The sequence below is a fragment of the Perognathus longimembris genome, chromosome 3 (assembly GCF_023159225.1).
Source record: "Perognathus longimembris pacificus isolate PPM17 chromosome 3, ASM2315922v1, whole genome shotgun sequence".
Taxonomy (NCBI): Eukaryota; Metazoa; Chordata; class Mammalia; order Rodentia; family Heteromyidae; genus Perognathus; species Perognathus longimembris.
In genome coordinates this window covers 70,632,802-70,704,631 of record NC_063163.1, presented here as the reverse complement: position 1 = coordinate 70,704,631, position 71,830 = coordinate 70,632,802, and the positions used below count along the sequence as shown (strand labels likewise).

The 71,830-nt window shown below is 42.3% G+C and overlaps 3 protein-coding genes and 3 pseudogenes across 8 annotated transcripts; 2 read left to right on the top strand and 4 right to left on the bottom strand.

Moving 5' to 3' along the window:
- Nucleotides 1–3,518: 3,518 nt before the first annotated feature.
- Nucleotides 3,519–4,476, bottom strand: LOC125347946 (annotated as a pseudogene).
- A 6,420-nt stretch (nucleotides 4,477–10,896) lies between these two features.
- Nucleotides 10,897–11,838, bottom strand: LOC125347945 (olfactory receptor 7G2-like). The gene has a single exon (XM_048340878.1). It carries the CDS (start codon nucleotides 11,833–11,835, stop codon nucleotides 10,897–10,899), a length of 939 nt encoding a protein of 312 aa, XP_048196835.1. The 5' UTR covers nucleotides 11,836–11,838.
- A 10,827-nt stretch (nucleotides 11,839–22,665) lies between these two features.
- LOC125347676 (putative gustatory receptor clone PTE03) lies at nucleotides 22,666–23,584 on the bottom strand. Its single transcript, XM_048340656.1, is given in 3 exon segments — nucleotides 22,666–23,282; nucleotides 23,285–23,428; nucleotides 23,431–23,584. Coding segments are annotated over 3 exon segments (915 nt in total).
- Nucleotides 23,585–41,662: 18,078 nt separating this feature from the next.
- Nucleotides 41,663–53,988, top strand: Znf317 (zinc finger protein 317). Of its 6 annotated transcripts, XM_048342153.1 has the most exons (8): nucleotides 41,663–41,718; nucleotides 45,532–45,612; nucleotides 46,773–46,897; nucleotides 47,577–47,716; nucleotides 48,204–48,330; nucleotides 48,712–48,807; nucleotides 50,302–50,384; nucleotides 51,520–53,988. In XM_048342153.1, exons 3-8 carry the CDS (start codon nucleotides 46,867–46,869, stop codon nucleotides 52,831–52,833), a joined length of 1,791 nt encoding a protein of 596 aa, XP_048198110.1. In that variant the 5' UTR covers nucleotides 41,663–41,718; nucleotides 45,532–45,612; nucleotides 46,773–46,866; the 3' UTR covers nucleotides 52,834–53,988. The 6 variants fall into 6 exon arrangements, with proteins under 6 accessions (XP_048198110.1, XP_048198109.1, XP_048198107.1 ...); XM_048342152.1 differs by lacking the exon at nucleotides 46,773–46,897 and having other exon boundaries at nucleotides 41,685–41,718; nucleotides 45,516–45,612; XM_048342150.1 differs by lacking the exons at nucleotides 41,663–41,718; nucleotides 45,532–45,612 and adding an exon at nucleotides 45,765–45,857.
- Nucleotides 53,989–57,571: 3,583 nt separating this feature from the next.
- Nucleotides 57,572–58,478, bottom strand: LOC125347675 (annotated as a pseudogene).
- Nucleotides 58,479–67,823: 9,345 nt separating this feature from the next.
- Nucleotides 67,824–68,747, top strand: LOC125347674 (annotated as a pseudogene).
- Nucleotides 68,748–71,830: the final 3,083 nt, after the last annotated feature.

Here is a 71,830-nt window from a genome sequence, read left to right as displayed (position 1 = left end):
TCTGTAATCTTATCTGAGTGTATGGGAAACAGTGTGTACTGGTATTAGAATTAGGAAATTCAAAGGGAATACCAAAATTGAGAGACAAAGGGTAAAATAAGAGAAACAACAACAAAAGCAATACTTGCAAAACTGTTTGGTGTAAGTCAACTGAACAACGCAGGGAGGGAAAGGGGGAGGGGGGAGGGGGGTATGAGGGACAAGGTAACAAACAGTACAAGAAAAGTATCCAATGCCTAACGTATGGAACTGTAACCTCTCTGTACATCAGTTTTATAATAAAAACTTTAAAAAATCCCAGTGTAAATAATGGAATTATAAGTATTATAATTATGTAAATAATTATAGATTTATAAATTATAAACTATATACAATTAAATAAATTATTACAACTACATTTATAATTTATAAATTATCATCATAGGTAACATAATTATAAATATTAGGTAATATAAAAGTGAAAACAGAATTTTTTGAAAACCATCATTGTAATGTGTAAATATAGTTCTAAATATATTTTGCACAGAAGATCCCAATCTTGTTCATAGTTGAATGGATAAAGACACACAGACAAAGCCTATATCTTTTCCAATTTCATCATAATTATTTCAATGTTCATTTTATTTTGCCTTAAGATACTATGAGTTAAAAATTACAATTGTTCACTTTAAATTGGTGTGCTAATTAAATTAAAAATGGCTAATACAGTATTTTGGGTAGGTCAAATCTTCTGTCTATTTGCTTCAATATTTGCACATGTTTATTAGCATATATAAGTTGTATGAAGAGGGTTCATTGTGATATTTCTATATGTATACATATAGCATACCCTGATCAAATTCAGCCCTCTCATCTCCCCACTCCCTTCTTTAAATAATTGCAACAGGTTTCACTTCTTCTTCGTCGTCGTCGTCTTCTTCTTCTTCTTCTTCTTCTTCTTCTTCTTCTTCTTCTTCTTCTTCTTCTTCTTCTTCTTCTTCTTCGTGTTTGTAGGTCCTGGGGCTTGAACTCAGGGCTCAAATCTAGTAGTCTATTTGAGCCATAGCTCCACTTCTGGCTTTTTGGAGATAAGAGTCTCATTTATTTTCCTGCCCCAGCTGGCTGCTGACTTCAAACTGTGATTGTTGGGTCTCAACCTCTCAAATAGCTGGGATTATAGATGTGAGCCACTGGGTGCCTGGCTTGAAATTTAAAATTGCACCGTAGCTTAATAAGAGGATTGACACTGCATGTTCATGCTTTTACAAATATTTTGTATTTAAGGAAGTGAAGATTTGCATATTTTTCAATTGATCTAGGATTTATTATTTCATTATATATGAATTTATAATTTGTATGTATAATGCATATATAATTCACATGTTTATGAAAATATAGCATTATAATGGTTTTCATTCACATCTTAATGACAAAAGTTAAAAAAAGAATGGGGGCCATAGAGGAGCTGGCCAGTTAGGCCACTGAAAATGTTGTCCTTTAGGTGAGCATGACATGGCCTTCTAGGAAAAAATGCCCTGCTCTAGACCACCAAGCCATGCAGGATTCTGGGTTCTGTTAGCCTCTGAGTCACAATGGGTCCCAACCTCACCTTACCTGGTCAATGAGAAACAAAGAGTCTTAGGGTCCTCATGGTGGTCCTGGAAGGTGAGCAGAACATGGGTAACAGTTGGGGGCTATGGAACATGGATAATTGGCCTCTGTTCCATCAGTGAGAAACTGTAGAGTGTCAATCACATTTGCCAATGGAAAACCACACAGAGGATTTACATTAGTCCTTTGTTGAAGGCTTCTGACTATAGAGGGAAAAAGCTGCTCTCAACTCCCCTCCAACCTTTTATTTTTTTTTATTTTGTATTTGAGTACCTTTTGTTGTTCAAAGGAGTTGCCATTCAACAAAGCAGTTTCTGAACACAGTGCATCTCTATTGATGTCACCCTTTCCTCTAAAGTTCTAAAACTTTGAATCCATCTGGACATTGGAGTTGTGAAGAGATTGCTGATGAATCATCAAGTAGAAGAAGGAAATCACACTTCTGCTCATGCTTGTAATTGTAGCTACTCAGGAGGCTGAGATCTGAGGATCGCAGTTCAAAGCCAGCATGGGCAGGAAAGTCTATAACTCTTATCTCTAGTTAACCACCCAAATGCCAGAAGTGGAGCTGTGGCTCACATGGTAGAGTGCCAGTCTTAAACAAAATACCTAAAGGACAATGCTGTGGTCAGGAGTTCAAGTCTCCATGCCAGCACAGAGAGAGAGAGAGAGAGAGAGAGAGAGACAGAGACAGAGACAGAGACAGAGACAGAGACAGAGAGCGACAGAGAGAGAACAGTGTAAATTCTTTATGAAGGCAAGTAGAGATTTCAATATCAAGACCTACTGGAAAATATCAAGACCAATACCAATAAGGAAAACACTGACAAATAAAACTGTAGTAAAAGCAAAGCACTTGAAGGCATCTAATAACTACCAAAGGCATGTGCAAAAGGAGACACAACCCTAAGGAACATGTGTGTTTGTGTGTGTGTGTATGTGTGTGTGTCACAAGTCCTCTATTCCAATTATACAAAATTTATTCACAATTCATTTTAAAAAGCAGGTAAGTAGCCCAATGGGAATAACATAAATCCATAGACCACAAGAAGAAAAAAGCAGGCAATTCCCTTATGATGCAAAATGACCCCCACATTACAATAAGACAACTGGAAATGAAATTCTGTTGCATAGATATTAGATTGACAGGGCAATTAAAATATTTGGGGTACCAGGAATATTGAAGGGGAAGTTAAATGGATTCAGCAATTTAGGATTCACCTTTGGAAACACCAAAGCATAATAAAGTTGCACCCAAATTCTCACATTCAGTATAAAACTAACTTTTCTTTCCTGGAAAGGAACAGAGGGAGGGAGGGTGGGAGGGAGAAAGGGAAGAAAGAAGAAAGAAGGAAATAAAGAGAGAGTGAAAGAGAGGAAGGAAGGAAGGAAGGAAGGAAGGAAGGAAGGAAGGAAGGAAGGAAGGAAGGAAGGAAGGAAGGGAGAGAAAGGAAGAAAATACTCAAACAGCTTTATTCATTCTAGCAGGTAAATATCTAACAAAACTTCATTACCACCAGAAATACTCATTTTTAATGTCATCATACACCTCAGTATGAAAATACACTATGTTGGGAATAAATGCATAACCAATGAACCCAACAACATGATGTATCTGAGAATAACAGAAGAATAGAAAGTTCATTAAATTTTACCCAAGTGAAAAACAAGTGCAAGCCAGGCTCTGTGAGCTCACACCTGTAATCCCAGCTACTCAGGAGGCTGAGATCTGAGGATTGAGATACAAAACCAGTCCAGGCAGGAAAGCCCACGAGACTCTTATCTCCAATTTATCAGAAAAAAAAGCCAGAAGTGGAGCATCGCATTGCTCATGTAGAAGAAGATGATGACAAGACAATCTGTAATTCTAGCTCAGCCAGGAACCCTATCACTGACTTGAAAAACCCCGATCTAAAGCAAACGACACATCATAAAGTCAACACCATTCTGCCCAAGAGTTTCTTCAAGGCTCCCTTCATGTCTCTGTTCCTCAGACTGTAGATAAAAGGGTTCAGCATTTGGGGTACCACAGAATACATCACTGATGCCACTGAAATCTTCCTGGATGAATTCGTCATAGTGGAGCTAATGTACACCCCAAAACCTGTTCCATAAAACAAGGAAACAACAGACAGGTGAGACCCACAGGTAGAAAAGGCTTTGTGCTTCCCTTCTGAAGCACAAATGGCATCCTCATGGCATCCTCACGACAGAAGACACGATGTGAATATAAGACATAATAATTCCTGAGAGAGGTACCCCACCAAATACGCAGGAGGACACGTAGATGAGGATGTTGTTGATAAGCGTATCGAAGCAGGCAAGTTTGGTAATCTGGGTAAGTTCACAGAAGAAATGGGGGATCACCAGCTCTGTGCAGAATACCAAATGCAGCACCATCAGGCAGTTCACCAGGGCATTCATTAGGCTGGCTAACAGAGAACACAGGAGCAGCAGGAGACAGAGACAGGTGTTCATAATGACTGTATACCTCAGGGGGTGACAAATGGCCACATAGCAGTGATAGGCCATGCCTGCAAGGAGGCAGTTTTCCATGCCAACAGCCAGCAAGACAAAGCACACCTGGGCCAGTCATCCTGTGTGAGTGATGCTCTGGTCCTCTGTTTGGATGTTTACCAGCATCTTTGGGATTATGCAGGTGACCAAGAAGATGTCATTCAAAGAAAAACTGGAGAGGAAGAAGTACATGGGGGTGTGGATCTGGGAGTCAGATCCGACAGCCAGGATGATGAGCAGATTGCCAAGCACAGTGATGAGATACACAGACAGGAACAGGCTGAAAATGATGTTCTGTATTTCTGGATCATCGGTGAATCCCAAGAGAATGATGAATTCAGAAAGAGTTGACTGGTTCATCACCTTCATGATCTTCTTGAAGTTTGAGAAAGGGCAGATTTCTGCTCAGAAGAAAAGGGACCTGTTGTGGAAATACAAGAGAGACAGGATGAGAGCTGGCTGTGTTGTCAGAGCATAGATATAATCATATGTATATGAATACATAATATATAAATATACTATATAGTTATATACTATATAACAATATGAATATATTATATATAATGTATTGTATATAATATATGCTATACATAATATACAGAATATGTATGTAGATAGATAGATAGATAGATAGATAGATAGATAGATAGATAGATAGATAACTGGATGACAGTGGACAGATGTAGCCTGAGAAATCTTTTGCTCATCATCTTCCCTATGTCCTATCCCATAGTAATTCCAACACCAGCATTCACTTCCAAAGCATTTAGGAAGGGATTGGATCTTACCTGATTTCTGCAGAAGCAACAATGCCTAGCATATCATCTAGTTATTTAAGATGGAATTTCTGTTCTCAGGAAGAGCAGAGTAAAGAGGTCGATAGATTTCCCAGTCCAGGAGAATCAGCTCTGGGGAGAGGCTTGGAATCTCTTTTCTGACAGAGGAAGAGTTGCATAGTGAAGTTACAAGATTAATTATATGGGGGTAAGGGGCTGTGCACAGGCTGGAGATAAGGAACCCACAATACTCAAAGCTCCTCATTAGCACAGCTCTTTCACTATCATTCTAATCCCTGTGACCATATCATTACAAAGCAGCTCCACAGAGCCAAGGAATTGATCGCAGCAGATTCCTTGACCTCTGAGAACCCTGTCTACCACTCAGTTCCACCTTCACTATTTCTGCCCATCACTTTTGTTCAGGTGATTTTTTTTCCCAAATGCAAACCATAAGTTATGTCTGGTGGTGTGTGCCGGGCTAGATTCACCTACCCTGGTGTGGGGATGCTAAGCTTACTCCCTTATCAGTGCTCCCCTTTTCACCCTCTCCCCTGGGCGCCCGACCCACATGCAGCCAAGGTGGAGCAAAGGGACACAGGCAAGCCTAAGGTTCACGCGGCCAAATGAGATCCCCTTTTCCTCCCTCCTTACCCACCAAGGAAGCCAGGCGCACACGGATCTCAGAGATGCTTCGGAGAGCAATCTGGTTTATTCGGGAGTGGCTCACAGTAATATAGTGATGATGACGAAGATTGAGCATGAGCTGGTGATAGGCTAGCGAGCTTGTCAGTCCAAGAGCAGCTCCCAAGGACCTCCCTCATGGGCTAATGTCACTTCCCATAGTACCGCCCTCTGGGCCAAGCCCTCGAAAAGGGAGCACACGTGCTCGCTGGTGCAAGGTGGGGGATGGTCTCAAAGCTATCCCTTCTGGTTCCTGACCCAGAAGGAGATAGGTGTGGCTCACTTCCACACTGCCCCAGGGCTGGGGAAAGGGCGGTGTCTTGGGAGCGCTCTCCTCGCCCTTCCCACCTTAAGGCCAAGTTGAATCCCCAACAGGTGTGCACCTGTAATAGCTTAAGGACTTGCCTCTCCCCTCTTAGTCCAATCCTCTTATGTATCAAAAGATATAATATGAAGGATTGACCCTGCCCCCTCCATTACCCCAGGTGCATACAGATGCCAGGTATGCGCAAATGTTCTTGACATGCAGGCAGAGCAATCTACCTAAGCCTGCCTGTAAACATTCCATTGTGGACCCAATCAAAAAGCCCCACACCTCCCTAGACCTAATGGCTTTTTCACTAATCTCTGCCTCATTGCTCAGACCTGATAAAAATCCAACTCCTGCCCCACCTCTTCGCACAGTCTCCAAGTCGCTGCTATATCTCAATAAACAGTTCTCGCCTGTGGAAGATTAATTCCCGCCTGTTTCCTTCATTTCTCCTCCATTTTCCTAAAAATACCAGCACTTGGGAAGCAAAGAGCAACCTTACATGCCCAGTCAGACCTTGTCTACCTCAAAAAAAAATCCTCAAAACAAAACAAAATACCCTAAACACACTGCTCTAAGAAACCACAATATCCCATTCCTTTTAAGTTACAAGAAAACTTTAGATGAAGAATGATACCAGCAGGAACCATTCCAAATCTGATCATATTACATATCTTGTATTTGTAGGTATAAGTAATGTAAATAAATAATAACTAAAGAAAAATGCCCATGTTTGTGAAAATGGAATAGCATTGTACATATTTGGAGCAGAATAGCACTCTTAATTCTCTCTCTGTCTCTGTCTCTCTCTCTTCCCACCCTCTGCCATTTTTGATTCATTCATCTGCTGATGAGCACCTAAAGCTGACTCATAATTTGGTTATTGTAAATATTGTCTCAGTAAGCACTGGTGTGCAGGTAGCCCTATTGTAGGTGCACACCCAAGGGTGGCCTCGCTAAGATCTCATGGTAGCTCTATTTTCAGTTGTTTGGGAAGTCACCATACTGATTTCCAGCATGGTTGAACTAATTTTCAGGCCCACCAACACTGGATAAGAATTCTTCCTCCACCCTCATCCCAGCATTTATGGTTTTCTACATTCATGAAGAAGGTCACTCCTGTTTTGGAGGAGAGGAATGAAAATGAAATTTTTGATTTGCATTTCATGTGGCCATGGGCCATTTGGATGTCTTTGGAGAATTACATTGGGTTAATTTGGTCATTTACAAATTGAATTAATTGTTCTAATTGGTGTTTAATTTCTGGTAACTTTTTATGTATTCTGTGTCAGTAATTTCCTATTGAATGAATACGCAGAAAAGATCTCTCTCCTCTTCAATTAGAGTGTCTATTCTTTGCTTTCTGAAAACAAGCTGTTAAATTTTAAACAGTCCCATTTGTCAGTCTCTTACATTATTTCCAGAGATATTAAATCTTATTTCGAAAGATAGACCTATGGGTACGTATTGAAGTGTTTCTTCCCATATCTTCCTGTAGTATTTGTAAAGACTAAGATTTTGAAAACTGAAATCTTTATTTCATTTTGAAGTGATTTCTATACAAGGTGACAGATAAGAGTTCCATTTCTTTGTCTTTTACATGTGGATATCCAAGTTTCCTTCATGTTAACAGATGTGTGTAAACTTTTAGATTAATAAAAGAAATAAGGAGTTATTTAAATTTCAGGAAAATGATGAAACTGTAGATTAGTGATGCCAAGTGGAGCATTCCTGGTGCAGAAAGGTAAACACTGCACACTTTCTGCCATATGAGGAATCAGACTGGATCTGAATATAAGGCAGAGATTGTTTGAGGAAATCATTGGAAGGGTGCAAGGAAGAAAGAGAAAATGAGGAGAGGTGAATATGATTTTAAAATTTCTGTTCAACACACTTGTATAAAAATAGTATAACAACCTATGCTTTCTTTCTTCTGAGACTTTTATTAACATACATTAGTTGTACAATGGGTGGTGGGTTCATTGTAATATTTCCATACAGATGTACAATGGGCCTCAAACTCTGTCCCTCTGTCTCTATCCCTCATTACCTCTCTCCCTCCTAAAAGCAATTTTAACAGATTTCATCACTCTATTTCCATACAATTATATAATGTATTTCCATATATGTATATAATGCATCTCCATTCACTTTCCCCATTCCCTTGTGCCCACTTCCCTAACAACACCTGTTTTATTTTTGTAAATTTTAGTATATGTTACTTTTACAGACAGGACTCTTGACATAATTTGCATATGCATATATTATAATTTAGTGAGATTCACCTTTGTATTATGCCCTCTTAATTTTCTTAAGTTTAATATAGCCAGGTGCCAGTGGCTGATGTCTTTAATTCTAGCTACTTAGGAGGCTGAGATCAGAGACTTATGGTTCAAAGCCAGCCCAGGATGGAAAATCTATGAGACTCTTATCTCTAGTGAACCACTAAAAAACCAGAAGTGGCACTATGGCTCAAAGCGGTAGAGTAATAGCCTTGAAAAAAGAGCTCAGGGATAGCACCCAGGCACTGAGTTTATCCCCAGGAATAGAAAAAAAAACATTTAGTGTAAAGAAGAAAATACAAAGAAGAAATATTTATGATAACTATAATCAGAAAATTTCACATCATAATTGTATCAAGATATATCATCTCACATCCAGAATGGTGATCTCTCAAAACCAGGAAAGATCAGTCAAGGAAAGACAGAGGTTTAAGTTACTCCACTAAGTATATTTAAGTTAGAGTTGTTTGGACACTAAAAGCTTGAGACCTTGGAGATAAGATGGATGTCTGTGTTGCAGTTGAAATGTCTATTGCTCCCTTCTTCTGTTCCCTAACAATAAAGGAGTCAGTCATTTCTATGTATACAACCTATACCTCATGTTATTGGTTGTAACCACGAGATAGATTGATGTCCCAATTTGTACACATACTTGTCGCCCCTACCCCCCCATATTAAACTGAATAAAAAGCTTGTTAAGTGGGATCTCAGGCTTGAGAGGCCAGCGATGAGCTTTTGTATCCCCAGACTCCCAACTTTCCCATCCCACTCTTATTTTTCCATTCCTCAGCTCAGTATCCCATCACAATGATGTTCCATGACTGCAGTTAGTGATAGCATTATGGAAAGCAGTATGGGGCATTCTCACAAAGTCAACAATGGAGCTACCATTAATATCAGGGTATAAAACCAGAGAGGATAATGTCAGTATACATAAAATATGTGTGATGTCCTATTGTGTATTCCACTATTACTCATAATAGATAAGATGAGAAATCAACCTGAGAAACTAAAAGAATAGGCAAAGAAAATATGGTGGTGGTGATGGTGGTGGTGGTGGTGGTGATGGTGGTGGTGGTGTGTGAATGTGTGTTTAGCCAGTGTGTGCAGTCAATGGAATACTGCTTCATCATGAAAAGACTGAAATTCTACCACTTGAGAGCAACATGGACTACACTGGGGAGTGTTAGATTCAGCAAAAATAAAAGACAAGCACATGATTGCAAACAACATGCATTGCCATTCTGATATGAGAACAAGCAGTCATCTTACAGATATAGATAGCATGATATCAAATATCAGAGCCTAGTGGCTGGGAATATGGCCTAGTGGCAAGAGTGCCTTCCTCGTACACATGAAGCCCTGGGTTCGATTCCCCAGCACCACATATATATAAAATGGCCAAAAGTGGCACTGTGGCTCAAGTGGCAGAGTGCTAGCCTTGAGCAACAAGAAGCCAGGGACAGTGCTCAGGCCCTGAGACCAAGGCCCAGGACTGGCAAAACAAAAACAAAAAACAAATCAAATATCAGAGCCTGAACAAAATTGTAGGTATTTGATAGGTACAGGGTGGGTGCAGTGGTATAGGATGAGTAGTTCTAACATTCCACAGTATATTGTAAGATAACTACTGTTTACTATTGTGCAGCTTGCAATCTGCCACTTCAGGCATGCTTCCAGCCTGTCATTTTGTTAGGTTACTGGAGATGGAGGCTTGTAGATATTTCTGCCTAAGCTAATTGCAAACCACATTTTCCAGATCTCAACTCTATGTGGAGCTACAATTATACACATGAGCCCCTGGCACCCAGTTAAATGAGAAGATTTTCAAGGTTTTCTGTGAAAATTAATGATAAATCTCTGAGGAGATGGAGTTGCAATTACACTCATCAGATCGCTATGCATACAATACATGTATTGAAATGTCTCATTATACCCCAAGAAAAGTATAACTCAATCATAGCCTATCTTTTTTTTTTGCCAGTCCTGGGTCTTGAACTCAAGGCCTGAGCACTGTCCCTGGCTTCTTTTTACTCAAAGCTAGCACCCTATCACTTCTGGCTTTTTCTGTTTATGGGGTGCTAAGGAATCAAACCCAGGGCTTCATGCATGCAAGGCAAGCACTCTACCGCTAAGCCATATTTCCAGCCCCTCATAGTCTATCTTTAAATTTTTTATTTCAACCCTATGCTGGGTGGATCACACCTGTAATTCTAGCTACTCAGTTGACTGAGATCTGATGATCATGGTTCAAAGCCAGCAGAAGCAGAAAAAAAACCTGAGAGACTCTTATTTCCAATTAACCAGCAAAAAGCTGGTAGAGCGTCAGCCTTGAGTGAAAAAAACTAAGAGGCAGCTCCCAGGCCCTGAGTTTAAGCTCCAGTATTGGTACAAAAAGAATGCATAATTGCTAAAATAATTTATGATGGTTATAATTGTCAACAAAATTATATAGCTATATCTCCAATTGGATATATGTGTGTGTATGCATATACAAGTGCATTACTGAAACTAAGACCTATGGTGTGGGCTGTAATTTTATGACCTGTGCAAAGAAATTGTAGTCAGAATGGTGAAAATATCACTGTTCTAGTCAGAAAAGCAAGAAATATACAATGTTATGTGTTTAACTTTGACATCATCTGCTCTTTGTATATCAACTCTGGAGTTCTGGATCACAAAGGATTATTTTGCTGTGGCTGATTCCAGAAACCCAATGTTCAAAGTCAGCGATGCCTTAGAGGAAGGAAGCCGTCCTTCTGATGAGCTTCCTCAAGGCCTGTTTCATGTCCCTGTTCCTCAGGCTGTAAATGAAGGGATTCAGCATGGGTGTGACCACGGAGTACATCACAGAGGCCATGGCAGTCTTCCTCGGGAAGTCATTCATGACAGAACTGATGTATACTCCCAAACCTGTCCCATAGAACAAGGAGACCACTACCAAGTGAGAGCCACACGTGGAAAATGCTTTGTACCTGCCTTGCACGGATGGCTTGAGCAACACAGAAGAGATAATTTGAGTATAAGAGAATATGATTCCAGAGAAAGGAATGCCACCAAATACAAAAGCTGCCAGATATATCAGTACATTGTGGATAAAGGTGTCTGAACAGGACAGCTTGATGACTTCAGCAAGTTCACAGAAGAAGTGGGGGATCCCCAGGTCTTTGCAAAAGGACAAACGCAATGCCATCAAACTAAGGAGTAAGGCATTTACAATACTACTGAGTAGAGACAGGAGAGTCAGCAGGCCACAGAGACGAGGGTTCATGATGACTGTGTAGCTCAATGGGTGGCAAATAGCCACGTAGCGGTCATAGGCCATAGCCACCAGGAGACAGTTTTCCAGGCCAGCAAAAAGCAAGACGAAGCAGGCCTGCACCAGGCAGCCTGCGTACGTGATGCTCTGGTCCTGTGTGTGGATGTTCGCCAGCATCTTGGGAACAGTACTTGAGCTGATGCTGATGTCAGCCAGGGACAGTTGGGACAGGAAGGAATACATGGGGGTGTGGAGGTGGGGGTCCGCGTTGATGGCCAGGATGATGAGCAGGTTTCCAAGCACAGTGACCAGGTAGACAGACAAAAACACTCCATAGAGAACAGGTTGAAGTTCTCCATCCTCCGTCAGACCCAGGAGGAGGAATTCTGCTATACCTGTTTGGTTTGTTGATTCCATGTTGTTTAGGAGGCTGATAGGGGTGAAAAAGTACAGGTGATAGGATGAAAAACAGGTGTACAACGGTTTCTCATGGTAGAAAAAATATATACACACTGTGTTTTATTTGTATTGTTTTATTGTCTTGTTATATCATTGTACAAAGGGTTCTGATTCAACATGTCTGCTTATGAGGGCAACACATCTTGATTAGTATCTACTCTTTAAGTGAATTTTGCCTAATTTTTTTTCCATCTTTCAAAAAATGTTTTTACAAGTTTATTGTCTTTAATTGTTGTACAAAGGAGTTGCCATTTAACAACACAATTTATAAATATAATATGTCTTGCTCAGTGTCAACCCTTTCAACATTCACTCATCCCTCACCACCTACCCCATTCTCATTCTTCTTAATTTTGTAGGCTATCCATTGAATTCTTATGTTTTCTGCATCTTTATTTTCTCTTTTCTTTTTATATACATATATTTTATTGTTATTGTTTTCCCAGTGTTTTCCAGTGCTTGTCTTTCTCCTCCAAGTTTTTCTGTCTCTCTATTTTTCCTTCTCTCTTCTTTTGAATCTGTCTCTTACTATTTCTCAGTGATCAATGCCACTGTTTTACTTTTCCTTATAATGTAAATAAATACAGTAATATAAATATAACATAATATGATAAATAATATATAAGCAATACAATAGAATAATGTAATAAATATATAGTATAATAAACATAAATAATATAAGCAATAAAATAAATCAGACCTAGATTTAGCAACATAAACTTCAACAAACCTTTGAGTATAAGATAATCTGCTTAGGACGGAACTTCCTGAACAAAGACCCAGAAAGGCTACAAACCAAAGAAAGGTTGGACAAATGGGACTGCATCAAACTGCAGAGCTTCTGCACGGCAAAGGACATAGCTTGCAAGATAAACAGAAAGCCCACAGAGTGGGAGAAGATCTTTACCGGCCATTCAATGGACAAAGGCCTCATATCTAAAATATATGCAGAACTAAAAAAATTACCTTCCTCCAAAACAAAACCGCAAGGAACTAATAGCCCACTCATCAAGTGGGCTAAAGACCTACAAAGAGACTTCTCTGATGAGGAAATGAGAATGGCCAAGAGACATATGAAAAAGTGCTCTACATCACTGGCCATAAAGGAAATGCAAATCAAAACAACACTGAGATTCAATCTCACCCCAGTAAGAATGTCATATAACAAGAAAACTAACAATAACAGTTGTTGGAGGGGATGTGGCCAAAAGGGAACCCTACTTCATTGTTGGTGGGAATGTAAACTGGTTCAGCCACTCTGGCAAGCAGTATGGAGAGTCCTCAGAAGGCTAAATGTAGAACTCCCCTATGACCCAGCAACCCCACTTTTGGGTATTTATCCAAAAAACCACAAACAAAATCACAGTAAAGCCACCAGCACAACAATGTTCATTGCAGCACAATTTGTCATAGCGAGAATCTGGAACCAACCCAGATGCCCCTCCGTAGATGAATGGATCAGGAAAATGTGGTACATATACACAATGGAATTTTATGCCTCTATCAGAAAGAATGACATTGCCCCATTTGTAAGGAAATGGAAGGACTTGGAAAAAATTATACTAAGTGAAGTGAGCCAGACCCAAAGAAACATGGACTCTATGGTCTCCCTTATTGGGAATAATTAGCACAGGTTTAGGCAAGTCACAGCAGAGGATCACAAGAGCCCAATAGCTATACCCTTATGATCACATAAGATGACGCTAAGTGAAATGAACTCCATTTTATGGAAATGATTGTTATATCACAGTTGTAACTACTTTCAACATCCCATGTGTATCTGTAGTTTCTACTATTGATGATGTTCGTGTATCACCTTCTTGTGATTGTATCTACACTATCTCTGTAATCTTATCTGAGTGTATGGGAAACAGTGTGTACTGGTATTAGAATTAGGAAATTCAAAGGGAATACCAAAATTGAGAGACAAAGGGTAAAATAAGAGAAACAACAACAAAAGCAATACTTGCAAAACTGTTTGGTGTAAGTCAACTGAACACCGCAGGGGGGGAAAGGGGAGGGGGGAGGGGGGTATGAGGGACAAGGTAACAAACAGTACAAGAAAAGTATCCAATGCCTAACATATGAAACTGTAACCTCTCTACATCAGTTTTATAATAAAAACTTTTAAAAAAAAGATAATCTGCTTAAAATAAATTTACAGTAGTCTGGAACCAGTGCCTCATGCCTATAATTCTAGCTACTTAGGAGGCTGAGACCTAAAAGATTTTAAAACTATCCTGGACAGAAATGGAAACATGGTAGGCTTTTGTTGTTGTTGTTGTTATTGTTGTGGATGGTGGTATTTGTTTTTTCTTTCGGTATTTTTTTTCCAAGGGGAAGGGTTGGCAAAGAGTAGGTGGAGAAAGGGAGGAGCAAAGGATGAACAAACGTCATCACGCTATTCAGTAGACACTATATAGAAAATTAACTAAGTAACTTGTGGGCAGGGATGGGCGGAGGAAATCAGGGAAAGCAAAGGAAGGGGTGACACTGTCCAAAAAAAGAAAAAAAAAAGTACTCATTACCTGAATTATGAAATGATAACCCACCTATACAATACTTTAATAATAACAAGAAAATTACATTTAAAAATAAAAAGCTAAGTTGGACAGCAAAGTCCAAAAGACTCTATCTTTAATTAGCAAAAAAGCTAGACTACAGTCATGGCTTGCAAGGCAAAGCACCAGCACAAGCAAAACAGCTGAGTGATACCAGCACCAATGAATTAAAATAAAATAAAATAATTAAATAAAATAATAGAATAAATCTACAGTATACAAAAATGTTAGTTTAAAAGTTCCATAAATCATAAAAATATTAATTTATAAAAATAAGCTAGAAAGTACTGTCAGAACAATGAAGATGTAAATATCCACCACTAATCACTTAATGGTGAATGTTTTGATTATTTAAATTAAAGGAAAAGGCACAGGGTAAGGGGAAGGGGGGAGGTGAATCTGATCAAAGTACTTTGGGTGCATATAGAGGCATGTCAAAATGAAGCCCCTTGTACAACTAATCAGTGCTAATAAAAATGTTGGAGATGGTAAAAATTAAGGATAAAAATTTCTGTTCTAGGGCTGGGGATATAGCCTAGTGGCAAGAGTGCCTGCCTCGGATACACGAGGCCCTAGGTTCGATTCCCCAGCACCACATATACAGAAAACGGCCAGAAGCGGCGCTGTGGCTCAAGTGGCAGAGTGCTAGCCTTGAGCGGGAAGAAGCCAGGGACAGTGCTCAGGCCCTGAGTCCAAGGCCCAGGACTGGCCAAAAAAAAAAAAAAAAAAAAATCTGTTCTAGAAAAAAGAACATTGCTCCCTATATGTACAACTCAGCTTAGCCACTGATTGCCTTGTTATTTTCTTACTAGGTTCTTCCTGACATAAGGAATAAAAAAAATCACCAGTTTGGAGTTAGCAATGCCTAGTGAGTGTGTATCCACAGGCTGTACCAGGCAGGGTAAACAAGCAATACCAAGCAACCCAGATGAATAGCAGAGGGGTTATGTTGCTTGGGAGGTGGTATGGTAGCATGTTTACAGATTCTCCTCTGGATTCAACATTTTTCTCATTTGCAGGAGGCAGTTAGAACCAGGCTGTAATGGCAAAGACAGTGGAAAGACTTCGTCAGGGGCTCTCACACTATTTTTCACATAAAAATTAAATTGCAGATTAGTATTTCCCTCCTTCTAAGGCTCTGAATCCAAGCTCAGAGTCACTGTGTCCCTCTGGAATTTGCTGGGCCGAGCTATAAGCATCTGCCTCATTTTGTAGCATCAGCTAGGCCAGTAGGAATAGACTGAGACCATGTCTTACACTGATGATAGATAATACCTCACATGTTGGCTGGCTATGTGAACTGCCTATTTTCCATTGCCAGAGTTTTGATTTTTAACTTAAGTGCAAATCTGTAGATTTTCTCTTCCCTCATACTAGAAGATAAAAATAACGCCTTTTGCCATTCATTCTAGAATTTTAAAGTAAAAAAAAAAATGATGGTACTAACCAAAATTCTTTTATTTTTGAACATGACAGTAGATACTTAATATAGACTGAAGATCAGAACGTCATACTTCTTAAGTGTAGATAAAGGCTGTTGATTCTAAGAGTTTTGATCAATACCATCAAAAAACCTTTTCATTTGATGTGCTCTAAATTTTATCAACTGCCTATATTGGTGTCAGTACCTGACTAAGGAGAATTACATTCCTGGTTCTGTGTGAGAAGGGTGTATAAAGCAACATGAAACATTTGCCCTTATTTTGTTTATAATTGCAAACTGATGTTCTCAGAACTGGATTTTCTTTCTCTCAAAATTAGAACTTTTTGTTGTTTTGGATTTAATGAAGTATTGCTAGCTGAAGCCAGTTTGACATAGAAGCAATGTCAGACTGATGAGAGGTGTGCAGCCTGATTAAAACCAAACCCTGAACCCTTTTAAAGAACAATAAAACATATTTTACACGCTAAAACAATTTTAAATAGGTTGCCCCATTTGGGTTAGATATTGCTAAGAACATAAAACAAAACACACTTCTCCATATCATCAAACACATAAGGATTGTATATTTCCCTTTCTCTAAGGAAGCCATTGGAGGTTTTATTCATTATTTTCATGAGATTTTGCTGCCTCAAGTAAGTTTACTAAATAATTCATTCCCTTGGTTTGTATTTTAAACTATTTACTCTAGATGACATTTTATCTTTTTTTATTTTTTGAATAGAATGTGTTTACCCTAGTCTTGGTTTTTGACTGATCAGTTCATCATGGTTACCTGACTTTAGTCCAAAATCTCCCATACCACCTTTTATTTGACCTTTCTCTCACTGAGAGATATTATATTACAGAGTGAATACATAACCCATTCTCAAATATATCCAAAAACAGACATCCAAAAACATGTGAAGGGTCAACCGATTTTTTAAAAATATATGTAGAGCAATTAAATGATACTGTTTGACTCTACAAAATGAAGAAGAGAATTGCCTGATTATATAAATACAGGTTCCCTCTCTCCCTTTCCCCACCCCCCCCCCCGTGTGTGTGTGTGCTTGCGTGCATGTGTGTGTGCTTGCGTGCATGTGTGTGTGATTGGTACGCATGCGCGCACCAATCACAGAGCCTAAACTCATAGCCTGGGCTCTGTCTTTGAGCTTTTTCATACAAGGCTGGTGGTTTACCACATTTGCCACATCTCCACTTCTGCCTTTTTTAGGCGGTGAGGTAGTTCATTGGAGATCTGAGTCTCACAGACTTTCCTGCCTGGGCTGGATTCTACAATCTCAGCCTCCTGTGTAGCTAGGATTATAGGCATGTTCTACCAGTGGCTGGCTATTTTCCTAGTTTGTAACATACCTTCATTATACTATCCCGGGCATTTATACAAATAATCTATATACCTATATACATTAAAAACTCCACTTTTATCCTGACTCCATTTGTTACTGTAAGGGAAAAATAATCTCCCATGAGAATGCTATGTTAATATTTGCTAATTGGAGGAACATGGATATGTGATTCTGGGATGATGCTATCATTCTTCAGAAATAAATGGAGAGGAAAGCCTGGGAATCTGTGTCATTTTCGTCTGTATTTCTCTCAGAAGTCTAATAACCCAGTTAATAGTTTTAGACAAAAATGTGCTCTGTGAAAGGATATCCTACGGTCTTTAGCCAGAAGTAAAAAGGCAGGCTGGTGCCTTTTCCAGGGACCAATAAATTAAAAGGCATTTTAACATATCCCTCAAAATGCAACACTGAGCAAGAGTAGGTTGCTTAGGAAAACATTCTATCATGGATCATAAGGTTAGAGTCAGATATTAACAGAATAAAAGCTTTATCAGACCCTGGTACACGAGGAGGAAAAGATGTGTAATTGATGGATAATTAAGAAGGCAGGCCAGGAAATGATGGCTCATGCCTGTAATACTAGCTACTCAGGAGGCTGAGATCTAAGGATGGTTGTTCAAAGCCAACCTGAGGAAGAGAGGCTGTGCGACTCTTATCTCCAATAAACTACTCAGAAAATGCCAGAAGTGGTGCTGTGCTAACCTTGAGCACAAAGAGGCTCAGGGACAGGGCCCAAGCCCCAAGATCAAGTCCCATGATTGACCTTCTCTGCTCGCCTCATCTCACAAAACACATGGATGGATGAAGACCTGTCATGGCTTGGCAAAGTATAAATGAGGAGATTTCAGATTACCTGGGTGTCCACATTAAGGGATCATGTCCAATTCTTCCATGAATATGAAAAAGGGAAAGTGGGAGTTCTGTTTCAGGGATCCCCAAAAGACAGCAGAGCCCTCCTGTGCAGAAATCATGGTCTCTGAGACCAGGGCCAGGTATACAACCTCTGGAACACAATATGGCTACTGCATGGTGATCCAGGCAGATTATTATCAGTCTCTTTGGCCCTTTGGGACTCAATATTCCAAACTCCTCATTAATGCAATTCTTTTAAAAAAAATTAAACTCCTTTGCTGTTACAGGGCAGCACAAACCCTAAGGAAGTAAGCCTGAGAGATGAAAAAAAATCGATTTAGTGATCCATTCAGAGACCATGGGGAAGCCTGATTTATCTACTCATTTTGTTTTTTGTCAAACAAATCAATCCAAAATAAACTTAAGATTCTTCATAATGGTTTTGTAATTAAGTGCGAGTATTTCCTAACCTTATCCTAACAAAAATGTGAGGAAGTTTGCACCTTATTTAGGCTCCTAGATGCAGTTTTTATTGTGTATAGATGCTTGGATTGTTTGTATAAATGCCTGGGATACTATAATGAGTTTCTTAAAAATTAGAAAAATAGCTGGGCACCAGTGGTTCATGCCTCTGCATCTATGATCAGAGTTGATCACTAACTACTCAAGAGGCTGACAGCTGAGTATCATGGTTCAAAGCCAGCCCAGGTAGGAAAGTCTGACTGACTCTTGATCTCCAATAAACTACCCCGCAAAAAGCTGGAAGTGGAGCTGTGGCTCAAAGTGGTAGAGCACTAGTTTTGAGCAAAAGAAGATCAGAGACAGAATTCAGGCTTGGAGTTCAAGCTCCAGGGGACACACACACACACACACACACACACACACACACACACACACACACACCACAAAAGAGAGAAAGAGGGGGGGAGGGAAGGGAAGGGAAGGGAAGGAAAGGGAATGGAAAGGAAAGGAAAGGAAAGGAAAGGAAAGGAAAGGAAAGGAAAGGAAAGGAAAGGAAAGGAAAGGAAAGGAAAAAGGAAAGGATCTAATAGATGGTTCATGGAACGCTAATTCTGTTCATGTGTGTTAGATTCTGTCATTTAGAACACACCCTGTATAATCATGTTTAAAAATGTCATTTATTGTTAACAGTGTTGTTGAAGTAAAATTGACATAAAATAAATTCAATATATTTAAACTATTTATTGAATATTCTTTCATGATAAAAAGTCATGACAAATTTGACATACATCAACCTAAAAGGAGGTATATAGGGCTGTGAGGTTTCTCAGATGTTGGGGGTAGAGAGCTTATCTGGGGGCAGCTTATCTGGGGGTGTGGTTTAACTGTGGGGGTATGGTTTAACTGTGAGGGTGTAGCTCAACTGTGAGGGGTGGTGCCCTTGTAAGTGGTATAAATCAAGGGGTAAAATGCTTGCCTAGCAAGTGCAAAGTGGCCCTGAGTGAGAAATACTTCTTGACAGAAAAGACTCTCTCTCTCCTCTCTCTCTCCTCTCTCTATCTGTATACCATATATGTGTGTGCATGTCTTTATTCATGTTTTTGTGTGTTTATATGTTATTCTTATAAGTACATATGTATATGTATGTGTATATATCCAACACCACACTAAAAACCCAAAAGCATTTTCTCTAATACTAAGAATAGGATACGAGCATCCAATGAAAATATTATCTAGAAAATTTTTATTCAATCAAACTGGATGATTTGGAAGAAATGAGTAAGCCTCTACGCATATGACCTACCAAACTCACCTAGGAGAACCCTAAATAAGTCTATAATACACAATTATAAAAAGACTTTCCTGCCAAGACTGGTTTTGAGCTATGATACTGACATCTCAGACTTCTGAGCAGCTAGGATTATAGGTATGAGCCCCCAGCACCTAGCTCCATGGAGTAATTTAATCTAGTATGAATATCCAATTTATCTCCAAGTGGTCATGCAGAGGTTTAGCAAGGACACATCACAAAGGTGGATCTGAAAATAATACATACTTCATGTTTATGATGAAGTTTTCAAGGTACATTTATGTATACATTTGCATGTTAAAATGAAATCTCCTTATATGTCTATTTCATGTTAATAAGATTGCAGAAAAGTGAACATAAGATCTTAAAAATTTTTGGGAGTATCTCTATGAAATATTTTCATGTTGTAGTTGACTGAGTAACTCATGGAAAGAAAAACCACAAATAAGATGTTCTACTGCATTTATTTACACAAGAATGATTTTTAGTACTGTGAAATGGATACAAAAATGTCATAAACTGCAATAACCATTTCATATAGTGTATCATCATACATACTATAAGTAAGCTCAGAGACTACTTCTTCAACAAACCACATGAATTTTTGTATTATTAGTATGGATATTTCAAAATATAAAGCATTGAAATGCACTCTGGATATCATGACATCTGTAAAGTCTCTGATGCATCATCTGAGAAAATTGAGGCACCAAGTTCATGTTATTTCAACTTTTCATGAATTAAAACATGGGTGAATCTGCATATAATGTCATAGGTTTAAAAAAAAATACAATGAAGCCAGACTCTGGTGGCTCACACCTGCAATTCTACCTACTCAGGAGGCTGAGATCTGAGGATCATGGTTCAGAGCCAGATCAAGCAGGAAACACCATGAAACACCATGAGACTCTTATTGCCAATTAACCACCAGAAAACCAGAGGTGATGCTGTGGCTGAATGTGGTAGAGCACTAGCCTTCAGCACAAAAGCTTAGGGATATCACCCAGGTCTGGAGGTCATGACCAACAAGAAAATCCCAATGAAATGCTAACATTTCTAGAGTGTTTGTCCTAGGAGAGAATATAATTACTGTGTTAATTCATGATAGCAGATACTTCTAGAAGATTGGAGGGTAGTTATGGAAATGTCTTGACTTGGGAAATAGCCCAAGTAACAGAAGTTCTGCCTAGCAAATGCAAGGCCATGAGTTCAAAACCAGTAAGGAGGTGGGGAAGGGGAAAAAGATACTGATAGCTATACAAGGCCTTCTAAGTTGATGGTAAGGCTGTACTTTTCAAATACTGGAAAGAATAATTTAGACTCATTAAATGCAAGACTGGTTGGATATTTGTGGTGAGCCAGCATATTCATGTTACCACTTAACCATGCCCTCACTGTCAGGGTGGCTCCCCCAAATTTCTAGCTGTCTATCTATTCTTGATATAATTGCCTCTGTTGAACACAAACCTGAAGTGATATTCCATTTGTTGTGGCTCTGGTGACAAAGTTCAGTGTATCATGGGAATGGAGAGACAAGCATTTGTAGGTTTTGGGAAGCTTCACAAATGCCGTTATCTATCCGCCATGGCTATTCCTTTAGTGGTGGTAAGAGCAGCATTTATCTCTTTCATTTTTCCTGGCCTAATGGCATCACTAAAATCCCCCTAGGGGAGTTTCTGTCACTAATCACTACCCCCCTCCAAAAAATTTGACAGTCATATTCTGCTTCTAAGAAAGCTGACCAACAAAATTCACTCAGAAATCTGGCACCTGTGGTATTCATATCAAAGTAGAGACCTTCAGATTCATTATGATACCTATTCATTGATCATTGAGACTGGAGTGCAACATTGGTAAGAAAATGGGAAGACCTGGAACAAAATTATACTAAGTGAAGTAAACCAGTCCCAAAGACACATAGACTTCAGTTTCTCTAATTTGTAGTAATTAGAATGTGCCTATAAACCTACAAATAAACCCAATATATAGTAAAAGACAAAGAATTACACTTGGTCATGATTAATTAAACAGCAGTCTAAGCATTCACACAGTGAGAACAAAGTAAGATATTCTTAGGAGAGGATTGCAAGGACTCAATAGCTATGTACATATGATCATATAAAATTATTCTTATCAAAATGAACTCCAAGAAATGGAAACAAGTTTTTATATTGTACTACTTACTGTTCTTTTTCTTCCTCTTCCTCCTCTTCCTCCTCTTCCTCCTCCTCCTCCTCCTCCTCCTCCTCCTCCTCCTCCTCCTCCTCCTCCTCCTCCTCCTCCTCCTCCTCTCTTCTTCTTCTTCTTCTTCTTCTTCTTCTTCTTCTTCTTCTTCTTCTTCTTCTTCTCCTTCTTCCTCTTATTTCCTTTTATATTCTGCTTTTCCCTTTGTGTCACTGTTTTTTACTTCTGTACCCTTTGTCTTGTATATAAGTTTCTCTGGTTTGAGGAGAAGGGAAAGCACAGAAAAGGTGGGACAAAGGGTGAACCAATTCAGCAGTGATACTCACTAAACACTTTGTTAAAAATAAACTTTACAACTTGGTGGGGAGTGGAGTGGGGAGGGGAAAAACTGGGAGAAAAGGAGAGAATGAGGGAGTTGGTGGCACTGTTCAAAAGGAAATGTACTCATTACCTGAATTATGAAACTGTATCCCTTCTGTATATCACCTTTACAATCAATTTTTTAATCAGAGACAGACAGACAGACAGACAGACAGACAGACTAGAGTGGAGGGGGAATCCACTAGCTCACCAAGACTTTTCTCATTTGAGGCATTCTAGAAAGCTAAGGCCAAAACCTAACAGGATCATTCATCTAAGAAATGTTCTGATGAGCTTCTTCAAGGCTTGGTTAATATCTCTGTTTCTCAGGCTGTAGATAAATGGGTTCATCATGGGAGGGACCACCGTATACATCAGCAAAGGCACTGCAATCATCCTGGAAGAGTTGGTAACTGCAGAACTAATGTAAACCCCAAAAGCTGTCCCATAGAACAAAGAAACCTCAAACAGGTAAGACCCACAGGTAGAGAATGGTTTGGACTTGCCCCCAGATGAGGTGGGCATTTGCAAAAGACAAGAGACCATTTTAATATAAGAGAAAAGAATTCCAATGAGAGGAACCCCATCCAATAGGGTGGTCACTGTGTATGCCAGGATATTATTAATGAGGGTGTCAGAGCAGGAGAGCTTGAGGACCTGGTTCAGTTCACAGAAGAAGTGGGGGACGGTGAGATCTGTGCAGATGGACAGGCGTAAGATCATCAGGCTATGAAGGAGGGCATCCCCAATATTGATGGGCAAGGAGAACAGGAGCAACACCACACACAAGCAGGGGTTCATGATGACTGTGTAGCTCAGAGGATGGCAGATGGCCACATACTGATCATACGCCATTGCTACCAGCAGGAAGTTTTCCAACCCAAAGTTAACAGGAAGCAGGCCTGAGTGAGGCACCCTGCATAACTGATGGCCTTGTTCTGTCTCTTGAGGTTCACCAGCATCTTGAGGACAGTGCTGGTGCTGAAACAGATGTCAGTGAAGGATAGGTTGGAGATGAAGAAGTACATGGGGGGGGGGGAGGTGGAGCCAGGATGATGAGCAGATTTCCAAGCACAGTGACCAGGTACAGGGATAGGAACAGCCCAAAGAGGATGGGCTGAAGGTCTGGATCATCTGACAGACCCAGAAGGAGAAATTCTGTGACAGCAGTTTGGTTTTGTGAGTCCATGTTCTTTAGGTAACTGAGAAAAAGGGGGGGGGGGGGGAAAGGTGATGAATCACAAAATAAATGAACCAGGATCTATTAACTTTAATATAATTATATTTGCTAATTTGGTTATATTTTCAACTATGTACAAGTCTTTAGATTTGCATTTCTACCCCCAAATAAATTTTGAAAACACTCTCAAGCAATTCTGTGGCATTTAATCCATTTCTAGTGGTAAACAGCCATCACGCCTAAAGAAAAATCTGTATTATGCTATAACATTCTTATTTTATATACCACTAGACTCTGGAAACCAACTGCTGACCAGTAGAAAGTATGTGATTTTCCATTTTTAGTGTTATTGTAGAGTTGCTATACAGAGGGGCTACAGTTACATGAATCAGGTAATGAGTAATGAGTACAGTTCTTTTTGAACCATTTCTCCCGTTACATCGCTCTCTCCCAGTCTTTCACTCCTGCCCCCACCCACAAGATATCCAGCTCATTTTCCACACAGTGCCCAGTGAGTATTACTATTTTATTTTGTTCATCCTTCTTCCACCTTTTATGTGCCCTCTCTTACCCTCCCAAATGCAAACAAACAAGGGAGACAAAAGGAAAAGGCAAAAGAAAAAGCAACAATGACTGAAAAATGTCTCGTTTCCCTTTCTTGGAGTTCATTTCACAGAATATTATTTCATATCACCATCTGCACATAGCTATTGGGCCTTTGTCCACACTCCTATGCATAGCCTCCTTTGGCCTCAGTATGTGAATGTCTAAAGTCCTATACAATTTATCATGTCCCAGTATGTGTACATATATAACTAGTTTATAAAATTCCTCACCCAACAGGCATTCAGCAGTTCCAGTGTGATATGATTTTGCCATGAATAACTCCAGAATTCCTGGCATTGTTTAATATAGAAAAGATAGATGGGACAAAATTTAGAAAAGTTAAAGGCAGATAGAATATCTCTGGTAAGATAACTGTAAATTTGGGGGAAATTTTCATCAGTCAGCTTCTAGGAAGATAGTTCAAGGTATCTGACATCTGCTCCTAATTGTCATGTCTTCAACACACAGCAGCGAAGGGAAAGTGAACTGATAGAAAAATACATGTCACTCTTGTCAAAACAGACTATTAGGAGCCCTCAAATTACCTGGGTGTTCATAGCAATAACTGGCATTCAGTTTCCTGGATGGGAGGGAGAAGATGGACTCAGGGACACAGAAGAATGAAGAGGCACCTGCCCACCCATGCAGAAAGGGTGCTGGCTCTCCAATGCTCAGGCCTGTGGTTCTGAGCAAAGCTCTTGAATAGCAATCATGTTTGGGAAGAACCTTTGTAGGCTCAGAGGTCCTTGGAGCTTTTATATCCACAGTTCCTCATTAAGGGAACCTTCTGTGTCTCCTGTGACTATGGGGCAGCACAGGTTCTGAAGGAGCCAGGCTGGGAGAGGAAGTATTTGGATTTTTTTAATTATTGTTTTTATCAGGCAATTGTACAGAGGGGTGGGCATTTAGCAAAGCTGCTTATGAATACAATTTATCTTGATCAATGGCACCCCCTTCAACTGTCTCGCCCTCAGCAGCATCCCTCTGTGTGTGTGTGCATATGCTTGTATGCACATGACCCGTGCCAGTACTAGGGCTTGAACTCATGACCTTGACACTGTCCCTTAGCAAGACCTGCATTCTACCACTTGAGCCATGCCTTCATTTCCAGCTTTTGGGTTCTTAAGTGGAAATACGAGTCTCACAGACTTTTCTGCCTATGCAGAAGGCCCAATACATTTTTCATGTACTTAGTAGCTATTTGTATTTCTTCTGAGGAACTGCCTGCTTCAACTCATTCACCCATTATTTGTGGGGGGTTTTTTGGGGGGGTTAAACTTTATGGACTTTTTTTTCTTTTTTGAAAAATTTCATTGTTATTATAAACATGATATGCAGAGGGGGGTTATAGTTAAATAAGTCAGGTAATGAATATGTTTCTTTTTGGATGATGCCACCCCTTCCCTCACTCTCTCCTAGTTTTTACCATCCATTCCCACCCATAAGTTGTACAGCTCATTTTCACCCATTTTTAATACACTGTTTTTGTTAATGTTTAATTATGTAAGATCAATGTATATTCTGCATAAGAACAACATATTCAAGTAGATTGCAAAGATTTTTCTCCCATCTGTGAACTGTCTCTATATTCTTACCATTACTTTCTTTGCTGTGTAAGTTTTCTCAAATTTTGATGTCTCATCTGTCAATTCTTGTATTTATTTTTCTATATAATCTTATTTATTATTTTTATTATAATTTTAATAATTTGTTATGTTAATATTTATTATAATTTTATTTATTGTTATTATTAAGGTAATGCGCAGAGGGGTTATCATTTCATATGTCAAGTCATGAGTACATTTCTTTTTGGACAATGTTACCCCTTCCTCACATTCCCATAGTTTCTCCCTCCTGTTTCTGTAAACAGGATGCAGAGTTCATTTTCCACATCATGTCTACTCAGTGCCATGGTTTTGTTGTTGGGGTTTTTTTTGAGCAATTGGAGTCCCATTCTGAAAAATTATTTATGATTATTTTTCTAAGTGGTATTTGAAATCTTCCTTCAGTATCTACAAACTTTCATGTCACTTGTATGAAGATTTTTTTATTATTTTAAGTCATTTTTGTACATGGTTAGATAGGTGAAGAGACCTATTTTCAGTCATCTACATGTAGATACCCAGAACTCCCAACACTGTTTATTAAAGAGGCTTTCTTTCCTCTGTTTTGGTTGCTCTGTTAAAACTCAGATGGCTGTCCTGGCTATTCTGGATCTTTCTTTCTTGGTTTTCCATTCTATTTCATTGATCTACTTCTCTGTTTTTGTGCAGGTACCATGGTTTTGTGACGATGGCTCTTTTGTACAATGCACACTGATGTCAGCTGCAAGATTTATGCAAGTGCACTGTGGCCCCATATCCAGAGTGTCCAGGTTAGGAATTTGGATATTGGTTGATATTTGCTCTATGGAAACACTTCAAATTGCTACTGCAATGGTATGAGAATTGCTACTCGAGCACCACTCTTCCTGAAACCTGACTCTGTTTTGGCACAGATACGCACATAAGTATGCATGCACAAACACACACATAAGTACGCATGCACACATGACAGTTCCTAGATGAAAATTAAGGATCCAGGTTAGCCATATGTCAGAAAGTTGCAAATCTACAGAAAAGTCATGCATCTGTGGTACAAGGTTGCATTGTGATTGGAATTTAAAGGGTTAAGAAGTGCTTCTGGGATTGTCTTTCACCAGGACAAACTTTGTTCTAGCCCATGAACATGCACTGCCAACATGGAGACGTAGAAAATTTATTCATAGAAGGATTCAACAACTTTATTATTTAAAAGACAATACATAAATAAGTCATAAATGAACACAACCTTTATTTCTGGGGATATATGTGTTGTTATTTTTCTGCCAGTCCTGGGGCTTGAACACAGAGCCTGGGAATTCTCCCTGAGTTGTTTGGGCTCAAGGATAGTGCTCTACCACTGAGAGCCATAGTTCCACTTCCAGCTTTTTGACAGTCATTGGAGGTAAGAATTTCATGGACTTTCCTGCCCAGCCTGACTTCAAAGCATAAGCCTCAGAGCTCAGCCTCCAGAGTAGGTAGGTTTGGGGCATGCCCAGCTAGGGATCAACCATCTAATGAAATTTGTAGCTTGAACTTAGGGCCTCACACTTTGAGGTGGCTTTTTTGCTCAAGGCTAGAGCTCTACCACTTGAGCCACACCTCCACTCCTGCTTTGTTTGTGTGGTTAACTGGAGATAAGAGTCCTTCAGATTTATCTCTTTGGACTGGCTTTAAACCTCAATTGTCAGATCTCAGCCTCCTGAGAAGTAGGCTTCCAGGCATGAACCCGTTAGTGCCTGACCATTTAGTCAAATTCTTGAATTTGAATTTGGATTTCTATCTCCCATCAAAGATTAAAAAATTCAGGTGCTTTCAGTCTCCATTGCAAAAGGAAGAGTATAAATCTTTTACTGGGGCATAGAAAGGTCAATATTAAGATCAAGTTAAAACATGACTAGATGCCCAAACTGAACCAAGAAGAAATAAATCAACTAAATAAACCAATAACTTATGGTGAGATACAGGAGGTAATCAAGAACCTCCCTACTAAGAAAAGCCCAGGCCCAGATGGATTCACCAACGAATTCTACAAAACCTTTAGTGAGGAGCGAATACCAATACTCCTCAAACTCTTCCGCGAAATAGAAACAGAGGGAGAAATCCCAAACTCATTCTACGAAGCTAATATCATACTCATTCCCAAACCAGGCAAAGACCCAACAAAAAAAGAGAACTACAGACCAATATCACTAATGAACACAGACGCAAAGCTCCTCAATAAAATATTAGCTAACAGGATCCAGAAACTGATCAAGAAAATCATACATCATGACCAAGTAGGCTTCATCCCTCAGTCACAAGGATGGTTCAACATCCATAAATCAATCAACGTAATTCACCACATAAACAGATCTAAAATTAAGAATTACATTGTTATCTCAGTCGATGCCCAAAAAGCCTTTGACAAAATACAACATCCATACCTATTAAAAGCTTTGGAGAGAACAGGAATAGATGGAACATTCCTCAAAACAATAAAAGCCATATACAACAGACCAACTGCTAATATCATATTAAATGGAGAGAAACTTAAATCATTCCCCCTAAACTCAGGAACAAGACAAGGATGCCCACTCTCCCCACTTCTGTTCAACATAGTGCTGGAATCCCTAGCCATAGCAATAAGGCAAGAGGAGGACATCAAAGGGATCCACATCGGCAAGGAAGAAATCAAGTTATCCCTATTCGCAGATGACATGATCTTATATCTGAAGGACCCAAAAAACTCAGTACCCAAACTCCTACACCTAATAAACCAATTTGGCAAAGTAGCAGGATACAAAATCAATCCACAAAAGTCAGCAGCTTTTCTGTACACCAGCAATAGACAAACAGAAAAGGAAATTATGGAAACAATTCCATTTACAGTAGCCAAAAAAAGAATAAAGTACCTAGGGATCAACTTAACCAAGGACGTGACGGACCTATTCAATGAAAACTACAAAAATCTAATAAGGGAAATCAAAGAAGACACAAGGAGATGGAAAGACCTCCCATGCTCATGGGTAGGCAGAATCAATATAGTGAAAATGGCCATATTGCCCAAATTGTTATACAAATTCAATGCAATACCTATCAAAATCCCAGCCACATTCTTCACTGAAATAGAGAAACCAATCCATAAATTCATATGGAACAGCAAAAAACCTAGAATAGCCAAAGCAATTCTAGGCAAAAAAAATAGTGCAGGAGGTATCACCATACCAGACTTCAAGCTCTACTACAAGGCCATCATAACAAAAACAGCATGGTATTGGTATAAAAACAGATCGGAAGACCAATGGATTAGAACTGAAGACCCAGAAATAAAACCACACTCTTACAGCCAACTGATATTCGACAAAGGAGCTAAAGACATACAATGGAATAAACATAGCCTCTTCAACTACTGGTGCTGGGAGAACTGGGCAGCCATAGGCAGAAAACTCAAAGTAGACCCAAGCCTATCACCATGCACCAAGATAAACTTAAAATGGATCAAGGACCTCAGTATCAGACCTGAATCTTTGAAACTACTGAAGGACAGAGTAGGAAAGACGCTAGAACTTATAGGCACAGGAAGGAACTTCCTGAACAGAGTCCCAGGGGCACAACAAATAGGGGAACGACTCGACAAATGGGACTACTACAAAGTAAAAAGTTTCTGCACAGCTAAGGTCATAGCCACCAAAATAGAAAGACAGCCAACCTTATGGGAAAGGATATTTACCAGCACAGCAACAGACAAAGGCCTGATATCTGTCATCTACAGAGAACTCAAAAAACTAAGCCCCTCCAAGCCCAATAAACCTATTAGGAAATGGGCAAAAGAGCTAAAGAGAGACTTCACAAGAGAAGATATAAAAATGGCAAAGAAACACATGAGGAAATGCTCAACATCCCTGCTAGTAAAGGAAATGCAAATAAAAACAACCCTGAGATACCACCTCACCCCAGTTAGAATGGCCTATACTCTGAACTCAGGAAACAACAAATGCTGGAGGGGCTGTGGGGAAAGAGGAACCTTTCTCCATTGTTGGTGGGAGTGCAAATTAGTACAACCACTTTGGAGAACAGTATGGAGGTTTCTCAAAAAGCTCAATATAGACCTACCCTATGACCCAGCCATACCACTCCTAGGCATCTATCCTAAACAGCAAAACCCAAGATATCAAAAAGACATTTGTACTTGCATGTTTATCGTGGCACAATTCACAATAGCCAAAATATGGAAACAACCCAGATGCCCCTCCACAGACGAATGGATCCAAAAAATATGGTACTTATACACAATGGAATACTACATAGCAATTAGGAATGGTGAAATATTGTTATTCGCAGGGAAATGGTCAGAACTTGAACAAATAATGTTGAGTGAGACAAGCCTAGAACACAAAAAACAAAGGGGCATGATCTCCCTGATATATGACTGTTAACAAAGGGAGACGGAGAGACAGTAGAGACCAAGTCTGTGAACACTGTATATGTGCTTGATACATTGTATATTGCATATGGGTCTACCTGACCTAGACAACGGATGGAAAAACAGGTTGTAAGATATCACAAGAAATGTACAAACTGCCCTACTATGTAACTGCACCCTCTTTGCACAACACCTTGTAAAAAAATTTATGTTCAATTAATAATAAAAAAAATATTAAAAAAAACATGACTAGAAATACGAACAAATTAAAGCATATTGTATCTATCCACTTGTAGGCATCTGGTAAAGACTATAAGGTATCTTTTTTAAAGATAAGACTCTTCTAAAGACTTAAACCAGCAATATATGTACAAGGAGGCATGCATGCCTGCTTTTCCTAGGATTGCACTGAGGGCCTGAGCACTGTCCCTTTTTTGCTCAAGGCTGCTGCTCTATCACTTGAACCACAGCCCCACGTCCAGCTTTTTCCTGTTAACTGGAGATAAGAGTCTCATGGAATTTCCTACCTTGTATGGCTTCAAACTATAATCCTCAGATCTCAGCTTCCTGAGTAGCTAGGATTACAGGTATGAGCCACCACTACCTGGCGAAAATTAAAATTTAAAAGGAAAATTGATCAAATAAAATACTGGTTAAATTGATCCAAAGTTTGTATCTACTGTGAACAGTCCTGTTATAATCTCAGTGTCTTCTATTCTTTTGTGCATGGTAACAAGGAATCAGTGATAACATTTAAAGCCCATGAAGATAATACAGGAAACAGTCCTATTCTCCAGGTGCCATTTCCTTAAATAAGTAACTTTTCCCATTCACCACAGAAGACAGTCACTGGGCTGTGGGAATGCTGGCTGTATGCTTAGAGGGGCGGTCCCTGACTGACCCTCCCCTCCTCCATCCCTGGGACTGCATGGCCGGAAGCCACTCCTACGCCTTCCGGGTCCGGAACTGGAAGGAGTAGTTCTGGCTCGGCCCGCCTCCCGTCTCCATCTCAGGTCCACGTGGATGCCTCCAAGATGGTGCCACCAGAGCCCAGGGGCAGTTCAATTGGGGCATGACATCAGCCTGTGGGGAAAGTCCCAGGGTGCCACCCTTGCCGAACAGCCTGGCTCAGCCAATCGCTAATCTTCAACTAGTCACCCCAAGTCCTTCTCCTTCCCTCCTTCGCCACTGTAATAAATTCCTCTGCTCTCCCTTTGGGAGAGGAGACCAGTTCAACCCTCAGATTGTCTCCCCGGAGCTTTCTTTCCTGCGCCGACCTCTGACACGTGGGGGTGGGGGGGGGGTAAGGAGAGGGGGAAGGTTCCGGCAACTCTCTCCTCGGCTTAGCGTAATCCACAAGAACACGCTTTGCCTTCTGCGGGCGGGAGGTTAAAGCCGAGTATTCTTTCATAGTTTGGAATTTGGACATTTCCTCTGGAGAAGTGGGAAGAGGGGTCGCAAACCCCAACATCTGGCGCCCACGCGGGGCGGGAACGCACGGCCGGAATTTTGGGGTTCAGCAACCCCACAGATTACTCTTAGTAATTGGGTTTAGAGGAGAGGGTCCCCACCAAGATGAGCCAAATGCATAGCCAATGGAGTGAACCAACTGTCAAGATATTACAGTTCATGCTCAAAAATACCAGACAGACTATCTCAGATTCTGACACCAAGAGGATTTGGGATAAGTTGACCCAGGCTGTCCCATGGTTGGTTAAAGCTAACTCACTTTCATGGGAAACCTGGGACCAGCTGGGGAGGGAGCTGGACAGCAAGGAAGAGGAGTTAGGAGATGATCTCCCTCTTGTGATCTTCCCAATCATCACCTCTCTCAAAGCTTGCTTTTCCACAGGAGAGAATCCACTGGGTTGGGCGGGGACTGTAAAGGAGAGCCCTGAGGGAGAAGGAGGCGACCCTCCCGCTGACCAGCAGGAGGAGGGCTCCATGCCCCGTCCTGATGGGCCTGCGGATGGGCATTGGGCCAATCTCAATCAGGGGCCTGGCTTCCAGGATCCCGGACTGATGCCGCGTTCCCGGGACACGCGGTCAGGGAGTGGGGTAGCCAGCAGTCCCTGCTATCACTCCCCCCTCCCCCAACAGATACCCCACCCTGGACCCGAGAAAGCCCACCGCGCTTTCGCCGCAACCACTGCCATCGTCGCCACTTCCACCGCAGCCCATGCAGCTCGAGCAGCCACTGCCGGACTTTCTACCAGGCATGGATGAGATGGTAGACTTTGACGTGGGAAGCATCACAGCTGGGTGGGAACCTGGGAAAGTCAGGGAATTTTGAGATCTTAAAAAAGCAGTCACTCCTACTCTGTGGCCTGAACAACCGGTTTTCCACCGCACAGACGTGGAGACACGTAGGTCAGACCCTGCTTATTAGGAAAGAATACCTGAAATGGTGTGCCTCCTTTAGGGATGCATGCTATGCCCAGGCTGAGAAATTTTGAGCAGCCAATCCCCCAATCCCCATAACCTTCGAAATGATGTTTGGGCCCACCAATCCATATGTTACTAACTTTCAACAGGTCCCTCTTCCTGCATCCTGTCGGGGGCGGGTGTGGGCCTTGGGGAATGTGGGCATGGAGATCCTTAGGGAAAGAGCCCCCAAAGACCCTGACACTAGTAGTTACTCAAGGGGCGACAGAGGACCTTGCCTCCTTTGTCAAGAGGGTGGAGGAAAGTATTCAGGAAAAGGCTCCTTGGTCTCAGATGGACGAACTTGTCAGGTCCCTGGTGTGGGACAGAATGACCCCAGACCACAAACTAGCTTGTGCAGGAATAAAAGATAAGCCTCTAGAAAGCTTGATATTTGCTTGTCGGTATCTCAGTACTCAGACCCGCCCGGACACAGGCGCTGACTGCCTCGCTTGATGAGGAGCCTGCTCCTGCCACAGCCAATGAGGTAAGCACAGGGCAATGTTGTGGGTGTGGCGGCTGTGGCCATTTCAAGAGAGAATGTCCTTCAGGCTCTGTAAGACCTAGTGCTTCATCAGGACAACACTCAGGCCAAACTAAGGTGCTGCCTAAGACACCTTGCCCCCAGTGCAAGAAGGGATATCATTGGGAAAGCGAGTACAAGTCCAAGTTTGCAGCTGGGGGGAAGTCTTTAAACTAGCAGTGAGGCGCCCTACAGCCCCGTCACCCAAAGGAGGCAACCAGTCTAGTGACCAACCGGGCGATCAGCCTAGTGACCAACCTGAGGCCCGCTGGATGGTCACGTTAGTCTCAAAAACCAGGCCAAATATGGAGGTTACTATAGCCGGGAAAAGGTTCCGATGTTTAATCGATACTGGAGCTGACCGGACTATATTAAGGAAGGAGGAAATTCCTTCTTGGTGGGATTTGATCTCCGGGCCCCAGATGACAGGAGTAGGGGGCAAAGTTGAGAGTGAAGTAACTAGGAACTGGCTTGCCTGGAATGATACGAATGGTAATAAGGGAGAAGTGCGTCCCCTGATAATGACAGGCTTACCAGACAATCTGCTAGGACAGGACATCTTAGAGAAGGCTGAGACCGCGATCTCATCAGGCCATGGCCCATCAGGTGGTCCTAATGGCCATCAGGGAGTGCCTTCTCCTGAGACCTCAAGTCAGGAGGCTCCTGTTTCTTCTACAGAGCTTCACCCCCAATTCTAAAGGCCACTGTTACTACCATCCCTGCCATTCGATGGCTCCTGGGTCCCCCGGTGTGGGTGGAACAGTGGCCACTCCCCTCAAGCAAGTTAGAGAGATTAAAGGAAATAGTATCAGAACAACTGTCCCTAGGGCACATTAGACCTTCGCTGAGCCCTTGGAACAGCCCTGCATTTGTTATACAAAAGGCCTCAGGTAAATGGAGGATGGTACAGGACCTAAGGAAAATTAATGAGTGGATAATCCCCATAGGCAGCCCCTTAAGGGGGCTGCCATGGATTCCCTCCATTCCTCAGGATCGAAATTTGATTGTAATTGACATCAAAGACTGTTTCTTTTCCATTCCCCTTGACCCCCAAGACTGTGAAAAGTTTGCCTTTTCCATGCCCTCAGTTACCTACCAGGGGACAAACCAAAGGTATGAGTGGGTGGTTCTGCCGCAGGGCATGGCTAATAGTCCAGCCTTTTGTCAGCATTATGTGTCACAAGTCCTTCAACCTCTTCTGAGCCAGCCAGATATTACTCTATATGTTTATATGGATGACATCATTATTGGGGCAGCCGATGTCCGAGTGTTAGACTCGGCCTATAGGAAATTACAAACACTCCTACAAGGAGGAGGACTGCATATAGCCAGTGACAAGATTCAGAAAGTATACCCCTTTAAGATCTTGGGGGCAGAACTTAAACTAGACTCTGTGTGCCCCCTTAAACCCCAGTTATCCTTCAAGTCATCTTATACTCCAGTGGAAATGCAAGGATTGTTAGGTGAAATTAATTAGCTAAGACCCTGGCTCCACCTGCCTACAGAGGAGCTGCTTTCACTCCATGACTCCTTAAAGGGCAAAGCGCCCACTGATGTTATTACAGTAACTCCATCACTCCAAGAAATATTCCAGAAAATCCAAACGGCCCTAAATATGGCACAGTTAGCCCACTATAAGCCTGAGTGTCCACTTTGCCTTTGGGTCCTCCCTGGACTTGAACTTTCCTCAGCCACTATTACCCAGTCCAGTGAGCCTCTTCAATGGGTGCATGCATCGGTTGGAGGAGCTCCCTGAGTTTATTCCCAGCTGGACCAGCTAGCTGACTTAATAATTAAGGGCAGGGATACTTCCCTGAGACATTATGGGTGAGATCCTGATGTGCTAACCATCCCTTACAGGCTGGAAGATTGTAAATGGGTCAGAAGAAACCATAAATGGGTGTCAAGTGCCTTAGAGGGTTTTATGGGGAAGTTAGATTGCCATTATGGAACTTCGAGGTGGGTGACCTCATTCTCCAGGCTGCAATGTACCTCTCCTGTACTTTTCTCTACCAGGCCTCTTGTCAAGGCTGCAAATGTTTTTACAGATGGCGGAAGGGCGGGGTCTGCCATGGTGGTATGCCCCACCTCCTCCCCTGCCGGTGGGAAAGGAAACACCCATTATTTTGAAGCAGTTACCAAGTCTGCGCAGTTTAAGGAGCTATATGCAGTCACCCTGGCACTGACCCATGTCAAACAGTCGGTGAATTTGTTTTCTGACAGTTTCTATGTGGTTAATTTGTTACCAAACCTAGTGTCCTCATATATTAAGTTAGATGAGAACCCAATCACCCCTCTAATGATCCAAGTCAGGTCTCTGTTAAAAGAGAGGGCTGAGCCTATATTCTTACAGCACCTTCGCGGACACCAAGGGCTACCTGGGAACCTGGCGCAAGGTAATCAAGCAGCCGATCATCTGGCCACTAATGGGATTATTACAGCTATGACTGTCTTACAGCCTCGAAACCTTCAAATGGCCCAAGGACTCCATGAGTGTACGCATTTAAACTAGAGAGGGTTACATCAGAGATTTCCTTCAGTTCCTATAAAGGATTTAAAAAAGATTATTAGGACTTGCAAGTCATGTATGCCCCTTCTGCAAGTCCCTCCTCTGCAATCTCCTGGAGTAAACCCCAGAGGCTTAAAGCCTAATGTTATCTGGCAGACTGATGTAACCCACTACGCTCCTTTTGGAAGGTTAAAATATATATTTATGTCCATAGACACCCAATCTCATGCCTGTTGGGCCACTGCCCATACGGGTGAAAGGAGCCGGCATGCTGAGAGCCACTTCTTACAATGTTTTGCTATCTTGGGGCTCCCCCTACAAGTAAAGACAGATAATGGACCTTGTTTCACCAGCAAGCCTTTACAGGCCTTTTTCCAAACGTGGAATATTAAACATACCACTGGAATACCATACAACCCAAAGGGTCAGGCCATAATTGAGAGGCATAACAAGACCCTGAAAGATCAATTATTAAAACAAAAAGGAGGGGGAAGCCCCCATGACCAGCTGAGGACAGCGATGTTTACATTAAATATTTTAAATTTTTCCAAGGACCAACCTCTGTCGGCTTTCCAGAGACATTGGTCAAGCCAAACACCTTACTTAAAGGTGGAAGTCCGTTGGAAAGACACCCTTACAGGAGCATGGCAAAGCCCGGACCCACTTATCAGTGCTGGAAGGGGCTTCGCATGCATTTTCCCAATTGGGGAACCAAATCCAATCTGGATACCAGCTAGAGACTTAAAATATTGTTCATCTGAATGATCACCCAAGGGCACCTGCCCTTGAGGGATGTCTCCCCTTACTCTCTCTAGGAAAAACAGAGACCATGGTGGATTCTCCATGGGGAGACGGAAAGCCTGCCTGTGTACATTGGCAGTGGACCAGTGCCAGCTCTGCTTGCTTCCTGGACATCACCTGGCATTCCGTGGCACAATGTTTTGCTGTGGCACCGTCTGCAGCATTGCGCAAGAACTAAAGGAAAATTTTGCACACTGTTGTTCCTTCCTTTGCTCCTCCCCTTGCTGCTTATCTTAGGAGCCCCACTGGAGGGAAATAGGAGCTAAAGGGTTTTGGCACCTTAATGTTTTATGATACATGTTTACAATAAGCAAGGAAATTGGCACCTTGCTCCAAATGTTTACGTTAAAATGTTTACTAACCAATGCTTTAAGCTACCAGGGCCTTGGCTGCTATGGACCAACGAAAGTCACCAGAGCCAAAGTTTGGACCTGTTTCTACCTCACTACCAGAGAGAGGGAATGTTGTCTGCGTCATCTCAGGTGGCACCAGATCGGATCAGGACTTCTCTACCTCTTATGGACTGAGCCAGATAAGAGACCCTCCATTGCATTGTGCCTGTGTTATAATTGCTCATGTGCTACAACTGTTCATATTTGCATCCGCCCTGTGTTACAATTGTTTACGTTATAACTGCCTTATGTTCACATTTGCACCCTACCTTCTGTTAGTCAAAACAGGTCACTGTTTGTGGCAATGGCTAGGGCTGTTCGGGTCAACAGTGGCTTTTGTTTTTGACCAATTGGGAACCCCACAAGGTTAGTCATAATGCCCATTAGAAACCGCTACAGGCCCGGGCCCACAGGCATAAAGCAGAAACATCAGGGCTTTCTCTTGAATGCCAATCCCGCTCTCCCCGAATTCTCTCATTGGGCTAGCCGCCCGGCAGGTAGGTCAGCCTGAAGTGCCAGTGCATTCTTTTTGCTGATGACGCTTTGCCTTATGCAGGCAGGAGGTTAAAGCCAAGTGTTCTTTCATAGTTTGGAATTTGGGCATCTCCTCTGGAGAAGTGGGGAGAGGGGTCACAAACCCCAACACTGGGCCATCTGCAAGTCTAGAACAGAAATGTAGTTTGAAGGGCTGGGGATATGGCCTAGTGGCAAGAGAGCTTGCCTCCCATACATGAAACCCTAGGTTCGATTCCCCAGTACCACGTATACGGAAAACGGCCAGAAGGGGCCTGTGGCTCAGGTGGCAGAGTGCTAGCCTTGAGCAGAAAGAAGCCAGGGACAGTGCTCAGGCCCTGAGTCCAAGGCCCAGGACTGGCCAAAAAAAAAAGAAATGTAGTTTGAAGCTGGGCACTTGGTGGCTTACCCCTGTAATCATAGCTTTTCAGGAAGCTGAGGTCTGAGGGTCGCAGTTTAAAGCCAGATAGGGCAGGGAAGTCCATGAGACTTGAGCAAAAAAGCTCAGGGACAGTACCCGGGCCCTGAGTTCAAGCCTCATGACTGACAAAACAATGTGATCTGAAACTTGGTAGTACTTGTAATCTCAAGCATTGGGGAAGCTGAGGCAGGAGGCTAACAAGTTTAAGGCCAGTCAGGGCTACATAGTAAGATCCAACTCAACTTCAGTACAAAAGGCAAGACCCTTTCTCACAAAACCAAAAGAGAAATATGTATATATTTATATACATGATTTAGTTGACTAAAGCATAGTCTCTATGAAGTAAACCTTTCAGAAGCTGAAATAAAATTGTAAGAGCAAAGAGTAGTGGAAGAGGGTGGATGAATGAAAAGGGAAACAGAAGAAAATATAGCAAGAAAATTCAGGTGACAAAGTACATGGGAAAGGGGAGAGGGAGGGGGAAATGAGGGAGGAGGTAACAAATTGTACAATAAATGTACCCACTGCCTTACATATGAAACTGTAACCCCTCTGTACATCACTTTGACAACAAATAAGTAATTATTCAGGAAAAAAAAAAGTACATGGGAAATGGGTTCGGCAGGGAGGGAACAGTCACAATGGAGGAGAACGATGGATGGGGTGACTCTGATCAACTCTGATCATAGATGCACATGTTAAATTGTAAACTCTTGTCAGAAAGCCCTGCAGCCCTATGAATACACTTAACACTGTTAGAAAACTGAGCCATGAAAGCAGGAGACGAAAGAAAGAGCAGAAAACTGATGCCAACAACCCAGATCAACCCCAATGGAAAGATGAGGTGGGACACCATGATGACCACAGCATAGCCAGGAGACAGGACACAGTACACAAGGCCTGGTGAAATGGCATCTCTGCTGGGCTGATCCTAAAACATGGTCAGCTCTGGAGGCTAGGGCACAGGAAATTCAAGAGTTTTTCAAGTTCCAAGCACAGGACTGACAGGTCCAGTAACCTATCATCCAAGTCCCCGCCCCTGCCTCTCAGAATTCAGGCATGCCCATCACTTGAGGGGTGGGACTTCCCTGAATACATTTACTTATCCTGTCTGGGTCAAAACAACAGGGTAGATCTGAAATTTGAAGGATATCTTGTTTCACTTCTAGGCCTTGGAAGCTGGGTAGACAGTCCTCATCACCTGGTTAGGTGCCAGAATGGCTGTGAAAAGAAGGTGACTTGCTTAGATTTAATGTTTCCCTTCATATCCATTTATTTCATATCCATTTCCCTGGAGATTACATACATAATTTAATTCCCAATGGCTGCAGAAAATGTCATTATCTATGTCTATATCTCCCCCTATATGTATCTTTACATCACATTTTTTTAATCTAGTCATTTGTTATGAGGCCTCTGGTCTGTTTCTATCACATGGCTAGGGTGAATAGTGGAGCCATAAACATGGCTGTGTTAGGGCTGGGAATATGGCCTAGCAGTAGAGTGCTCGCATCATATGCATGAAGCTCTGGGCTCAATGCTTCAGCACCACATATATAGAAAAAGCCAGAAGTGGTGCTATGGCTCAAGTGGTAGCGTGCTAACCTTGAGCAAAAAGAAGCCAGGGACAGTGCTCAGGCCCTGAGTTCAAGGCCCAGGACTGGCAAAAAAAAAAAATGTGCTAGTGTCTTTACTGAATCCTGACTGACAATCATTTGGATTGGCAGAAATCAGTGCAGTGGATTTGCAGTTTTAACAAGGCCCCAGATGCCTAAAGTGACCCTCAGAAATGATTAAAAGAAGCACTTTTTTATTCCCAGGGCAATATATTTTTGAATTTTTTAAATAAAGCAAACTCCTTATGAAAGGATCATCAAATGTTCCACTACTTATATGTCCTTGAATAAGACAAAGCTTCCAGACAAATAGTATTCAAAGAAGCCTTTTGCAATTTCTTACCTCTGACCTGATGTAGCTAATAGAGTATTTCTAGGGGCATTTTTAAATTGGTTTTAAATTTACTTTATTATTATTATAAAGGTGATATACAGAGGCATTTCAATTACTGTTTTAACTGGGCCATTCATTGATTGCTAACCTGTTGCAAATTCTTGGGAGTTGTCCCAACAGTGTGGTGCTGGAAACAATGGCACCTCAAGACTGGGAGTCTCTGAGCATTAACACCACATGCTATTACTTAGAAGAAAATAGAACAGTAAGGGACATAGAGTTACTGCTAGAGAGTTTTTAGGAAGGAGGGGAGATAGCCAGAGAGACATGGCAAGCAGAGAAGGTTGGGGCAAGGATGGAAATGAGCAAAGCCAGCTTCCCTGCCTGCACCTGTAATTCAGTAGTTAGGATATCTGTGTTATTGTTTGTTTGTTTGTTTAGTGCTTGCCTTTGGGGCTTAAATTTGGTGGATGGAACTTTTGCTAGGCTTTCTTGCTCACATTGCACACGCTACCAACTTGAGTTAAGTCTCTAGTCCACAATTTTGCTGGTTAACTGGAGATGGAGTCACATGAACTCTTCTACGCAGGCTGGCTTCGAACCTGGATCCTCCCTGAATGCCCAGGATTACAGGCATGAGTCGTGGGCACCCTGCTCTTTTGTGTTTTTTGACTGTACAAATAATGCACAAAACAGAGAGGGGGGCCCCGCTAAAAAGAGAATGGGCTGAGAACCAGAAGAAAATCTGAAATGGGAAAGTTTCCCCAATTAGAAAAACTTCCTAACTAGTAAAGCAAAACTGTCTTATGATCATTTATGTTTCTGTATATAAGTCCCTAGCAGCTGGGAAAGCTGGAACTTAGATAATGTTAGTCTAAAAAAAGAACAAAGCAGAGAGTGTGAGACCAAAGTGACTCCATTTTGGAAAAGAAGCAGCCATGTTAGAGTTAGAGCTGACTGAGAAGTTAAAAATACAGCTAGTGGAAAAAACCACAACTATGTGCCCACCCAGTAACTGACCAAACAACAGATGGGGGGAAGCTGCAAGCAACAGATAAGAGGCAAGCTGCAAACAACTGATAGACAAGCTGACCTAGCCAGGAATAAATCATTGCTGTTTTGAATTTTGTAGATGGCCCTTAACCAACCAGGTTTGAAAATATCAGGCATTACTCAAGGTCGTCCAATACCATGGCTGTCAACATGGAAAGTTCCCAAAATTGTTTGTTCACCTGTATAAAAAGTGTGCAATCCCCTTTCTCAGGGCCCTTGTCTCTCAGCTGCATCTGGTGAGCACTGTTGGCCCAAATGCACATTCTCTAATAAACGGCACCTTTGCTTTTGCATCCATCTTGGTCTTGGTGGTCTTTGGGGTATCTGGATTCTGGCACTACAAGAGCTGGCAGGAAACCTCTATACAAAAGACTTTATCTATGTGACCCCTAACCTTAGCTGGTCTGAAAGTCTACAATGATCAATAGTTTGCAGCTGCACAAGCTGCTCAAATGCAGGGTATGAACATACCTCTTCTTAGCTAAAATAAGGCTAATCGCGAATTTGAGCTTCTGTAACCTTGCTTGGTTGCAAATTCCCATGCGAACAACTTGTGGTATTTTCCTTTATAAACATCCTGTAACTTGGAATGGGGGCTGCTCACTCCAGAGTTGAGCTAGTCCCGGCAGGTCAGTTCGAATAAACTCCAGCTCTTTGTAACATCCTTGTTTTCGGTGGTCTTTTTTTTTTTGGGGGGGGGGGGAAGGGAGGGTCAGTCCATAATAAATCAAGGACGGATCTGTAAGACAAAAGAAAAGTTGGAGAATATGCTAGACCTTCAGATTACACCTGAATTCTACCGCCAAACCGCCCATAACTGAAGAACTACATGTCCCAGAAGCCACCCGCACCCGCTTCCGTCTTGGCGTCCCCAATGCGATCCCGCGAGATTTGGAAGGCGGAAGTGGAGCGGAAGCCATTACTCTCCGGAGGCGGTCGCAGTAAAAACACATGGGTGAAGACCAGGTAAACGAGGGCTCCATTTTATTTGTTGGGGACCCCGCCCCCGAACCCAGCAGACCTCCCCCGTGAACTTCTCATCCTCGGGTGGCAGTTTCTGAGACACGTTACCTCAGTTCTGTCAGGCCTGTCGAGTCCCGAGTTGAGCTCTTTCTCCCTGGCGACCCCGAGGGACCCCGAAACTAGGGCGCGGCGGGGGCAGAGATGGAGGGAAGTGGGGACCCCGAAGCCAGACAGCCAGGCCGAGGGGTTGTTTTAGACGCGGTGGCCGGCGACACGAAACCCTAGTAATATTAGAACTGGAATTGGACGTTTAGAAAACTCTGATAACCTGTTTTAAAATAAAAATAAAAATAAGTCCGGGCGCGGGTGCTGACGCCTGTAATCCCGGGTCTTCTGGCGATGAGATCTGAGGATCACAGTTACAAGCCAACGGGGACAGGAAAATCCCGGTGAGACTCATCTCCAGTTAGCCACCAAAAAGCCAGAAGTGGAGCTGTGGCTCAAGTGATAGGGTGCCAGCCTTGTGTGAAAAAAAAAATAATAATAGCTCAAGGACAGTAACCACACCCTGAGTGAGTTCAAGTCCTAAGACTTGAGATGTTTCAAACTCTAGTGGGAGAGTCAGGATGAACAGCCTGGTTCAGTTTAAGAGATAATTCTGGCATCATAGTTTGGGAGCTGTTTGTGCTGTTTCTTGACATCGTTTTAAATGTATGCCCCCCCAAAAAGGGTGCTAATTGTTCACATATGCAAATTAAACAGTTAGCAGGACCAGAATAATTACACACAAATTCAACTGAAAAGGAGATTAGTAAATCTCAGTACTGGGGGCTTGAACTCATAGTGTAGGCACTGTCCTTAGCTTGCTTTTTTGTTTGTTTGTTTGTGTCTTCGTTTTCCCAACACTGGCACTCTACCACTGGAGCCACAGCCCACTTCTGACTTTTTTGGTAGTTAATTGGAAATAGGAGTGCCATGGACTTTCCTGCCTATGCTGGCTTTGGACCGCCATCCTCCGATTTCAGCCTCCTGAATAGCCAGGAATACAGGCCTTTGTAGCTTAGCTTGTTGGGTTGTTGGTTTGGGGCATGGGGCTTGAACTCAGAGCCTGGGCACTGGCTAGCGCTCTACACTTAGAGCCACAGCTCCACTACCAGTTTTGAGTGGTAAGTAAGGAGATAAGAGTCTAAAGACTCTTATGCTCCCTCTAGCTTTGAATTGTAAACCTCAGATCTCAGCTTCTGGAGTAGCTAGGATCACTGGCATGACCCACCACACCTGACCTAGTGAGCCACCATACCTGACCTAGCTTATTGTTTTTGTACTGGTACCTGGGCCTGGAATCAGGGCCTGGTACTCTTGCTCGTGGCTAGTGAGCCACACCTCCACTTGAGGCTTTTTACTTCTTAAATGGAGATTAGAGTTAAGATTTCTAAACCTGGATCCTCTGTTCTCAGCTTCCCTAGTAGCTAAATTTACAGCTGGCTAGATCCACTTATGGTGGGCTTTGGTAAAGTTTTACAAATATTTGCAAAATAAAGAATTTAAGGTTTAGTTGAATTTTCCTAGGAACTTTGAACTTTAGTGCTCATTCACTAAATTTTCTTCTACTTCATTAGTTGCATTTAGGTTCAGCATTAAACTTTCCTAATTTTTGTGTAACTTTTGGGTTGTCTTCATAGATAGATGTTAATCATCTTTGTCAGAGAGGTAATTGTATTTTCCTTTGAATTGTACACACTTTGTTTTCTTTATTGGACTGACTGGAAATGATTGGACTTTGGTTTGCAAATCTTTGGCAGTCTTGTTTGCTTTCCAGTTTTAAAGAGAATCAACTTTACTGTCTGCTGGAAGTTTTTCTAAGATAGTTTCTCCTTTAAAAAGTACCCTTTAGGGCTGGGAAGGTGCCTCAGGGGTAGAGTGTTTGCCTAACATGCACAGAGCCCTGAGTTCGATTCCTCAGCACCACATATATAGAAAAAGCCAGAAGTGGTGCTGTGGCTCAAGAGGTAGAGTGCTAGCCTTGAGCAGAAGGACTCCAAGGACAGTGCTCAGTCCTAGCCCCGAGACTGGCAAAAAATATAAAAATAAAAAGTATCCTTTAGTAAAAGAGCTATTCTAGTAAATTGCACTAGGCCTTTGTCAACTGATGTTTAATTATCTACATACTATCATACTATCTACTGCTTATTCCTGGCTGCCTAGGCCTCTATTTTGGGAATTTTCTAAGACTCTTCCGTTCCTGTTAGGGCCAGAGGGCTACTGGGTATTTTGTTATGGTAAAATTTCTTTTGGAAATTATCCATTCACCTTCCAATTAAACTGTACAATCCAAGATGTTCATAATTTACTCATATATCTGTAATATCTTAGAAGTTAGGAATGTTTTCATTTCTCTTTTTTTTTTTGGCCAGTCTTGGGGCTTGGACTCAGGGCCTGAGCACTGTCCCTGGCTTCTTTTTGCTCAAGGCTAGCACTCTGCCACTTGAGCCACAGCGCCACTTCTGGCCATTTTCTGTATATGTGGTGCTGGGGAATCGAACCCAGGGCCTCATGTATATGAGGCAGGCACTCTTGCCACTAGGCCATATCCCCAGCCCTCATTTCTAATGGTTATTTTATTTTGTTTTTGTTTTCTCCAGATAGGTTCTTAATGGTGCCCTAGAACCCATGATCCCACTTGAATGCTAGGATTACAGATGTGAGTCAGTCACTATGCCTGGTTTAGGCAGTGATTTTTTTTTTTTTCACTTTTTCGTCTAGCTGGGTTCTGGTGGTTCACACCTGTAATCCTAGCTACTCAGGAGGCAGAGATCTAAGGATAATGGTTCAAAGCCAGCCTGGGTAGTATAAGGTTCACCAGAAAGGAAACCTGCCACATGGTTCAAGCAGAGAAGAGTATATTGGGGAGGAGAGCAAACTGTTGGCTGGGAAACAGAGGGGATGGAAGAAGAGAAGAGAGAGGGGGACTCATGTTGAGCTAGATTATTTAGGGAAAGGCAGGAGGCAGGACCACAGCAAATGCGGAAGTGATCTCAGAGCCTGGGGAACCTCTCACTGTCTGAGGGATTCATGAGCAGGGTGATCCAGGATATAATCTCAGGGTGAAGAAGTGACTGCAGAGTCTGGGGTCTTTTGCTGACTCAGGTGATTGATTACTGGTTTCGGGCAGATAAAGAAGGGGAGATGGCCGTTCTCCTGGGCAAACCTAACAGGAAAGTCTGAGAAACTCTTTATCTCTAACCACCAAAAGAAGCTGAAAGTGGAGCTGTGGCTCAAAATGGTAGAGAACACTAGACTTGAGCAAAAAAGCTTGGGGACAGCGCATGGGCCCTGACTTCAAGCTCTAGCACCCCCACACACAAAAATTTCTAGTTAGGGTTTTGCTTATTGTTTTATGACGTGTGTTTTCCATTTCATAGCTTTGTCATTTCTATGTCTATTTAACTTTGGTGGTGTATTTCTTCTTGCTAGGAGGTGATGGGTCTGGCATCATGGCTGGGACTAAGGTACTGTGTGGGAGGCCCGCAGATACAGATTCAAGGCTACTCAGCATCATCCTTCATTGGCTGAATGAGTCCCATTGAATCTCACACCCTAGCCCCTCACTTGTCTCGCCCTGCCCAAAATCCAAATATAGACTCTGATTAGAGCAGGGTTTTTTGAAAACAGGACAGGTAACAGTTCTACTCTGGTATAAAGAGAATTGGAGGAAGTCTGACAGGTTAGTCTCCCCATCCCAAAGGCTGTCCAGGGTGTTTAGTGTTCTGATTTATCAGTCTGTTTTGTGTGTTTTGCAGAAAATGGGTTTTGCAACTGTTCCTATCACTGGTGGTCGCCATCCTGGCAGTTCTTGGTGACACCCTCCAGTCCTGACAAGCACTGGTGGCAGTGGAGGTGAGGCTCTGATCTGATTTGCACCTCTGCAGAATGGGAGGGAGGGGGGAGTTCCACAGGCCTGAGCGCCATGTGTGCCCTCTCAGACTTGAGCCACCTGGCCCAGGGGGTTGTGTCTTAGTCTCTGTATCCCTGTTAATTTCATGGGATCTTTTGAGAAGATTCTAGACCCTCCAGATTCTTTAGACCCTTCGTTGGTGGTCCCACCAAGGCACTAGCCCCATAGAAGCCTTCTCACCATGAAAGCAAGTGTTAATCCATTTCATTCATTCATCCTTTTGATTCATTTCCTTTTTTTTTTTTTTTGGTAGTTGGTTATAGGGCTTGAACTCAAGGTGTGGGCACTGACCCTTTTTTGCTCAAAGCTAGATCTGTACCACTTTGAGGCACATCTGGTTTTCTGGTGGTTAATTGGAGATAAGAGCTCAAGGACTTTCTAGCCCAGACTAGCTTCAACCACCATCCTCAGATCTCAGCCTCCAGCGTAACTAGGATTATATGCTGAGCCACTGCCACCCAGCCCCATTTTTTTTTTCTTTTTTCTTTTTTTTCTGCTAGAGTGAGACAGTATTACAGCTCTGGAGGCACAGGGATCAAAGCATCAGACAAATCAAAATGTTGTGTCTTGGAGCTTATTGTCAGGTTGGGTACACGATAAATGGAGAAAACAAAAAAAGTAAGCCTTTGGCGGGGGTGGGGGGGGTAGGGGAAGACTTTAGAAGCAAAAAGCCAGAGGTAGACTTTTCCAGGAAAAAAAAACCAAAAAACAGAAATAGAGGTATGGCTCAAGTGGTAGAATGCCATCCGTGAGCCTAGAATTCAGTTCACTGGCATTCTAGTACATTCACACTGTGCACAGTTTTTATTTTTTGGTGGTGATATTGGGGTGTGAACTTAGAACCTCATACTTGCTAAGGCTGGTATTCTGCCACTTGAGCCATTCTTCAGCCTTGCTTTTTTTCTTGTTATTTTGGACATAGAGTCTTTTTCATTCAGGCTGGCCTAAACTATGATCCTCCATATCTCAGCCTCCTAAGTAGCTGGGCTTGCAGGCATGAGCCACTGCTGCTGGCCTTTACCAGTACCTTGACTATGTATCTCCAGAACTCCTTGGTCATTCCTAAGTGCAACTCAGACCTGCATGGTGTCCTTTACCACAGATGCCCCTCACAGAGAGGCCCATCAGCAGGGGAATCGCTTCCTCATTCTCTCCCTGCCCTGCCTGTGAGGAGAATTGACTGCCATCCCCACGGCATGGCCGCCCTGGGTCTGTCTCCCATATTGGTTTGTCACCTTCAGCAATTGGAGGTCAAGGGGATGTGTAAACAGAGTGAGGCTTCCAGGAGCGGGTGGGTAGAACGAATGTGGTAGGGGCTGCTCAGCAGCCAACAGCCCCCAGTCTTTGGAGGTCTGGGGCAGCTGGAGTTGAAGGGCTGCAGTGACTTGTGTTCCCCCCGACTGATTGCTTGGCAAAAGTGGAGCCCAGAAATTCCTTCACCCACCAGAGCTGCCATTTCTTCTCTCCTAAATTCACTCAGAATCCAAAATCCTTTTGATTGATGTGGCCATGACCTCATGGGATGGCATGTAGGCCAAATGCAGGTGACCTAAAAATATTGTATGTGATTTCCTTCAGCTTATATGCCTGAGATACCTGTGCAGCACCACTAAGATCCGCATGTGCATACCAATATTAGAAAACCCTCCCCACCTACTGAAACATGAAACATTTGTCCTGAGTGTTTCCAGCACAGGATATTTAACCTGTATATTGCTTCTCATGGACGCAACACCCTTTGTTATTTGTCTTTCAGAGGAGCACAGCTGCTCCAGTTTGTCGACAAGTTGTGTGTGTGTGTGTGTGTGTGTGTGCGCGCATGCATGTGGTGCATGTGGGTGGGGGATGTGGGCATTTGTAATTGTTGTAGACCACTGATTGTCATACATCTTATTTCCTCCTGTAGTCATGTCTATCCAGGACCCTGCCTGTCTCCAGGAGGCAGAGTTTCCTTTTTCATCAAAACACCATCCCTGTCCCCAGAATTTGGACCTGTTTGCTTGGCGTGGTCTGGAGCCTTGCACACCAACCAGTGTTGCTTCTCAGGTACACAAAGGTCTTGGGGGCCCTAGGATAGGACAAGGATTTATTTCTTGGACTGCTCCAACCACCTTACTGGGAAGTTCTTTAGATGCTCATCCAGGCCAGTGGATGCCTGCTCAGAGCCCAGGAAAGAGCCAGGGATGGTGGCTGGCTTGGCTTCATATCAGGGATTTATGTAGCAAGTGTTGCCTAGTGCTCAGGATCACTCACCTAAAGGCAGAGTGGAAAGCAGGTGAGAAATGTCTCAGGCGAGGGTCGGGAAGTGATTGGGGCCCCTTCCAATATTGCATTTAGAACTGAAACAGGATAAGATTTCCTCACAGCAAGAAGCTGTGAGGGAACTTGCTGCCTGGAAGAGGTACCAAGTCCCAGGACACATCCCCTGGAAATCCAGTGTTGAGTCTTGTGCCCAGTGTTTCAGCGTCTGTCATCTTCCTGTGAACACCCATAGTAGGTTGCTCACTGTCCCCAACTGTGTGTGCTGTGGCAGGAGTATGTGACTTTCCAGGATGTAGCTGTGGACTTCACTGAGAAGGAGTGGCCCCTGTTGGATTCCTCTCAGAGAAAGCTGTACAAAGATGTGATGCTGGAGAACTACAGCAACCTGACTTCCCTAGGTAAGGCTGGCCCCATCTCACCACGCAGGACCTAGGCAGAGAGTCACGCAGAGCTGAGGTTCATCCTCCACAGAGTCTCAGGGGTATTGAGGCCTGACCATCCCATTCACCTTGACCTTGGGGCATTCTCATGTGTATCTGATGGCCCACATAGGTTTCTGAGATTGTTTTGCAGGGTGAACTGTGTAGGTATTTGTGGTTTTATTATTGTGTTTTTTAAAAAGCTGTATTCCCAGAAAGGTGACACCACCATTTTGTTCTTCCTAAGTCAGACTTGTCCACCTGCAGACCCAACAGAACAAAAATGCTGACCCGGACCAAACAGAAAGGGGTTGTCCTCTACACAGTCCTCCCTCAACATGTGTCTCTCCTCCTGAGCAGGGTACCAGGTTGGCAAGCCCAGGCTCATCTCACACTTGGAGCAAGAGGAGGAGCTGAGGACAGAGGAGAGGAGGATGGAGCAGAGCCCCCTTTCAAGTGAGTGAGCACCAGCAGACACAAATGTTTTTGACTTGGTTCTTATCAGTGATGGCAGTGGAGAGTGTTTAGCTATCCATTTACTGTTTCTGTAATGAAACACCTGAGGCTTAGTAGCAATAAGAAAAGGAAGGTTTATTTGTTTCATTTCCAGCTCTAAAGACTCAGAAAAATATGAGGCTACCCTCCTGGTAAGGGCTTCCCTCTGGCTGCATCACAATATAGCAGTGCATCTTAGTGTGTGACCCAGTTTCAAAGGGAACTTAGAAGCCAAGCTTCAAGACAAATGCAAGAGACCTAGGTAGGGCCAGTGTTGGGGTATTTTGATCCTAGCCTCACTCTTATAAGAAATAACTCACTCTGAGACAAACACATTTCATGTGATATTGGTGCCTTAAGAGACCTAATTACCTCTCATCTCTCCCACCACCAAGGCCCAAGCCTACATGCCACCCCATGAGGTCATGGCCATATCAATCAAAGGTCCAGGCCTCCACTACATGACCTCCCAACTCTAGGGTAGTGCTGGCCACACAGGAAGTCTTTTCCCTTTGAATTCCATCTCATCTCTCACTGCTTCTTTGGTCTCTGTGTTCCTAACTTTGAATCTGGTATTTCTATATGGGCCCGTCTTAGTCTCTGTTTATACTGACCATCCTGATGTTCCCTCACCTCCTAGATTCCACGTACTACAAAAGAAAATATGACAGGTCTAGGGGACTGGTTGATTCCTCAACCAGTCTCAAGTTGCTCATGTCTGTTTTCTTGAAAACCGTATAATTTCTTTATGGAGGAGTAACTTCACTGTCTATATTCAGAAACTTTTTTTTTTCATTCACTAATGAGCTCCTTAGTCATTTAACTTATTTGGCTATTGTGCAAAGCACTTTGGTAAATGTGGGCCTCCAGGTATCTCAGTAGTAGTAAGCTGACTGATTAGTTTGATGTATTCTGAAGTGGTATGTATGGTTGGACCTTAGGGAAGTTCTATTCTTAATTTCACCTTTATCTATTAATTCATGATGGTGATGATGATAATGATTATTTAGTGCTAGTTCAGGGGCTTGAAATCAGGGCCTAGGCACTGTACTTGGGTTTTTTTTTTTCACTCAGGGCTAACATTCTACCACTTGAGCCACAGTTCCATTCTGGTTTCTTTGGTAGTTACTTGGAAATAAGAGTCTCACAGACCTTCCTGCCTGGGCTACCTTTAAACCATGATCCTCATATCTCAGCCTCCTGAGTAGCTAGGGTTACAAACATGAACCACTGGTACCTGACTGTTTTTAATTTTTTGAAGGACTTGTACACTGGTTTCCATGGTGACATGGCCAGTGTTTATTTTGTTCATTTTGTCCATGCTTGGGTTCTTCCCTTTTACAGTGGATTTCACAGTGAACAGTTAGTGTTTGCAAAGAAATTCAGCTGGTTCTATTCCTGTTGTCTCACCATTTACTTCTTATAACAAGCTAATGTTTCTCCAATTTCTTTTAGATTGGGAGACTCCATCTAAAGCGAAGTGGTCGATTCTCATGGAAGACATTTTTGGGAAGGAAGTATCCAGTGGTGTGACAATGGTAAGATTTCGTTTACATCATTGCGGATCTTCCCCCTTGGAAGTAACTGGGGTGGCTGTAGTTGGCAAGTAGTCAGGAACCAGGCAAGAAGAATAGAGGAATCCAGAGTTCCAGAAATGGTGAATATAGTTGGGTCTGGGTACCTGCTCCTGGGCCTGTCAGTACCTGAGGATGATCAAGTTCCTTATATTAGTGTATAAATTATCTACATGAAACCCAGCCATGACCTGTCTGCTTTAAATTTTCTCCAAATGTACAGTAATACCTAGTGCAAATATAAGTGCTATCCCAGTACTTGTTCTTAGTGTATTTTCTAGGAAATAATGAACAGGAAAAGAAAAATGTTTGTAGATGTTCATTGCAAATGAAGTTATTTTTTCTCCCTGTGAACCCACAGATATGGAAGCCTAAGTATTATCGTTTTGGGAAAATACCCCACCCTTAACCCAAACTTGTTGGGTTAGACTTTGAATGAGTAAACATTTACATAACTTGGCCCAGATTTGACTATTGAGGCCCAGACTGGTTTTAAACAGTGAACAGCATTTCTGTGTGAAACTTAGCACACACAAAACCTTATGGCATGCCATTTGCCTTTTTTGTTTTTTGTTTGCTTTTGTCACCTGTGGCCCTTGAACTCTGGGTCTGAGCACTGATCCTGAGCTTTTAATAGAGCTCAAATGAGATTGGAATGTTACAAATTAGAATATCTTCAGTCATAGTGTGATGTGAGATGCTTCTACTCTGCTATGTGATGCTCACATGTAAGGATGGAGCTGGAGTTCCACAGCAGAGAATACATGCAGCCTTTGGTTCCATTCTTAAAAGAAGTCAGATAATTTAAACAAAAAAGAAAATGTGGGCTGGAAATGTGGCCTACTGGTAGAGTGCTTGCCTCACATATATGAAGCCCTGGGTTCATTTCCTCAGCACCACATATATAGAAAAGCCAGAAGTGGTGCTATGGCTCAAGTGGTAGAGTGCTAGCCTTGAGCAAAAAGAAGCCAGGGATAGTGTTCTAGTCCTGAGTTTAAGCCCCAAGACTAGTTAAAGAGAGAGAGAGAGAGAGAAGAAAATAAAATGTAATAAATGTTGGAAATGCCCAGATCAGCTCTCAACCCTGTTTAACTGACAGGAAAGGAGCCTCTCCGAGAAGTCCTCCAACTACACAGACTTCTTCCAAGTCTTAAGCCTGGGCCCTCATCTTCCCCAGCCGATTGGAAGCCCCAGTGTCAAGAGACCCTATCGCCATCGTGCTTGTGGGATCTCCTTCAAGAACAGGACCCACCCAGCCCAGCACTTGAGCATGTACGATGGGAGGAAAATGCATGAGTGCCACCAGTGCCAGAAATCCTTCACCACGAGCGCCTCCCTGACCCGGCACCGGAGGATCCACACGGGGGAAAAGCCCTACGAGTGCCAGGACTGCGGGAAAGCCTTCAATGACCCATCAGCCCTCCGGAGCCACGCGAGAACGCACCTCCAGGAGAAGCCTTTTGACTGCGCTCAGTGCGGAAACGCCTTCCGGACCCTGTCGGCCCTGAAGATCCACATGCGTGTCCACACCGGTGAGAAACCCTACAAGTGTGAGCAGTGTGGCAAGGCCTACGGCAGGAGCTGCCACCTCATTGCACACAAGCGGACACACACCGGAGAGAGGCCCTACCAGTGCCGAGACTGCAGCAAAGCCTTTCAGCACCCGTCGCACCTGAAGGAGCACGTCCGGAACCACACAGGGGAGAAGCCCTATGCATGTACACAGTGCGGCAAAGCCTTCCGCTGGAAGTCTAACTTCAATCTGCACAAGAAGAACCATCTGGTGCAGAAAACTTACCAGTGCAAAGAGTGCGGGAAATCCTTTGGGGATCTCCTGTCAAGGAGGAAACACATGAGGCTCCACATTGTGAAGAAGCCTGTGGAGTGTCGCCATTGTGGGAAAACCTTCCGGAACCAGTCCATCCTGAAGACTCACATGAATTCCCACACTGGAGAGAAACCATATGGCTGCGACCTCTGTGGCAAAGCCTTCGGTGCCAGCTCCAACCTCACTGCGCACCGGAAGATCCATACCCAGGAGAGGCGCTATGAGTGTGCTGCGTGTGGCAAAATCTTCAGTGATTACCTGTCCCGCAGGAGACACATGAGCATCCATCTAGTGAAGAAACGCGTGGAGTGTCGGCAGTGTGGGAAGGCCTTCCGGAACCAGTCCACGCTGAGGACACATACGCGGAGTCACACGGGAGAGAAGCCCTATGAGTGTGACCACTGTGGGAAAGCCTTCAGCATAGGCTCGAACCTGAACGTGCACCGGAGGATCCACACAGGGGAGAAGCCCTACGAGTGCAGCTCCTGCGGGAAAGCCTTCAGTGATCACTCCTCCCTCAGGAGCCACCTGAAGACTCACCGCGGAGAGAAATTCTTTGCACCATCCGTATGGAGAAGGCTCTAGTGAATACTTCAGGGGTGAGCTAGACCACTGTGAGGGCAGGATGGTCTCTCCTGATCTCCCTAGCTAGTCCTCAGGAGGAAAAGCACCAAAGCACAAAGTCCATCATGCAAGGAATGGGGCAGAGGGGCCAGCTGTCTGAAGGCATTTTTGGTTTCTAGGATGGGGGAGGTGCTATGGGCACAATAGCAGCCATGCAGTTAGCCTGTTAGTGCCCAGAAGCCCCCATGTGAAATAATTATGTTCCCCACATCAAAGAATTATGTTTGCTGCCATGTCAGTGTTGCTGAGGCTGGGCAGTCTCCATGATTCCACAGTTGTCTGTAGTAGCCCCTCAGGTCTTGTGGTTCTCATGAGCACTTTTGCTAGGAAATAACATATTTTCCTTTGAAAACTTGAAGATGTTATGCAGTTCTTAAAGCTTTTTATGCTGCTGATAATCTAGTGTGGAAATGATTTGTGCCCAGCCACCTCGCTGGTACCTATGGCAGTGTGCATTGGAGAGAGGCCTCAGCAAGCCGTTTCTCTCATAAGTGTAGGACTGCACTTAGTTTTCTCTCGTGCAAAAATGCCTAAGCTCATTCATCCTTAGTCTTTACATTCAGTTATGTTCTTCATCATGAAAGGTTTGTATGTATTTTTGCTACAGCTTCTATCTTGATATCCTGTCAGTTTCCTTTTGGGTATCTTCCCTGACCAATGGCATATTTAGCATTGTTCTCTACTGGGTAAGATGGGGGTTTTTTGGCACCTGTCTTTTCCTGGCATTGGATCCAAGTGTGTGGTGATCCAAACATGAAGTCTCTCATCTTTTCACATCAAAAGACTTCAGGTTCTGTCCAGGTTGAACTATTTTAAACAGTTTCTATTGCAACTGGTACCATTTACTCCCTCTGACTGACAAATGAGTAGTGGGTTCTGTCTATACATTCTATTTTTCTGGTCTTCCCCTGCTTCCCACCTTGCGAGGAGATCCAGGACCTAGTACTGAAAGGTCCATCTGTTACCCATGAGGGTGAAAGCTGCAATCTAAGAAGACACTGCAGACGCTAACGCACAGTGATCCTGGGCTTCCTGTGGCTCTGAGTGTCAGTGCCAGCCTCAGATTTATTACTTCACTTCCTATTATATGAAGAAAAATAAAACTGATTAATGATTTAAACTGCTGTGGATATTCCATTGCTTTTGTTGCTTCACTGACGAGTAAGAAAAGCATTCCCTACCTGGCTGGATGCTTGCTGGAGCCCCTACCCCTGTTCATTGCTGAATTTGTGACTGCTATCTCTATGTGAGCCATAATGTAGACATAAATGAGTACAGTTTTATGGTCGTGTGTGTTTATGCACATGTGTGCACATACGCCATTACAGTCAGGGCACTTTTCTTGGCCTTTTTGCTCACAGCCAGCCCAGCACTCTACCAGTAGAGGCATGCCTCTGTACAAAACACACACAAATAGCTATTTGTTTTTTGTTCCTCCTGAAGCAATGCAATGGGCCCAGTATAGAGGGAGCATTTATACTACATTATGTTTATACTTTTTGACTTAAAACATATTAGAAGATACTTCCGGTCCTAATGCAAATACTATGCCATTTTGTGGGAAAAGGACTTGATTCTGACCTAGAACCTGTCTCTGACAGGCACAGTGCCTCTGTGTCAGTACTCAGGACAAGTCACGTTCACAGGGCTACATTGAGCTTTTGGAGTGAGTGCACACGGATGTCTGGCAAGGAGGTGGCATAGAGAACTCTTGTTGGTAAGGGTGTAGGCAGACAACACGTTGGTCCATTAAGCCTATGCTGTGGATGGTACAGACCACTTGACCTTTTCAGGAAAGACTGCACAGAAATAATTCCTCAAGAGACAACTACTGATTTCAGGTTCCCAGCCTGCTGAGGAGAGGAGGTAAGAGAAGCAGAATTGGAAAGTGTCTGGCGGAATCAGAAGTGTGTTTTCTGTTTTGATAGAACAATTCCAGGTTTGTTTTTTTCTGTGAGACTTTGTGTTTATGTGGTTCTCATTGTAAGAAGTGAGAAGTACTTTAACATTGTCAGGTTAAAATTTTTATTGCTATCAAGAAGAGTTGGATTTGTATTTCTTTTTTTTTCCGGTTTTGGTTTTTTGGACCTGGGACTGGAATCCAGTCTGGAGCATGCTAAGTAAGCACTCTGCCGCTAAGCTATACCACAGCCCAGCTCTTCATTTTTTTGGGTGTATTTAATCTATTCTCTTGTTCAAGAAAAAAAAATCTTTCATTTTAAGAATTTGGGGGCACTGCTTGGCTTCAGCCATCCGCTAATTTTGTTGGTTTCAAATTTGATTTTCTTTTCTTTTTTTCCTTTTGTTCCTATACTGGGGCTGGAACTCAGGGCCTTGTGCTCTTGCTTAGCATTTTTACTCAAGACGGGTTCTTCCGCATAAGCCGCACCTCCACTTCTGACATTTTTGCTGGTTAGTTGGAAATAAGAATCTCATTGTTGTCTGGCTGGGCCCACTTCCAACCTTTCAGATCTCAGGCCTTCTGAATAGCTAAGCATCTTAGGCATGAACCACTAGCACCTGATGCGAAATTTGATTCTTAAGCCAATTGAGACTAATTAAGGAAACCTGTTTCCTAGAAACTACAAATGTTTGTGATCATTTAAAAAAACAAAAGTTTCTCTGCTTCATCCAAGAAGATAGAAGACCTAGAGTCTTCCACAAATTAACTACTCTTTCTAGTACCCTTGTTAGGGATCCACCTTCTGCCCTGGAGGAGATGGGTGGGAACATCCTGATTCCTTTCATACCATTGTCAACTGATGCATCCAAGGGGTCAGAGGCCACAGTGGCTAGGTGTATGGTTAGTGGGCTTCTAATGCTTCCATCTGCTTCCTTCCTCTCCACATAGTTCTTAATTATACAGTTACTTGCACCTCCCAAGGGAGAAGTGCTCAATGATCACTGGGCCTTGCTGGAAAGTTTTGCCTGGCTCAGTGAAAACAATAACAATCACTAACTAGTTCTTGCCTAGAGTTAGAATAAAAGTATATATTCTCTAGAGACTGGGCCTCAGGAGAACAGAAAGAATGCTTCCCCCAGTTGAGTCATTTCTTTGATTACGAACCTTGGGAATCCAGTGCGACTGCTCCCTCTGAGCCCAGTTCCTCCATCACACCAGCTGTGGGCTGCAGAAAGTAATGAGTTCCCATTGGCCCTATTGTGGTCCAGGGACCTTGTACCTCATTGCATTTCCCTGCCAGTCCTCACAACACAAAATGCCTTCGGCAGTCTCTAGAGGAGACTCCTGATTAATCTTAACTCATTCTGTGTTTTTAATTCCTGAAGTTTCTATCAAGGCCCATTTGCACCTTGTGTAACATTTAAGTGGCCTGGATCATACAGTAATGGTTTTCCTCTCTAGGGGATCTTCTATACATGTGCAATGTCAGTTAAGTTCTGTGCACTTAGGTTTGGGCAAGAAAGATCCATAAGCCAAGTAAAGGTTTTGGAAGTGAATTATAAATAAGACAATTATTAGGGATAGTCCAGAAGACTCCAAAGGGTGGGTAATAACCAGACAGCAAAGTGTGGAAGACTTATGGAGACCAAAAGCAGCAATAGACCAGTCCTGATTCAGGGATACAGAAAAAAGGGATGATACAAAACATTCCTGACACAGTCATTGAAGCACACAATTATGGAAGGGTAGGATTGGAGAGATTGTACAGCATATATTAGTAAGTTAATACAGCAAGGCATGGACCCTGAGTTTCAGCACAAGAACCATCAAAATATATTTAGGTGCCAGGTAAGCTGGAATGGGAGCATGAGTGGTGGTCAGGCATCTGAAGAGGGAGCCAGACTTAGGGAAGTGTGACCAGGAAAGGATAATGGCAAACAGGTAGCTCCGTGGCTTTACTTTTATTTCAGATATGTGGGTTTATACAGCTAGACAGGATGAGTTTTCCTTTCAGGGCCACATGCAGCCTGGCAGATGTTCTACCACTGAACTGCATCCACAGAGTTTGCTCCTTCCTAAAGTGCACATTAAAAGAAGTTCCCTGAGGAAGCCCTCAGCATAGACTGGTAGCAACCACCATGGGTAGATAGGTAGACAGACAGATAGGTAAGGGAGAGGGAAAGATGATGGGTGGATGATGAATGGATAGATGATATAGGTAGGTCAGACAGAAAGAGTCAGGATGGATGATGAATGGATAGATGATATAGGTAGGTCAGACAGAGACAGGTTGAGGAAAGAAGGAACAGAGGAATGAAAGGAAGGAGAGATGATGGATGGATGGATAATAGATGAATGGCTAGATGAGATATGTAGATCAGACAGAAATGGTGTTCTGGAGATGGAGCTCAGGGCCTCTTACATACTAGGCAAGCACTCTACCTTGAGGTATACCCCTTTTTCCCAGATAGCAAGCACCAAAGTAAGACTCAATAAGATATAAAGTGAAAGGTCAACAATATACAGTGACAGTCCAGGTGTCACCATTTCAAGATCAAGATGGAAAAGAGTGGACCTGCAGGCATGGGGCTGGAACCTTGAACAACTGAGAGAGGTTAGATGGGCCAGTATTATGTAGGTATGTGTTATTTTGCTTGTCTTCTCTTCCCTGCCTGTATACTTGAACTTGGGTGCCTGTACAAGTTTATATTCTTGAGGAATGTCATTACTTGGCCATCCTTCATTTTTCCTCAGACAGGAGGAGAGTCTTTTGTTTGATGAACTAATTGAAGCTCACTAATTCCAATGAAAAAGTCTCTTTAGAGCCCCTTTCAAGTCCTTGTTCCTCAAACTATAGATGAAGGGGTTCAGCATGAGGGCGACCGCAGTATATATCACCGAAGCAATTTACCCGTCTGGAGGGGTAGACTGTTTCAGATGTGAGGTACACCCAAGGCCTGCACTATAGAACAAAGAAACAATGGAGAGGGGAGACTCACAGGTGAAAAAGGCCTTGTACCTCCCTCTGGAGGAGGAAATGCCTGGTATAGAGGTGACAATTCAATAGTATGAAAGTAGAATCCCAGACAGGAGGATAACCCCCAGCAGGCCAGTGACACAGTACAATAGAATGTCATTGGCAAATGTGTCTGAGCAGGCGACCTTGAGAATCAGAATGAGCTCAGAAAAAGTGAGTGATTTCCTGTTCTTCACGGAAGGAGACCCTCAGAACCATCAAACTTTGAAGCAAGGAATAAATTAGACAGATCAGCCAAGACAGTAGAAGCAGGAGACCACAGAGGCAAGGGTTCATGATGACTGGGTAGTGCAGAGGATAACAGCCACATACGGTCATAGGCCATTACCGTCAGTAACAAACTATCCAGTCCAGAGAAAACCGTGAAAAAGTACATCTGGGTAAGGTATCCTTTGTAGGTAATGGTTTTATCCTGGGCCTTTGTGTTTATCAACATTGTGGGCACCGTAGTGGAGGTGAAGCAGATATCATTGAAGAAGAGGTTGGAAAGGACATGGGGATGTGGAGGTGGGGCTCGGAGCTGATGGTCAGAATGATGAGCAGATTTCCAAGCACACAGACCAGGTACATGGACAGGAACAGCCCAGAAAGGAAAGGCTGCAGGTCCTCTTTGGAAAATCCCAGAAGGACAAATTTTGAAATAGCTGTTTGATTCTTTGCTTCCATGTAACCAAGGAAGAAGAACTGGGAAAGAAGTCAAAAGAGGAATAAGCTATGCATTGCGATCGCCAAGTGTGGCCACTCATGAATCCTTATATTTTATCCTGGAGATCTCTAGTACTCTAATGCTCTGGGTTTGAACCCCAGTATGGGGGGTGACATGGTGGTACATGCCTATAACCCCACCCAGCTGAGACAGAATGATTCAGAGGTCAAGGCCAGTGTGACCTACATCCTAATGGTGACTGTGTTCGGTGTGTATAGATATTCTTTCTTGCTTCTACTTGCTTAAAAATACAGCATAACTGCTGCACTTACATTGCACAAGAAACAAAGTCATCATCTAGTGATGATTTCTGGCACATGGATGCATGTTGTGCATGTAGGTTCCACGCAAGTACTATGACATTCTATTCAAGGGACTTGAGGCACCACAGGTTTTGAGAGGTCCTAAAGCCAATCTACTACTCCTGAGGCACAGAGAGAACTGTGCATGATGGGATCTCTGCAAGTATTTATTGTATGAATGACAGGATAAAAAAATTTTTTGAGGGTGACATAGGGGCAAAGATTTTCAGTTGAACATGGAGAATGGCAGCTCTCTATCCTTACTTTTCTCTATTAAAAAAAAGTCTTAGACCTGGGGGCATAGCACAAGTAGTTAAGAACAACACAAATAATTTGAAAAATATAACATCACCAGGCACCAATGGTTTATGCCTGTACTCCTAGCTACTCAAGAGGCTGAGATCTGAGGATCATGGTTCAAAGCCAGTCTAAGTAGGAAAGTCCTTGAGATTTTTATCTCCCTCCAATTAACAGCAAGAAGCCGTAAGTATGGCTTAAAGGATGGAGGATTAGCCTTGTGTAAAAAAAAGCTCAGAGATAAAGCCAGGCCCTGAGTTCAAGCACCAGGACTAGCACTCACATGCATGCATGCGCACGCACACACCCACACACCCACACCCACAAACACACACCATTGATATCCCCAGATAGAGAGGACTGACACACTCTGTCTGTCCCTTTGTTGTTGCTCTCTCTCTCACCTCTGCCCCCTCCACTGAACCCTACAGAGAACTGGATACCACACATGAAGCGTGCTCTCAAAGGCAGCTGTTTTTTTTATTATTCCTGGATCTTTTCCATCCTCACAGGAAAGCAAGACATCCGTGCTCCCTCTTTAAGCAAATACCTACCTCAGTGTTAGGCTCAAGGAGAGGCTCTGTAGATAGGGAAATGTCTGTCTCTTCAGATCTGAAGGATTTGTTCAGATCAGTGCAGAGATGGATATGAGAGGCAGAATAAAAGGAGGAGAGATTAGGAATAGTAGGTAGGGCTTGAAAAACCCTGTCCAGAATCCGAAGGTATTGTTTGATTCCAATATACATTTCTTTCCTCTAGATCCCAGCCTACTTGCCATGAAAGTGTAAAAGTAAAAGCCTTTAATATTATTTATTTTAAAACACTTTTTTTTGGCCATTCCCAGGGTTTCAACTCAGGGCCCAGGTGCTTTCTGTGCTCAAGACTGCCATGCTACCACTTGATCCATAGCTCCATTTCTGGGGTTTTGGTCCTTAATTAGAGGTCAGAGTCTCACAGACTTTACTGCCCAGCTTTACTGGCTTCAAACTGCCATCCTCAGATCTCACTTCCTAAATAGCTAGGATTATAGGCATGAGCCTCCTGTACCTGGCCAAAATAATTTGTTTATTTTATCTTTTATTTAAGTAGCTGTACAGAGGGGTTTCAATTTAACATACCAGTTTATGTGTACAAGGCATCTTGATCAATGTCACCCCTTCTCTCATCCTTCCCCATCTCTCCTGACCCTACCCTTTCTTTCTTTCCCCTTACCTCTTTGCTACAGCACTTTGTAAACAAAGCTAGAGCATTGTCCTGGAAGTTCTGAAGAGAGCTAGCTCTCTTTTGCCGAGAGAAAGAGGCAAGCACAAGGCCCTGAGACAGACTGACACCTTACATAGTCCGTGAGCTATGAAGGAAAACACAGAGGACTTCTCTTGGGGCTCAATCCTCTTGCTTCTCATTAAATAAATCACTGTTTTGATTGTTTCTGGAGTTTTCCTCCTAGGAGTCAGGATAGTGATCTGTTGTGCAGTGAACCCCCACTGGGGCTTTCCCCACAGCTCCTTGTTCCAGTTCCAACTGGACTTTTTCTTCCCCAAGAAATTCTCCTCTTGGCTATTGCCTCCTTCAGAAACATCTTACCCCATCTCCAGTTTTCATGACAAGTCTAAGGATGAAGACTTTAGTCAAATCTTGCTTAGCCTAAAGAGATCTTTGAAGAAATACAGAGAAGAAAAATACACGTTGTTGTTTTTTTTAATGTTATCATGATATGAGTAGGTTGTATTTTTTCCAAGAGAATCGTGAACATTAACTTAAAGAATAAAAGGTAGAACTTCAATGTTCTTTCATAATAAAGGTATCTGTTATTTTTCATTATGTCTGAAGGTTCCTGTGAGAAGCAACTTACAGGAGGAAATATTTATTATAGTTCATGGTTTTAAGAGGTTGCAGTCCACAGTTGGCTGGATTGATGTCTTTTGCCTGTGGGAGATAGATAGAACATGATGGCTTGGATCATGTTTTGGAGCAAAGCTCTTCCCCTTAGGACCAGGAAGTAGAGAGGAAAAGCTGGGGACAAAATATGTCTTTCAAAGGAATGTCCCTTACCAACTGGCTTTCTCCAATGAGATAGAACATGATGTGTTAGAGCAAAGTTGCTCCCTTTATGACCAGGAAGCAGAGAGAAAGAGGCATATTCCCTACCAATTCACTTCCTCCAATCTGGTCTCACCATTTGTAGTTTCTACCACCTCCAATAGTAATCCAGTTAGGAATCCATCAGTGGGTCAATCCACTGAGGACATCAGACCCTTCATCATCCAATCATTTCTTTCCTCAAAGCTCCACCTCTGAGCATTGCATTTGGGACCCAACCTTTCAGCACAGAGGCTTTGAGGGGACATTTCAGATCCAGACTACCACAGGATAATGGGGAAAAACAGAAAATGTGAAAAGTTGGACATTCCTCCTGTTTCTTCCAAGTGCACTTTTACATGAGCAAAAATCAGCAAAAGCTCACAAGGACTCATTTTATACTAATGTATAAAGATGCATTTTGTGTATGTTTAATTTGTTTCTTAAATATGTATTGTTAGTAGAAGCATACAAATATATTTTTTTCATATACACTCATCTTGGGCAATGTCCACTGTCTCTTGAGCCTCTTTATGCCCAAGGGTAGTGCTCTATCACTTGAGCCACAGTACCACTTCCAGCTTTTTCTGAGTAGCATTTTGGAGATAGGAGTCTCACAGACTTTCCCGCCCAGACTGGCTTTGAGCCACAATCCACAGTTCTTGATTCAAAGTAAGACCAGGCAGATAAATCCAAGGGACTCTTATTTCCCAATTAACAGGCAAAAAGCCAGAAGTAGAGTTATGGCTCAAGAGATAGAGCACCAGCTTTGACTGTGAAAACCAGATGAGGGCACGAGATCCCAAGTTAAAGCCCCAGTATTAGCACCAAAATAAAATAAATAAATAGGAAAAGATTTTTTGCTCTGTTTTCTTCTAAAACTTTTAGTTTTGCAGGCCTTAAATTTAATCCATTTTGAGTCACTCTTTGCTTATTGCCAGTTCTGGGGCCTGAACTCAGTGCCTGAGCACTGTCCCTGGCTTCCTTTTGCTCAAGGCTAGTACTCTACCACTTGAGCCACAGCACCACTTCCAGCTATTTTTTATGTGGTGCTGTGGAATGGAACCCAGAGCTTCATGTATACGAGGTGAGCACTTTACCACGAGGCCATATTCCTAGCCCCTTGAATTACTATTTGTATAAGGGTCCAATTTCATTCTTCATGTGGATATTCGAGTTTTCCAATACCATTATTTTTCTTGTTGAGACAGGGTCTTAAATATGTCACTCCAGATGGCCTTAAATGTGTGATTGTTTTATCTTAAACTCTTGTTGGAATTACAGATATACACAACCATTTCTATTGCTGAAGATCCTCTCATTTTCCTGTGCATGTCCTTGTCAAACATTATTTGGTTTTATAATCATGCATCTATTTCTGAGCCCCATAATCTGTTCTTTTATTACATGTCCTTTTAGCCATACAAAGGAAGAGGGGGTAGTCTCTATATACAAAGCATGTATGCAGTATATTCCCATCAATCCTTCCATTATTATTTTTTCTGACTCCTCATCCCATTCCTAAATACAATTTTGACAAATTTCTGTATCTTAATTTTTACGTAAGTAGTTATACAAAGGGTTTCTGTCCAACAGATAAGTTTGAGTAAATGCCTCTTCATCCATGTCATCCCTTTCATCAGTCTCTCCATCTCTCCCAATCCTGATTTCATGGTTCCATTTTCATTCAGGCTGACAATCAATTTTTACCATATCCATCATCTTCTTTTACCCTTGATATCCCAACCCCTACCCAACACAGCCTCTTTCTCTTCCCATCCCTGCTCCTATTGATCAACAGCTTTCAGTAATATGTGGTTGAAGTTTATCTCAAAATTATGTGTCTTTCTTTTATTCCAGTACCATGCTCTTGGTTCTTCTAACTTTGTAACATAGTTTGACATCAGGAGACGTGATCTTTCCGGCTTTGTTCATATTTCTCATTGGCTATTCAGGCTCTCTTATGGTTTCATATGAACTTTTATAGAGATGACATTAAATGTCTTGTAGGTATCTTAACACTATTTCACAATTAGGAAGTATCCATTTAGGCATTTAATTTGTTATTAAGAGTAGTTTTCTTGTATACCCACATATACCAAATTATAAAGCAAAAATCGGATTTGGTCTTCAAATTTCAATAAGCAAAACAAAACAACATAAATCTCCAAGAAAACTCTCAAGAAAGGAATATATAAACATCCTTTTAGAGCCCTAAATCTTCATCGAGAAAATGAGAGAATAGAATTCGTTTTAGATGAAGTTGAGACACATGTTACATGAGTGCTTGGAGCTACAACTTCCCTCAGCTTCCAGCCTTGCATCAGATTCTTGTATTAGAAAAATCTAGTTTCCCCTCAAGTATAAGATGGAAAACACAATAGACTTACAGATATCAAAGCCATAAAGTAGAATTGCAAACAATCCATAATGTTTTCTGTATCTTTCCTGGGGTTTGAACCCTGGGCCTATGTGCTGTCCCTGAGGTTTTTTTTTGCTCAAGGCTGGCACTCTAGCACGTAAGCCATAGATTCACTTCCAGCTCTTTGATGGTTAGTTGTAGAAAAGAGTCTTACAGACTCTTTGTTGACTCTTTTGTTGCCTAGGCTGTCTTTGAACCATGATCCTCCAATCTCAACCTTCTGAGTAGCTAGGATTATAAGTGTGTGAGCCTTTGTCAATTACCCTCACAATTTTTTGAAAATAATTAAAATTGGAAGTCAGATGCAAAAGCTTACAATCCAGCCTTATCAGATCAGAAGGAGCCTGGACCCTACCTTTTACTTTTTTCCTCTTCCATAACTATTGGCAAGCCCTAAAAGATTGGGAAAGAATGGACCAATTAGGCTAATTGTGAGTTCTGTGTGTCGGTCTCTCAAGGCTATGCCAAGTACAAATAATTGATTCATACCCTTGAGCTTTGCAGGTTGCTGGGTCTAGAACATTGAGCTCTATATGTGTTGTCTTTTCTTTCCAAAATTTCATTTCAGTAAGACATGCACCTCTGACTCTGCTTTCTAGCAAATCCTGAGAACAAAATTTCAACCCCTCATCATCTACCAGATGGGAGAGAATAGTGGACCTGAACTTCTGAATTGCCCCAGCAGAGAGCCCATCTCAGCCCTGTCAGTGCCAGGGGCCATGGTGATGGAGGGACTGCTAGGAACCCAGTTCCTCCTCACTCAGAGAAGCAGGACTATTGGGATTGACAGCTAGATGAGAGAGCCACAATATGCAAAATGTCATCTCAGAATCTCACAATGCTTATAATCTCTCTGCGGAGGACTTCAGGACTCTTCATTCATAGCTCTGTTCTCGACCACCATGTCTGTCTTCCACAGGCATCACTCAACCACATTTTTCCCTTGTGCCATTTTATATATATTCTCTTCCCATCTTACCAGTCATTAATTTGCCTTCATTTTTTACAGCAGATTAATTGATATGTTTTAGGACTTTATATGATCGAGATCTTAAAAACATAATTGTTTTTCTTCTCTAGTTTTCTTTATGCTTTAATATTATTACTTTTTTGTCAGTTGGGGGGCTTGAACACAGGGCCTGGGCACTGCCCCTGAGCTCTGTTTTGATCAAGGCTAGTGCACTACTATTTTGAACCACAAGGCTACCTCCAATTTTCTGGTGGTTAATTGGAGATAAGAATTTCAAAGACTTTCCTGCTCAGGCTAGCTTTGAACCATGATTCTCAGATCTCAGGCTTCTGAGTAGCTAGCATTATAGGCATAAGCCACCTCTGGATTCTATAATTACTTTGAGCTTAAGCGATTAAGTTTATATAGGTAGTTCATTCTGTTTACTGCTAAATATATTAAGTTCTATGGACATACCACTTTTAGCTTATCCTCCAAACTATTCCACTCATTCATGATGATCATCAACAGGTGCCAGTGGCTCATAAATATAATCCTAGTTACTCAGGAGGCTGAGATCTGAGGATCACAGTTCAAAGCCAGCCCTGGAAGGAAAGTCTGTGAGACTCAAGCTCCCCTAAACTACCAAAAAGAAAGCCAGAAGTGGAGCTGTGGCTCAAGTGGTAGAGCACTATCCTTGAGTGAAAAAGCACAGGGACAGCACCCAGGACCTCAGTTAAAGCCCCAGGACCAGCACACACACCCCCAAAAATATATTGAGACAAGTTCTTTTATTACTATTTATGATATGGAGATTTGAACTCAGGGAAAACTGAGTTTGAACCTAGCACCTTCTAGGCAGAAGTCCCATGACACAGTCTTTTAAAGGTGTTTTTAGCCAGGCATCAGTATCTTACACCTATAATCCTAGCTACTCAGGAGGCTGAGACCTGAGGATCATGGTTAGAAGCCAGCCCAGGCAGAAAAAGTCCCTGTGAGATTCTTATCTCCAATTAGCCACTCAAAAACCAAAAGTGGAGCTGTGGCTCAAAGTGGTAGAGCACTAACCCTGAGCAAAAAAACTCAGGGACAGCACCAATGCCCTGAGTTCAAGCCCCACGACTGACAGAAAGAGGGAAAAAAAAGGGAGAAAAAAGGTGTTCATAAATGGTCCACAAGATAATTTATGGAACTGCAGTTTGAGTAAAAATAAAATAAAATGGAGTGTTTCGTAGCATTTGTTAATTGGAATATTTTTAGAAAGGAAGATGGATATTTCTTCTCTTTCCTTCAAGGGAGAGAGAGAAGACTCCTGTGTTTATGGGTTCAGAGAATCGTGTTTTGAAGAGCTATAACCCCCACTCACCTACTACCCAGGCTTTGTTGATACATATTTCTTTAAATATTTTATTATCTTGAAGTAGTTGTATAAAGGAGTTGCCATTCACCAAAGCAGTTTATGAAAATAGTGCAAGTTGATCCATTTCATCCTTTTCCACATTCTCACCTACTCATCCCAAACCACTCCTTCCCTCAGTTTTCTTAATTTTTAGGTAATGTATTCAGTTTTTGCCATTTATAAAACAGTTTACATATACAAGGATCTGTGTGATCACTTCAACATCTCCACCCCACTTTGACCCACCCCTTCCCTTATATTTATCAATTCTGTGGTATGGACAATGAATTCTTGCCTGCATTTTCCCTCTTCCCCTCTTTCATTTGTGTGCCCCTCTCCCCTTGGCTCTGCTCTCCTCTCTTGCAAGTTCCTATTTTCTGATACTTATTTTGTTAGGTTTTTCCTTAGTTTTTTAAAAGAATTATACTATTTGCACCCTCTATAGAGTCTATTACACATCAGTTGATTGTAACCCCTTGCTTAGCACCCAGTGTGTTTACCTGTAGACTTAAACACACATTCTAGCTACCACAAAGGAGAGACACCATGCAACCTATGTTCCCCTGGGTCTGACTTACTTTACTTTATATAATTTCCTTATGAATTGTACAATATGATTCTTTCTGATGGATGAGCAAAATTCCATTGTATACATATACCACATTTTGTGATCTATTTATCCACTGAGGGGCATCTGGGCTGATTATGTATCTTGGCTATGGTAAATAATGTTATAGTGAATATGCTTGTGCTGGTAGCTTTAGTGTGGCCCTGCTTGTGCTCTATTAGATAAATGCCCAGGAGTGGAATTTCTGGTCAAATCTTTCTAAGTAAAAATCTGGAGTCACATCAAATCAAAGAAAGACTAGATAAATGGGATTGCACCAAACTTAAAAGTCTCTGCATGGTAAAGGGCATAGCTAACAGGCTAAGTAGAAAGATCACAGAACAGGAAAAGATATACATCAGACAAGGTCCTAATAGCTAAACTATAGTTAGAGCTTAAAAAAAAGAACTCCCCCCCCCCAATAAATCCTCAAGGAAACAACAACCCAAATAATAAATGAGCTAATGACTTAAAGAGAGACTTCTCAGAAGAAGCAGTAAAAGTGGCCTATTGAAACATGAAGTGTTCAACATCTCTGGCAATAAAGGAAATGCAAATCAAAACAACACTGAGATTCCACCTCACCCCAGTTAGAATGGCCATTGTCAAGAAAACTAACAATAATTGGGGCTGGGGATATGGCCTAGTGGCAAGAGTGCCTGCCTCATATACATGAGGCCCTGGGTTCGATTCCCCAGCACCACATATACAGAAAATGGCCAGAAGTGGCGCTGTGGCTCAAGTGGCAGAGTGCTGGCCTTGAGCAAAACGAAGCCAGGGACAGTGCTCAGGCCCAGAGTCCAAGCCCCAGGACTGGCCAAAAAAAAAGAAAAAGAAAACTAACAATAACAGATGCTAGCATGGATGCTTTCAAAAGGGAACTCTGTTACACTGTTGGTGGGAATGCAAGCTTGTTCAACCACTCTGGAAAGGATACATATTTTTAAGATCTCTAATTACTCTTGCACTTGTAGAAGCTTACCTTAGTGGAAGACATACACATTCCACTTTTTCTGAAGTAGAATTATGTAGGAACAGGTGAAAGAGATTCAGGGAGAGAACAAATGTGAAGGCCCTCACCATAACTGAGGAATAATGCTAAATTTATGTGACGCTCAAGCAGAATAACTCATTTATGAATTGCTTAAATTCACATCATAGATTAATGGGTCCCTATTATCCATGCTTCTTTCCTTTTTTCCAGAATCTATTTGGTTGTTTGGGAGTTTTTTTGAACAGTAAATTACTACATGGAACCAATGAATCTAACAGGTGTCTTGGAATTCCAGCTCCAAGGTCTCTCTGAGGACATAGCTCTTCAACCTTTCCTGTCTGGATTACTTCTGTCCATGTACCTGATCACTGTGATTGGAAATCTACTCATCATCCTGGCCGTCAGCTCTGATCCCCACCTCCACACCCCCATGTACTTCTTCCCTTTCCATCCTCTCCTTGGATGACATCTGCTTCATCTCTACCATCATCCCCAAGATGCTGGTGAACATGCAGACACACAGCAAATCCATCAGCTACACTGTCTGGCTAGCCCAGGTCTTCTTTTTTGCCCTTTTTGGAGGTTTGGACAGTCAGCTGCTCACAGTGACAGCCTATGATCATTTAGTGGCCATCTGTCACTCTTTGTACTATCCAGCCATCATGAACCACCATCTGTGTAGTTTGTTGGTCCTTCTGTCATTATTCATGGGTATTTTGGACTCCCTGATACACAGCGTGATAGCATCACAACTTACCTTCTGCAAAGACATAGAAATCTCTCACTTCTGTGACCCTCCTCAACTCCTTAAGCTTGCCTGTGATTATAGTTCTACCATTAGTATACTTATCTTATTTGTGCAATCTTTGGGAGTGTTCCAGTTTCGGGCATCCTTTATTCTTATGTTCAAATTGTTTCTACCACTCTGAGAGTCCCATCCACAAGTGGAAAATATAAAGCGTTCTCCACTTGTGGGTCTCATCTCTCAGTGGTGTGCTTATTTTATGGAACAGGCATGGGGGAATACTTCAGCTCCATCATGTCGTATGACTCCACGAAAGTGATGGTTGCCACAGTAATGTATAATATGGTCACTCCTATGCTGAACCCTTTTGTCTACAGTTTGAGGAACAGGAATGTCAACAGGGCCCTCAGGAAACATCTTAGAATAGCAGCTTAACATCCATACGAAGGTCAGGTATTCCGGTGTGTCGGTTAGGAAAGACTGCCCAACTCCCATCTAGAAAACCACCATCATGGCTTTTAGTTCTTACCTCTTGTTTCCTTATTGTTTCTCGTGTGAACTTCCTTTCATCCAGCACGGCTATTACTTTGGATCTTGAGTGTTACAAAGGGTCTTGTGTTCAAAGTGTGACCTACAGCCTGTAGCACTCTTGGAAGGTGGTAGAATCTGGAGAAGGTGGGGATTGTGGGAGGAAGTTAGGTCATTGATGGAGTGACCTCAAGCAGTAGAAGAACCTGGTCTCTTCCTCCCTTTGCTTCCCAGGTGCCTGTTCTGGCATAGAAGGAATCTATGAATCTCAACTCTGATTTTTCCATTTGAACTTTGCAGTTCTTCCTTAGTGGACAGGGAAAGTCACCATGCAGAATGAAACCCAATCTTTTTTTCTTATCTTCCTTATTTTCTGATGTGGTAGTTCTTTCCTAGAGTGACAGTTTCATGTTACCACACTTTTTCAATTGTGACTTTCATCTCTTAATAATTACTGATCCAACCTATACTAAATTATTCATTCATCGCAGCACAATTTGTCATAGCTAAAATATGGAACCAACCCAAATGCCCCTCAGTAGATGAATGGATCAGGAAAATGTGGTACATATATGCAATGGAATTTTATGCCTCTATCAGAAAGAATAACTTTGCCGCATTTGTAAGGAATTGGAAGGACTTGGAAAAAAATTATACTAAGTGAAGTGAGCCAGACCCAAAGAAACATGGATTCTATGGTCTCCCTCATAGGGAATTATTAGCACAGGTTTAGGCTAGTCGCAGCAGAGGATCACAAGAGCCTAATAGCTATGCCCCTAGAATGCATAAGATAATGTTGAGTGAAATGAACTCCATGTTATGAAAACGAGTGATATATCACTGTTGTAATTACTGTCAACATGCCATGTGAAACCGTAGCTTCTATTGTTGATGATCCTCTTGTATCCCCTTCCTGTGGTTGTACCTGCACTATCACTGTATCTTATCTGAGTACATTGGAAACTGTATATACTGGTATTACAATTAGGAAAGTGAAAGGGAATACCAAAATTGAGAGACACAGGATAAAAAGACAAACGACTATAAAAGCAATGCTTGCAAAACGTTTGGTGTAAACCAACTGAACAACTCATAGGGGGAGAGGGCCTGAGTGTTACCCCTTAGCTTCTTCACTCAAGACTAGCACTTTTCAACTTGAGCCACAGCTCAGCTTCTGGCTTTTTCGGTGGTTCTAAGAGTCTTACAGATTTTCCTGCCTAGGCTGGCTTTGAACTGCAATCCTCATCTGAGTAGCTGGAATTACAGGTATGTCCCATCAGCTCCTAGTAGGATCAATATTTCTGTTGGCTCTTCTGATTCAGAATAGATACTCACCACGCAAGCACACATTCACCTGTCCTTTAGGGATATTGTATTGCATGTGGGTAAATCCCCAGAACATTGCCAATTTTTTTAATAGTCTTAATTTTATTTTTTTTTAATCCCTGCAACTTAACAATCAGAAGAGAGCAATTTGGCTCCCTCCTGAGGCAAAGAAGGCCAAATCCTTCCTAGTAATTAAGTTTCTCCCTTTCCTTCTCCATTAAAATTAACAAGTCCTTAGCAATTAGAATCCATGGACCAACTTGATTAACATTAGCTCTAACATTGAGCTTCCAGGTCAGCTGGTTATAACAACCCATTCTGCATCCCTGCTCTGAAACTGGCTCTTTGAACCCCATGGTCTGTGAAGCAGTGTGTCCTTCTGCCTGATTCATCAGTGGAACCAGAGGACTTCTGTGTGGTCCTGTCTTCCTGCCAGCCCTGAGCACTGAGCTGAGCATCTCATACAAAGCAGGGAAGAAAATGACTGTCATTTGATCTTCTCCAGCAAAGACCCAGTGCAGCCCAGTGAGTGCTACTTGAAATCTGGAGGGAAGAGGGATGGCAGTGCCCTGGCTTGTTCACCATGCTGAGAGTAGAACTGGGGTAGTTGGATGGCAGGGTTACCAGGTGGCACAGTTTATCTCGCAGCCCTAGGACTTTTATATTCTGGCCTACAGTAATGGTGTGAGGACTCCAATTACTGTTTGCCTTCTGTACTTATTCCAAGTCATTAAAGAGTCTCTCCTTCCAAAGCAGAATGCAAGAGCTCTGACATGTTCCCACGCCCCAAAATCATGATGATGATGAGGAGGAGGAGGAGGAGGAGGAGGAGGAGGAGGAGGAGGAGGAGGAGGAGGAGGACATTCACCATGATGTAATAAACCTTTACCTAGGCTTTCCACATCCCAGATTCTCCAATGAGTTCCTTCATGGAGCATGTAATTAAAGAACAAATCTATGTCACTACATTTTTCTCTCCATGATAAAGAATAGAAAAATCGCACCTTTTATCATTATGACACATTTTAAGTTAGGAGAATCAGGTGTGAGTGTGTGTGCACATGCACACATGCATGCATGTACATGCATGCGCACTGGAACTGGGGCTTGAACCTAAAAGTCTAGGTGCCTGCCTGGGCTTTTTAAAATATTTTAGCTCAACAGCTATGTACCTGTGATGGTATAAGATGATGCTAAGTGAAATGAACTACAAGATAGGGAAAAAGGAGATTTTTTCACTGTTGTTATTTTTAATGTACTATGTAAAATTATTTTTTCTTTTTCTTTCCTATGGTTTATTCCCTGTTGTCACTGCATTTGGTTTTGGTACCCTGTGCATTGTATATATGTTTATCTGAATTAGGGAAGGGAAGGGGAACATCAAAATGGTAAGACAAAGGATAAAGGGTGAATAAACAAAGCAACAGTGAAATTCACAAGACAGTGTGTTGTAAATTAACTGTACTACTTGGGTAGGGGTTGTGGGGGTGGGAAAGTGGGAGAATATGAGGGAAGGGGTAACAAGTTTGACAAGAAATGTACTCACTACCTTACATACGGAACTGTAACTCCTCTGCGTATCACCTTGAAAATAAAATTTTTAAAAAGAGAATAATGTATTATGACCAAGAAAGTTTTGCTGGAGGGCCTGGGAATGTGGCCTC

What these genes read in the sequence shown, in the direction of transcription:
- LOC125347945 (XM_048340878.1), bottom strand. Translation starts at nt 11,835, where the DNA reads ATGGAATCAACAAACCAAACAGGTATAGCAGAATTCCTCCTCCTGGGT.
- Znf317 (XM_048342147.1), top strand. Translation starts at nt 46,705, where the DNA reads ATGTATCTCCAGAACTCCTTGGTCATTCCTAAGTGCAACTCAGACCTG. An exon ending in GGGTCTGTCTCCCATATTGG is followed by an intron (nt 46,898 to 47,576) that starts TTTGTCACCTTC and finishes TTCCTCCTGTAG; the next exon opens with TCATGTCTATCCAGGACCCT. An exon ending in CAACCAGTGTTGCTTCTCAG is followed by an intron (nt 47,717 to 48,203) that starts GTACACAAAGGT and finishes GTGCTGTGGCAG; the next exon opens with GAGTATGTGACTTTCCAGGA.